Raw genomic sequence first — 51,669 nt, 5'->3', positions numbered from 1 at the left:
GACTTAAGATATGGTCCTTGCCTTTGTCAACCTAAATAACAGGCTCTCTCAAAGAAAATAGTATCTCTTTGGGCATAGGGCATTGCAAAGGTAGTATCCATGCCATAGTAAACTATATGGGTATTCAGGGAGGTAAAGAAAGAAAGGCTTTAAGGGAAAAAATAGGATTACATAATTGTTTTGAGATAATTATCCTTAGGTAGAAGAATTAGTAACAAGGGTGACCAGTTCAACGTTGGACACGAAAGTTGCTGGGCAGATGGCCATTCAAAAGTATGTTTTGTGCAAGGTTGGGGTTTTTGCAGAATCTTTGTGATAGTTTTCATTATCAGATATTTATGCATGAGAACCCTCTTGTCATGGTTTTCTCGGGCTCTGTCCGGGTTTTTTTGTTGTTTTTTTAACACAAGTGACTCCAATTAGATTAACAACTTTTGCACTCTCAGGACACTCAAAGCCTAAGCCACCTCTACCCCTACGTTGTCAAACGCGATGGGAGTGTAGTAAGGCCACCTCCTTCTCTGGTGCTTTGTTCCCTGCAACCACGAGTAGTAATCCATCACACACCTGCTTCCCGAGAATCCTCGAGAAGGAATGAGAAGGAATCGGCCGAAGGGCTTCAGCATCCAGAAAGCCCCGAAAGCGCCACAAACAAGGCTCTTCCTCGGGCTCCCCGGTGCTGCCCCGGGCGCGCGCCATCCACCCGGCTGACAAAAAGCACCAGGACATGACCCAGTCCCATTTGATTTCTGTCCAGAGGTGGCGGACTCACCTCGGGGCTGGGATAGAGGACGGGTCGGGGTCGCTACGCTTTTTGCAGAAGGGTCAAAAGACTGATGAGGGTGGTAAGGAGCTGACGCCCGCGCTCTAACGGGGCGTCCTGGTCAAGGAGGCTGGGCCGCGCCCCGCCAGCCATGGGGATCCTGGAAGTGCTTCTGCCTCGACGTCCACCCAACAGGGTGCTGCCAGACTCCGCTGCGCTCCTGAGTTGCTCCTCACGGAATTCCAGCCGCCCGACATGGGTGTCTCACTTTCGGGTTCTGGGCCACGTCGGGGCGGCAGAGGACCCGGGGGGCCGGGCGGGAGAGTGGGAAAGGTGGGGCGGGAAAGCCGAGAGAGGCCCTCACCCGCCTTCCTGTTGGCGGGGGCGGCAAGTGGGTTTTTCTTGCGTTCAGATTTTGCAATAATTTGCAGCTGGACATGGGATATGGGAGACAAGGCTGCTCCTCGCAGTACACCCACCCACGCCCACACCTCCCTCGGCGAAGCGTGTCGCAGCGGGTTCCAGCGCAGGGTAAAGAGCTTCCGCGACCAGAAAACCGAAAGCGCGCCGCGCACGCGCGCCAAGGAGTTCGGCGACTGCCCCGCCCCTTCCGCGCCTTTGGGGGTGGGGACAGTGCGGCTTCCGCTGGGAGCCTGGAACCGAGCCCGGCAGCCGGGGGCTGGGCGCCAGTGCCCACTCCGCTAGCCCCAACCCGCAGACGGTTCCCTGTCTCCCGCGCCCCAATTTCGATTTTCAGACCCAACTCCTACAGGATTCTGAGACCCCGGCCCATCTCCCCACATCCCATTTCCAGCTGCAAATTACTGCAGAGTCTGAACCCAAGAAAGAAACCCGTTTGCCGTCCCCGCGTCTTCCCTCGCCAGACAGGTGGAGGGTGGGTGAGGGTCTCGCTCGGCTTTCCCCCTGCACCTTTCCTACCCTCCCGCCCGTCCCTGGGGTCCTCCGTCACGCCGGCCATGGCCCAGAAGCCGAAGGTGGACCCCCACGTCGGGCGTTTGGGATACCTGCAGGCGCTGGTCACGGAATTCCAGGAGACCCAGAGCCAAGGTGAGAGCCACGGTGGGACCAGGTGGCAGGGTCGACTGTGACCGCCGCCCGGACCTGGCTCCAGTGCGGCTTTCCCGTTGCAGACGCCAAGGAGCAAGTCCTCGCCAACCTCGCCAACTTCGCTTATGACCCCAGCAACTACGAGTATCTGCGGCAGCTGCAGGTCCTGGATTTATTTCTCGATTCGCTGTCGGAGGAGAACGAGACCCTGGTGGAGTTTGCTATTGGTAAGGGCTGGGCCCGTTCGCTAGATACCTAAATGGGCCAGGGTGAGATAAGTGAGTTAGAAGTGAGTCCTTGGGGCCGGGCGTGGTGGCTCACACATGTAATCCCAGCACTTTGGGAAGCCGAGGCGGAGGGGGATCACCTGAGGTCAGGAGTTCGAGACCAGCCTAGCCAACATGGCAAAACCTCGTCTCTACTAAAAGTACAAAAATTAGCTGGGCGTGGTGGCGAGTGCCTGTAATCCCAGCTAAGCGGGAGCAAAAATTAGCCGCACACAGTGGTGTGCACCTGTAGGCCCAGCTACTCTGGAGGCCAAAGCAGGAGGATTGCTTGAGTCCGGGAGGCAGAGGCCGAAGTGAGCTGAGACTGCGCCACTGCACTCCAGCCTGGGCGACGGAGTGAGACCATGTCTCAAAAAAAGATGTTTTAAAAAGAGCAGTTTTGTAGCCAGGCGCGGTGGCACACGCCTGTAATCCCAGCACTTTGGGAGCCCGAGGCAGGCGGATCACCTGAGATCAGGAGTTCAAGACCAGTCTGGCCAACATGATGAAACCCCGTCTCTAACTAAAAATACAAAAATTAGCTGGGCGTGGCGGGTGCCTGTAATCCCAGCTACTCGGGAGGCTGAGGCAGGAGAATCACTTGAACCCGGTAGGCGGAGGTTGCTGTGAGCCGAGATGGCGCCACTGCACCCCAGCCTGGGCAACAGCGAGACTGTCTCAAAAAAAAAAAAAAAAAAAAAAAAAACCAATTTCAGGTGGGTGAGGTGGCTCACACCTGTAATGTCAGCACTTTGGGCGGCCGAAGCAGGCAGATCACTTGAGTCCCAGAGTTCAAGACCAGCCTGGCAAAACCCCATCTCTGCTTAAAAAAAAAAAAAAAAAAAAAAATTAGTCTGGCGTGGTGTCCCAGCTACTCAGGAGGCTGAGGTGGGAGGATTGCTTGAGCCTGGGAGGACGAGGCTGCAGTGAGCTAGGATTGGGCCAGTGTACTCCAGCCTGGGTGATAGAACGAGAATCTGTCTTAGAAACAAAAGTAACTCATATTTAGTGTTTTCATATCAGGAGAAGCAGAGATGGCTTGCAGTCTGTAACTTATGGCTTCTTTTGTAGTTATGATCTTAAGACCTATTGATTTATTCACTGGGCAGATACTGGGCATGTACCGTATATGCAAACTACTGCTCTAAATGCTGGAGTATGGTGAACAAGTTAGGGAAAGTGTTTGCCCCTCAGGAGCTTACATTCTAGTAGGGGGGACAGGTGGTTAGCAAACAAAAAAGATGATGCTCAGCAGGAAATAAATGCGGTGATGAGAGACAGCAGTAGAAGGTGGGGGTTACATCCGTTTTGGCCATCATGAGAAAGGCATTTTAGCAGGGACACAGCATGGGCAAAGGCCTTAAAACAGGAAGGAGCCAGAAGGAAGACGAATGTGGCAGGATCATTGTAGTGAAGTGAAGAATGGCACAAAAAGAGTTTAGAGAGTTAAGCGGCACCAGAGCTTGCAGGAGCTTAGATCTAGGCCGTGGGAAATAGTTTGAAGCAAACAAAATTTTGAGAACAAACAAAAATTCCTTTTTCAAGCCATGCACAGTGCTCATCTGTAGCCCCAGATACTCAGGAGGATCGCTTGAGCCCAGGGGTTTGAGGCTGTAGTGTGCTACGATTGCATGATTGCACCTGTAAATAGCCACTGCACTCCCACCTGGGCAACACGCACGTAATCACCTGGCTGAAGTCTTGTCAGGCTTCTCCACTGTAAAATTACTCTTTCTTTCCCCTCTTTATGTATTATGTATTATACCCATTGGAAGGAAGTCACTACATAAATTATCTTAAATCTTTTTCTTTTTTTTTGAGATAGGGTCTCACTGTGTCACTTAGGCTGGAGTGCAGTGGTGTGATCATAGCTCACCATAAATTTAAACTTCTGGGCTCAAGCAGTCTTCCTGCCTTAGCCTCCCGAGTAGCTGTGACTACAGGTGGACACCACCATACCCGGCCTTTTTTTTTTTTTTTTTTTTTAATTTGTTTTCAAGAGGATCTGAGTGTGTTGCCCAGACTGGTCTCGAACTCGGCTTTTTTTTTTTTTTTTTTTTTTTAATTTGTTGTCGACACAGGATCTCACCGTGTTGCCCAGACTGGTCTCGAACTCCTGGCCCCAAGAGATAAATCTCTTGTAACCCTAAACAGACCCTCATTTCATAACACTGATTCTTGAAGGCCCCAACCAGGAATGCAAATGTTCCCCCTTCCGGTTTGTCTCATTGCCTCTTTGTGGTTTGTTTCTTTATCCCCTTTATTTTCTATAATCTAGAAATTGGGTTGAAGGTCTTGATAGGATCAAGTAACACATTTTATTTTATTTTATTTTTATTTTTTTAAATTTTATTTATTTTATTTTATTTTATTTTTATTTTATTTAATTTTTTTTATTTTATTTTTTATTTATTTTATTTTATTTTATTTATTTTTATTTTATTTTTTATTATTTTATTTTATTTTTATTTTATATTATATTATATTATATTATATTATATTTTTTGAGATGGAGTCTTGCTCTGTCACCCAGGCTGGAATGTGGTGGTGCGATCTCAGCTCACTGCAACCTCTGCCTCCTGGGTTCAAGCAATTCTCCTGCTTCAACCTCCCGAGCAGGTGGGATTACAGGCGCCCACCACCATGCCTGGCTAATTTTTGTGTTTTTAGTAGAGATGGGGTTTCATCATGTTGGCCAGGCTGGCCTCAAACTCCTGACCTCAGGTGATCTGCCCGCCTCAGCCTCCCAAAGTGCTGGGGTTACAGTCGTGAGCCACCACGCCTGGCCCGAGTAACACATTTTTAAAAATACATTATTATAAGTGTGATTCAAATTTTTCAAAGACCGCCCAGGTCTCCTCTAAAGAGGAGAGGAGAGGAGGTTCCTGGGACTAGACTACAAATGAGGGTCTTCTCTCCATGAGGGGGCTCCAGCACATGTGTGAGCAGATTCACACCCCCACAGACAGCTGCCCCTTGGCCACTCCCTGGGTTTGGAAGTGCGCACACCAACGGTGGCATTCACCCCTGGGAGTCAGGATCCAGGAAAGAGGCCCATGCGGCCGTGGGAGCAGGTTTAGGGCCTGGAGCTCCAGGTACAGGGGAAGGGCGGCCCTGGGCTTTGGGTGAGTTCCCTGGACTTACTGCCCTGCAGAGGACCAGAGTGGGGCCTGCTAAAGCCAAGCCAGCGCAGGAGCCCTAGTTGCCCAGGTCCCCGAGTGATGCCAGCTCCTCTAGAAGATTATTATGCCAAACAAATATTCTAAAAAGTTGGTCTCTAAAATGTCCTCCATCCCCTCTCTTTTCATGCCTCTGCCCACACACAGCTGCTGCTTTTTGAATGGTGACTGTGGCCCCTACAGATGCATGTGGCTAAACCTCCACCAGGGGGCGATAGAGCTCCTCCAAATCAAGCCGCTGACCCAGGAGAAAAATTGGCGGAAGTCACAGAGCAGTCCCCACAAAAAATGTTTACCAAGTGGAGTCTTTCCTGCTGGCGTTTCCTCAGGGTCAGGAAGCAACTTTCCCAGGACAGGGGTACCCTGAGGTCCGGGTCCACTGAGCTATGGGGGCGGCGTGGGCCTGGCCTGGGTTCTTGCCACCCTGGGCAGCTTCCCCGCGTGGGTGACTGAGCCCCAGCGTCTCCACTTCTCAGCTGATTCCTAGCTGACTCCTGTCCCTTCTCCGAGCGTGGTTTCCTCACCTGCCTTGCCTGCCTCGCAGGTGGTTGTGGGAGCAGAAGTGTGGGTGTGTGTGTCTGTGCATCTGCGTCTCTGTGCAGTTACTTTATCTAGAATTGTTGGGGTCATTATCACCAGTTTTACTTTTCCCAACCGTTTTTTCCTCCTTTTTTTCTCTTCTTCTGCCAGAGCAAGCCTCGCCCCGCCCCAAGCACAGTAGCTTTCTCAGCATGGAATCCCTCCGTGGGACCCTCTGCAGATGAAATTTCTCGTATATTTATTATGCGTAACTGAGAAGGAGAGCCCCCACGTATTTTCTTACTGGCGGCGTTTCCCTTTCTCTTAGTGTCTCTGCTTGGGGATCCCCGACAGGCACTTATTCTGCTGTTTCCGGAGAAGGCTCCTGCTGCGCTTTGGGCTTTGAGTCTTTTATCCCCTTTGGCAGCCCTGAGATTGTGACCTCCCTGAGCCTGAGCCAGCCTTGCTTCTGTCTGCATGGCTTGAGTGCTTAGGCCTTTTGGCCTAGGGAGGAGGAGAGAAGGGGAAGGAAAAGCAAGGGATCTTCATTTAATAAGTGTGGAGTCCTGGCCATGACTTGGTGCAGCACCCCTGAGCAGGGTTGGTTCAGGAGGCTCACACCTGTAATCCCAGCACTTTGGGAGGCCCAGGCAGGTGGACCACTTAAGGTCAGTTCGAGACCAGCCTGGCCAACATGGCAAAACCCCGTCTCTACTAAAAATACAAAAATTAACTGGGCATGGTGGTGCGCACCTGTAGTCCCAGCTACTTGGAAGCTGAGGCAGTAGAGTCACTTGAACCAGGAGACAGAGATTTCAGTGAGCCAAGATCACGCCACTGCACTCCAGCCTGGGTGACAGAGTGAGACTGTCTCTTAAAAAAAAAAAAATACAAAAAAAACTAGCCGGGCGAGGTGGCGGGCGCCTGTAGTCCCAGCTACTTGGGAGGCTGAGACAGGAGAATGGCGTAAACCCGGGAGGCGGAGCTTGCAGTGAGCCGAGATGGCACCACTGCACTCCAGCCTGGGCGACAGTGCGAGACTCCATCTCAAAAAAAAAAAAAAAAAAAAAAAAAACCCGTATCTGCTTGGTTGAGCAGGGTGGTTCATACCTATAATCCCAGCATTCCGGGAGGCTGAAGCAAGAGGATCGCTTGAGTCCCCAGGAGTTCGAGAGGAGCCTGGGCAACATAGCAAAACCCTGTCCCTACAAAAACAAACAAAACAAATGTCTGCTTGTTGGCAAACAGCACAGTGAGTTGGACGAGAGCTGGGCGTTGGGGTCAGGCAGGCAGGCATCTGGGTGTGGGCTCTTCTCCAATCATCTGTCAGATGGGGACAGTGCCCGCAGCTGCTTCACGTCGAGAGAATTGAATGAAGCACTACAGTGCTCTTTTAGGGTCAGTGTCTGCAGCCGTAGACAGGATCCCCTTGGTTGTCATCCAAGACAAATGATACCCAAAACCCTTTGAGGGTAAGCAGTCGCCCCTTCTCCCAGAGCGGTGAGGTGGGGGATGGGATAACGTCCTATCAAGGGAACCACTCATCTGCTCCAGGAATTCTTACCTTCTGGAAAAACATCACGGAATGACAGGAACGCCGATCCTCAGCCTCCCAGAGGGTGCCCAGGCAATGTTATGTGGGGAGAGCCTGGCTGCTGGCCTGGTGCTGTTGTACCCCTATCACAGATGGCATTAGCTCACACTTGGGGAGCACCCACTGGGTGCCAGGCGCTTGCTTCTTTTTTTTTTTTTTTTTTTTTTTTTTTGAGACGGAGTCCGGCTCTATCGCCCAGGCTGGAGTACAGTGGCCGGATCTCAGCTCACTGCAAGCTCCGCCTTCCGGGTTTACGCCATTCTCCTGCCTCAGCCTCCCGAGTAACTGGGACTACAGGCGCCCGCCACCTCGCCCGGCTAGTTTTTTTGTATTTTTTAGTAGAGACAGGGTTTCACCGTGTTAGCCAGGATGGTCTCGATCTCCTGACCCTCGTGATCCGCCCGTCTCGGCCTCCCAAAGTGCTGGGATTACAGGCTTGAGCCACCGCGCCTGTGCATTGGAGATAGTACTGAAGTAGATGTGCTTATACTGCCTTCTTTCCAATCAGGACTTTGAGGCTTAGGGAGGTTCCGTGGGCTGGCCAAAGGTTTAAAGAGTACCAGATCTAGGCTGGGCGTGGTGGCTCATGCTTGTAATCCCAGCACCTTGGGAGGCCAAGGTGGGCGGATCACCAGAGGTCGGGAGTTTGAGACCAGCCTGACCAACATGGAGAAACCCCATCTCTACTAAAAATACAATTAGCTGGGCGCGGTGGTACGCACCTATAATCCCAGCTACTCGGGAGGCTGAGGCAGGAGAATCGCTTGAACCCAGGAAGCAGGTTTGAGGTGAGCCAAGATCGCACCATTGCACTCCAGCCTGGGCAACAAGAGTGAAACTCCGTCTCAAAAAAATAAAGAGTACCAGACCTGAGACTTAAACCCAAAGCAGTCAGAGTCTACAAGCTATTCCCTTGGCCGTTTTCCTGCCCTTACAGGAGTTCCAATTCCTAGGATTGTGGAGTGAAAGGTAGGAAGTTTACTCCAAATGGCTCATTTTATCAATAAGGAAGCTGTGGTGCAGACATCTGCCCCTTGTCTGGCTGTCACAGGCCAGCGTGAGAATGCAGGCTTCCTTCCGTCTGTGCCTGCAGCGGCCACGCTCACAGGTGCTCTTCCATGCTGGCTTTGCTGTGGCAGCTCTGAGGCCTGCTCTTTGGCCCAGCATTCTGCCTCCTGTCTGAGGGCTGGAAGCTGGATGCTATGCAACCAAATGGATTGGCTCACCCTGCATACTAAGGCCAATTACTGACAAAATTGCAGTGTGAGAAAGTGAGGCTTTGTTTTCTGTTTTTTGTTTGTTTGTTTGTTTTTGAGACAGAGTCTCACTCCATTGCCCAGGCTGGAGTGCAATGGCACGATCTCGTCTCACAGCAACCTCTGCCTACCTGGTTCAAGCAATTCTGCCTTCAGCCTCCTGAGTAGCTGGGGTTACAAGCACCTGCCACCACACCTGGCTAATTTTTGTATTTTTAGTAGAGATGGGGTTTCGACATGTTGGCCAGGCTGGTCTCGAACTCGTGACCTCAGGTGATCCGCCTGCCTTGGCCTCCCAAAGTGCTGGGATTACAGGTGTGAGCCACTCTGCCCAGCCCAAAGTGAGGCCTTTATTGCGGGATGACAAGCAAGAAGAATCCAGCAGCTCATGCTTAAGACCCAAACTCCCAGACGGCTTATGGGTAAGGGTGTTTAAAGGTAGGAGGCAGAGGTTACAGACAAAGTTTTAAATCAACACCAGGAGGCTATATATTGGTTTGGCCTAAGAAGGCAGTATGTCTCCAAGGGATGGGCTCATAGGTAGGTGGCTTCAAAGATTTTCTGGTTTGTGATTGGGCAGGGAGGTGAGGCTTTGTCTACAAATTTGGCATCAGCAAAAAAGAATGTTAGCTATGACCTGTGAGCGTGTCCCCTAGGCCCCTCAGGGAGTCTGGAGAGTGGTCAGAGTGCAGTTTTCAGTTCCCCTTATCTGAGGTCTCAGTGCCAGGGGAACTGTTTGTTGGGGGTCCAGGTTTCTGAAAAGCAACTCAAGGACAGATGTTAAGATGTTATCTTTAGGCTGGGCGCAGATACTCAACGCCTGTAATCCCAGCACTTTGGGAGGCTGAGGCAGGTGGATCACTTGAGCTCAGGAGTTCAAGACCAGCCTGGCCAATATGGTGAAACCCCATCTCTACTAAAAATACAAAATCTAGCCGGGCATGGTGGCAGAAGCCTGTAATCCCAGCTACTCGGGAAACTGAGGCAGGAGAATCGCTTGAACCCAGGAGGCAGAGGTTACAGTGAGCAAAGATCGTGCCACTGCACTACAGCCTGGGCGACAGAGCAAGACTGTCTCAAAAACAGACAGATGTTATCTTTAATTTCTGTGGGGGAACCAGACATCCCCTGATTCTGACTTCCTTGGCTATTGTTTTAAGCTAACTGTTACCTTCTTGCTTATCAAGTTGTTCATTTGCTTCTCAGGGCTAGCTAGGTGCCTGGAATTTCATGAAGGGACTCAAGATTTTCCTTTATTTCCATGCTTGGGGGCCTGCAGGCCCCTAGAGAAGCCCCTGCTCTCTCGATGTCAGGCAGGGCTTCAGTCTGGCCCTAGCTGCCACCCTGCTGCCACTGCAGTTCCACCCATCAGCGGTGGCAGCGGAACTGCAGTGGCAGCAACCACTCACCAGCAGCAGCCTGGCCTCGCTCACCTTCCTCTCTGGGGGGGGTCTCCTGTGGCTTCCTCTCAGTTGCCTGCCGTGGGCACGCCACAGCCGTGAGGAAGAATCCGGTTACAGCGATTGCGGAGAACATGCATGAGTTTTCAAGTCACTGGCCTCTTGTGGCCTCTCGTGGATTTGCCCATTTAGAGCAATTGTAGAACTAGTTTATTGACCCTTTCCTGTGCTTCTGGCTGCCTTTTCTCCCCAGGGTGCAGGGTTCTTGTTTGGGTGCTATTGGGATAAAAGTTGCCTCTTCTGGACGCCCACCCAGTGCACACCATGTGCTCACCACACGCCCACCTGAACCCGCCCTGCCCACAAGGCCTCTGAATCTGTCATTAACAGCAAGGCAGATGGTTCTAACCCCTTTTTACATATCAGGAACCCCCACCACCAAGTGAGGGCAAGTCCACTGCCTGGAGCTCCCGCTGTTAGTGATGACTGGAGCCAGGATTTCGCCCCTGTCATCCAGGATCCAAATTCCGTGCCCCGGGAACCCAGCTGGCACCAGGCTCAGACTCTAGTCCCTTGTTCTTTTTTTTTTTTTTTTTTTTTTTTGAGGCAGAGTCTCTGTCACCCAGGCTAGAGTGCAGTGCTCACTGCAACCTCTGCCTTCCGGGTTCGAGCGATTCTCCTGCCTCAGCCTCCTGAGCAGCTGGGATTACAGGTGCATGCCATCACGCCCAGCTGATTTTTTTCTATTTTCAGTAGAGACAGGATTTCACCATATTGGTCAGGTTGGTCTCAAACTCCTGACCTGATGATCCGCCCACCTCGGCCTCCCAAAGTGCTGGGATTACAGGCATGAGCCACCCCGCCCAGCCTCTTCCTGTGTTCTTTGTCTCTATGGCACCTTGCTGCCTCTGCCACATCCCTGAGTGAGTTCTGGTGGGAAGTAATTTCTGCTGCAACTGGTAGTGCCCACAGTCGGGGGCCACATTGTACCAGTGTTACAGAGGAACTGCCACTGGGGCTGGGTGCAGTGGCTCATGCCTGTAATCCTAGCACTTTGGGAGGCTGGGGTCGGAGGATCACTTGAGCCCAGGAGTTTGAGGCCAGCCTGGGAAACATAGTAAGACCCCATCTCTACAAAAAAAAACTATAAAAAATTAATGAGGCATGGTGGTACACGCCTGTAGTCCCAGGTACTTAGGAGGCTGAGGCAGAAGGATCACTCGAGCCCAGAAGGTGGAGCCTGCAGTGAGCCATGATCACAACGCTGCCCTCTAGCCTGGGTGACAGAGCAAGACACTGTCTCCAAAAAAACCACAAACCAAAAAAGAAGGAACAGACACTGGGAGGGTGCCTTGGTTAGGCCAGAGCTGCCCTTGTTTGGGATGTTAGATGGGAGGTGGATGAATTATGGAAACTAGATGTAAAGCCAAGATCTCAGTAAATAGTCGTTGAATGAAAGAATTCTGAGTTGAAGTCCTAAATGAAAGCATTGGTAGCCTTTGGAATTCATTTGGGAGTATCTGCCCACAGCACCATTTACTGACTCTTAGATGTCCTGTATACCTGCACCATCCTAGATGTTGCATGGAGATATGAAGGAATCAGGAGATAATTTTCTGCTTTCATGAAAACTGATTGAATCCAAGAGAATCATAGATTACTTAGCAGTTTTGTTACTGAAACAGTTTAAAGGTCGGGTGCGGTGGCTCACGCCTGTAATCCCAGCACTTTGGGAGGCCGAGGCGGGCGGATCACGAGGTCAGGGGATCGAGACCATCCTGGCTAACACGGTGAAACCCCGGCTCTACTAAAAAATGGAAAAAATTAACCAGTCATGGTGGCGGGCACCTGTAGTCCCAGCTACTCGGGAGGCTGAGGCAGGAGAATGGTGTGAACCCGGGAGGTGGAGGTTGCAGTGAGCCGAGATCGCACCACTGCACTCCAGCCTGGGTGACAGAGTGAGACTCCTCAAAAAAAAAGAAAAAAAGTTTTAAGAAAGTGGCCTCCTAGAATTCAGGTCAGTCTCTTTCCTGTGTTCTGTTTCCTGCAATACATGTAGCTGCCACCAGAAGGTAGTGGTGTTCCGATAAAGGCTGATGAATGAATCCTCATCAGCCTTTGGAAAACAGTATTTTGGGCTGGGAACGGTGGCTCATGCCTGTAATCCCAGCACTTTGGGATGCCGCGATGGGTGGATCATTTGAGGTCAGGAGTTTGAGACCAGCCTGACCAACATGGTGAAACCCCATCTCTACTTAAAATACAGACAAAATTAGCCAGGCGTGGTGGTGCATGCCTGTAATCCCAGCTACTTGGGAGGCTGAGGCAGAATTGCTTGAACTCAGGAGGCGGGGGTTGCAGTGAGCCAGTATCCTAGCTAGGTGACAGAGTGAGGCTCCATCTCAAAAAAGAAAAAAAAGGCCGGGCGCGGTGGCTCACGCCTGTAATCCCAGCACTTTGGGAGGCCGAGGCGGGTGGATCACGAGGTCAGGAGATCGAGACCATCCTGACTAACACGGTGAAACACCGTCTCTACCAAAAATACAAAAAATTAGCCGGGCATGGTGGTGGGCGCCTGTAGTCCCAGCTGCTCAGGAGGCTGAGGCAGGAGAATGGCGTGAACCCGGGAGGCGGAGCTTGCAGGGAGCCGGAATCGAGCCACTGCTCTCCAGCCTTGGCAACGGAGCAAGACTCCGTCTCAAAAAAAAAAAAAAAAGGAAAAGGAAAACAGTATTTTGTAAAGTTGAGGATAGCAGGCGCACCCCATGACCCAGCATTTAAATCCATAGGGCTAGGGTACATTCACATGCAGTGAAATGCCACCAGCAGTACTGTCTGTAACAGTCCCGAACTGGAGACAGTCAGGAGAATGGATACTGACATCACAGGATATTTTTCTTTTTTTTTTTTTTGAGACGGAGTCTCGCTCTGTCGCCCAGGGTGTAGTATAATGGTGTGATCTCGGCTCACTGCAACCTCTGCTTCCTGGGTTCAAGTGATTGTCCTGCCTCAGCCTCCCGAGCAGCTGGGACTACAGGTGCCCACCACCACACCCGGCTAATTTTTGTATTTTTAGTAGAGACGGAGTTTCACCACATTGGCCAGGATGGTCTTGAGCTCCTGACCTTGTGACCCACCCACTTCAGCCTCCTAAAATGCTGGGATTACAGGCGTGAGCCACCGTGTCTGGCCAGGTATTTGTACTATTTAGCAACGAAAATGAAATCTACAGTTGCACGCAACAATCTTACAAACATAATATTTAGCAAATGATGCTATACACATAGTAATACTTACAGTGTGATTAGGAAGGTGTGCACCTCTGAGGGAGGGAGAGGATTGGATCAGAAAGGCACATGTGAAGGCTTATGGATCACCTCAGTACTGGCTACGCAGGCACTTGCTTTCTCGTTGATAAACTGCCTGTATGTGCCGGCACTTTTCTGTGTGTGAGGCTGCAGGTCTGGCACTGCCAGCCCCTAGCTCTGAGCAGGTGCATGCTCACTCCACATCACCTGTGTGTGCGAGCAAGATGTGCTGATCACATCATTTACTTTCTCTGCCCATTTTACTGGTGAAGAAACCAAGGCTTAGAGAAATTCAGTAGCTGGCTCTGGTCACCTGGTCCTCAGTGACAGTGCTGGGGTTCTCACTGGGTCTGCCGGACACAGAGCCCTGCTTCCTTTCTGTATTGGGCGGCTGCCCTGTGTCTCCTTCTCTTACTGATCCTGGGCCACACGTCTTTCTGCTTCAGAAGAAGTTCTCCTGCCATCCACATGTAGCGGGATTCCCATCTCAGGAAGGAGGTGACATTGAGATTCTCGCTCCATTAATCTCTCCCTGGATGTCTCCAGCCACTTTCACCATTTGTTCAGCAGGCTAGATTCAGGCTGTCGCCGACCTACGCAAAGGCCACCTCCCCATATGCCCTGACTCCCAGACCAATTCCCCCTCCCTTTAGTACCAGGCACAAGCAGGGTACATGTGTGTGCACGCTGTCTATGTTAATACATAACTGGTTCAGGTGGTATGAAATTCAAAGAGTCGTGAACAGTAGCTCTCCCTCAGTAGCTTTTTCCAGAGGCAACCACAAGTATTTGTTTCTGTGTGCTCACCAGGGATATTTTCAGGATTTATAAACAAATATGTATACAGTAAATTTCCTGCATGTTACACACATGTGGTGGCATGCTGTCTCTATATGCTGTATCTTTTTTCTTTTTTTTTTCTTTTTTTTTTTTTTTTTGAGACAGAGGGTCGCTCTGTCGCCCAGGTTGGACTGAGGTGGCCGGATCTCAGCTCACTGCAAGCTCCGCCTCCTGGGTTTACGCCATTCTCCTGCCTCAGCCTCCCGAGTAGCTGGGACTACAGGCGCCCGCCACCTCGTCCGGCTAGATTTTTGTATTTTTTAGTAGAAACGGGGTTTCACCACGTTAGCCAGGATGGTCTCGATCCCCTGACCTCGTGATCTGCCCGTCTCGGCCTCCCAGAGTGCTGGGATTACAGGCTTGAGCCACCACGCCCGGCCTGTATCTTTTTTTCAAGACAGTCTCACACTGTTGCCCGGGCTGGAGTGCAATGGCAGGATCTCGGCTCACTGCAACCTCCACCTCCTGGGTTCAAGCGATTCTCCTGCCTCAGCCTCCCGAGTAGCTGGGATTACAGGTGCCCACCACCACGCCTGGCTAATTTTTTTTTTTTTTTTTTTGCGACGGAGTCTCACTCTGTTGCCCAGACTGGAGTGCAGTGGTGCAATGTCGGCTCACTGCAAGCTCTGCCTCCTGGGTTCACGCCATTCTCCTGCCTCAGCCTCCCGAGTAGCTGGGACTACAGGCGCCCACCACCTGGCTCAGCTAACTTTTTTGTATTTTCAGTAGAGACAGGGTTTCACCATGTTAGCCAGGATGGTCTCGATCTCCTGACCTCGTGATCCACCTGCCTCAGCCTCCCAAAGTGCTGGGATTACAGGCGTGAGCCACCGCGCCCGGCCACGCCTGGCTAATTTTTTGTATTTTTAATAGAGACGGTGTTTCACTATGTTGGCCAGGCTGGTCTCTAACTCCTAACCTCAGGATCTGCCTACCTCAGCCTCCCAAAGTGCTAGGATTACATGTATGAGCCACTGCGCCCAGCCTCTGTATCTTTTTTTTTTAACTTAGCAACAAATTTTGACACCCTTGCCCTGTCGGTCAGTAAAGAACTGTCTTGTTTAAATGCTGTGTGACAGGCCAGGCACGGTGGCTCACACCTGTAATCCCAACACTGGGGAGCCCTAGGTAGGTGCATCACTTGAGGCCAGGAGTTTGAGACCAGCGTGGCCAACATGGCAAAACCCCATCTCTACTAAAAATACAAAAATTAGCCGGGCATGGCAATGCATGCCTATACTCCCAGCTACTCGGGGGGCTGAGGCAGAAGAATCGCTTGAACCCGGGAGGGGGATGTTGCAGTGAGCCGAGATCGCGCCACTGCACTCCACCCTGGGCGACAAAGCACAACGCTGTCTCAAAAAAAAAAAAAAAATTATGAAAAGCCGTGATGCATAAGTCAAAACTGTATTACAGGGTATTTTCAGAAGTCTCACCTCCATTCTGGTCCCTTCTCCCTTGTTCCCTGTCTCATACTAACCCATTTCCTTATTACACGTTGGCGTCTTGCAAGGGTGAGTTCATACACGGAGGTGTGTTCCTCTTCACCCTGCCTTCTTACACAAAGGGTAGCTTACTCTATGTACTGTCTGTCCTTCAGACTTGAAATCGAAGGAGACATTTGCAAGACACTAAAGGAAAACCCAAGAACAAATAATCCGTTGTGAAGAGATATATATAATATATAATATAATATATGTAATATAAAATATATATGTAATATATAATATATATTATATTTATTATATATAATATAATACTTGTTATGTAATATATATATATATATATATTTTTTGAGATGAAGTCTCGCTCTTGTCCCACCAGGCTGGAGTACAATGGCGCGAGCTTGGCTCGCTGCAACCTCCGCCTCCCGGGTTCAAGCGATTCCCTGCCTCAGCACCCCCGAGTAGCTGGGATTACAGGCGCCTGCCATCATGCCTGGCTAATTTTTTGTATTTTTAGTAGAGACGGAGTTTCACCGTCTTGGCAAGGCTGGTCTAGAGCTCCTGACCTCAGGTGATCCACTGGCCTTGGCCTCCCAGTGTGCTGGATTACAGGCGTGAGCCACCCCGCCCGGCCCCCTGTGAAGACTTTGACCCTGGGTTGATTCATCTCAGCATGGGCGAGTCCCCAGATGTAGCTGTATCTTGAGCTGCCCTCACCGAGGACCTGCCCAGCCACCAGGTGCCAGGTGCCAGCTAAGCGCTTGTCAGAAGCATCACCTTGTTTTGTTGTTTTGTTTTGTTTTTGAGATGGAGTCTCGCCCTGTTGCCCAGGCTGGAGTGCAGTGGCACGATCTGGGCTTACTGCAACCTCCGTCTCCCGAGTTCAAGCTATTCTCCTGCCTCAGCCTCCCAAGTAGCTGCGACTACAGGCGAATGCCATCATGCCCAGCTAATTTTTGTATTTTTAGTAGAGATGCAGTTTCGCCATGTTGGCCAGGGTGGTCTTGAACTCCTGACCTCAGGTGATCCACCCTCGGCCTCCCAAAGTGCTGGGATTACAGGTGTGAGCCACCGTGCTCGACCACCATCACCTCATTTAATCCCTGGGACCATCCTTTGACCTTCCCCTCATGGTCCGGGTTGTCGCTGCCTGCACCAGTGCCCGACATGGCGTGTGAGCTGAGGTCACCCACCTGACCTCCCCGAGTCTCCAGCTTTCTCATCTTGCTTTCATGTGGGGTTTCCTCTTTTGCCTCCCTCAGGGTTCTCATATAGAGTTCCTGTGTTTCCTGAAGTCTCGAAGGCCCAGCCCTTGCTGCTTGTTTTCTCTGTCTTGTCCAGAGCATGTTCATTAGGCAGTCAGAACTTGTTCTGTTTTCTGTTTTATAATCGTTTTTAAGATTGCAGTATGGCGGCGGGGCCCGGTGGCTCATGCCTGTAATCCCAGTTCTTTGGGAGGCTGAGGTGGGTGGATCACGAGGTCAGGAGGTCGAGACCATCCCGGCTAATACAGTGAAACCCCATCTCTACTAAAAATACAAAAAAATTAGCCGGCCGAGGTAGCGGACGCCTGTAATCCCAGCTACTCGAGAGGCTGAGGCAGGAGAATGGTGTGAACCTGGGAGGCAGAGCTTGCAGTGAACCAAGATGGTGCCACTGCACTCTAGCCTGGGCGACAGAGCGAGACTTGGTCTCAAAAAAAAAAAAAAAAAGATTGCAGTATGATCAACAGAATAAAATGCACATATCTTAAGTGCCAGTTTGGTGAATGTTGAAATTCACTGAGCTATGTGTACATCCATGTAAGCAGGTTCTAAACCAAGACGTAGAAATTCCCTTCACACCCACGCTGGGTCAGTATCTCCCACTCCAAGGCAACCACTATTCTAACCTCTATCCCCTGGATTTGTTTTGCCTGTTCTTGAACTTCATACAAACAGAATCATGCAGGATCTACTCTCGTATCTCGTTTCTTTCACTCAACATTACGTTTTTCAGATTCATCTAAATTGTTGCAGTATCATCGTCCATTCCTTTGGATGTGCCACAATTTGTTTATCCATCTACCTGTAGAGGGAGATTTGAGTTGTTCCTAGTTTGGAAGCTTTATGAATGAAGCTGTTAGGATCATGTTCATACAAATACGTACTCATTTCTCACCTAGGAGTGGAGTTGCTCAGTCCTAGGGTAGATGTGCGTTGAACGTCATGAGAAGCTGCCAAATCACTTTCCACGTAGTTACACCAGGTTATGCTATATGCTCCACTTCCTTGCCAACACTTAGTATTGGCCATTTCTTTTGTTTCTGAGATGGAGTCTCTCCCTGTCCTCTACGGTGGAGCACAGTTGGCGCAATCGTGACTGGCTGCAACCTCTGCCTCCTGGGTTCAAGCGATTCTCCCACCTTAGCCTCCCGAGTAGCTGAGGTTGCATGTGTGCGCCACTACGCCTGGCTAATTTTTGTATTTTTAGTAGAGACAGGTTTTCGCCATGTTGGCCAGGCTGGTCTGGAACTCCTGACCTCAAGTGATCCACCCGCCTCGGCCTCCCAAAGTGCTGGGATTACAGGAGTGAGCCGCCATGCCTGTCCCCGGCTTTTTTAATTTTTAAAAGAATATCTGTAGGGATAACAGTTTCCTATTTATTGAACACCTGCTACATGCGAGGCTGCCGATAGAGAGTGAGACAAGGCAGAGTCCCCATTCTCACAGAGTTTATAGTTTAGTGGAGCAACAGCCAATAAACATTTTGACAGATAACTACTGTAATGTCAGCAAGTGTGAGGGAAAGAAGCAAAGCCTGGTGCAGGGGACGTAGTTGGGGGCAGGTTAGGTGGTCACAGAAAGCTCTCAGAGTAGGTGGCATCTTAGCGGGCCTATCTTACTGTATGTACAATCTGGTGTCCTTCCCTCCTTCATCTTAAATTACAGGCATTTTCTGCCGGGCGCGGTGGCTCACGCCTGTAATCCCAGCACTTTGGGAGGCCGAGGTGGGCGGATCACAAGGTCAGGAGATCGAGACCATGGTGAAACCCCGTCTCTACTAAAAATAGAAAAAATTAGCTGGGCGCAGTGGCGGGCGCCTGTAGTCCCAGCTACTCGGGAGGCTGAGGCAGGAGAATGGTGTGAACCCGGGAGGCGGAGCTTGCAGTGAGCCGAGATTGCGCCACTGCACTCCAGCCTGGGCGACAGAGCGAGACTCCGTCTCAAAAAAAAAAAAAAAAAAAAAAAAAAAAAAAAAAAATTACAGGCATTTTCTAACATGAATTATTCTTTGAAGACTTTTTTTTTTTTTTAATTTTTGAGGTGAAGTCTCACTCTGTCACCCAAGCTGGAGTGCAGTGGCGCAATCTCGGCTCACTGCAACCTCCACCTCCTGAGTTCAAGCAATTCTCTTGCCTCGGCCTCCTGAGTAGCTGGGACTACAGGGATACACCACCAGGCCCAGGTATTTTTTTTTTTTCTTAGTAGAGACGGGGTTTCACTATATTGGCTATGTTGGTCTTGAACTCCTGACCTTGTGATCCACCCACCTCGGCCTCCCAAAGTACTGGGATGACAGGCATAAACCACCACACCTGGCCTTTGAAGACTTTTTTTTTGTTTTTTTTGGTTTTTTTGAGAGTTTCGCTCTGTCGCCCAGGCTGGAGTACAGTGGCGTGATCTCTGCTCACTGCAGGCTCCGCCTCCCGGGTTCAGGCCATTCTCCTGCCTCAGCCTCCCGAGTAGCTGGGACTACAGGCGCCCACCACCGTGCCTGGCTAATTTTTTGTATTTTTAGTAGAGACGGGGTTTCACCGTTTTAGCCAGGGTGGTCTCAATCTCCTGACCTCGTGATCCACCCACCTCAGCTCCCAGAATGCTGGGATTACAGGCGTGAGCCACCACGCCCAATCTGAAGACATTATTATTATTATTTTTTTTTTTTTTGAGACGGAGTCTCGCTCTGTCGCCCAGGCTGGAGTGCAGTGGTCGGATCTCAGCTCACTGCAAGCTCCGCCTCCCGGACTCATGCCATTCTCCTGCCTCAGCCTCCCGAGTAGCTGGGACTACAGGCGTCCGCCACATCGCCCGGCTAGTTTTTTGTATTTTTTAGTAGAGACGGGGTTTCACCGTGTTAGCCAGGATGGTCTCGATCTCCTGACCTCGTGATCCACCCGTCTCGGCCTCCCAAAGTGCTGGGATTACAGGCTTGAGCCACCGCGCCCGGCCCATTATTTTTAAGAACTGTAAATATTGCCAAACATAGCAGCTCACGCCTGTCATCCCAGCACTTTGGGAGGCCAAGGCACGAGGTCAGGAGTTCGAGATTAGCCTGGCCAACATGGTGAAACCCCCGTCTCTACTAAAAATACAAAATTAACTGGGCGTGGTGGTGCATGCCTGTAATCCCAGCTACTTGGGAGGCTGAGGCAGGAGAATCACTTGAACCCAGGAGGTGGAGGTTTCAGTGAGCCGAGATCGTGTCACTGCACACCAGCATGGGCGACAAGAGCGAGGCTCATACTCAAAAAAAAAAAAAGTACTCTATACTGCTTCATCATATACATGTTCCATAATTTAGCCGTCTGACTATTACTGAGCATTCTAAGAAGCTCCCAGTTTCCACGTTGCTCTTTTTCCATGGCCTTCCTCAGTTCTTCAGGGCAGGTTCACACAGGTAGACCCAGGGAGAAGCTCAAAGCAGCTGTGGCTGTGGCCTCTTGTGGGTCCTCTGGCGCCATCTTGGCTCATCTTTCTGCTCCAGGTCAGCCTTCCTGCCCTGAAGCTCTCTGCCCTTTTCTTTTCTGGCCCTCACCCCCTTCTTCATCTCTAAGGGACACTGCCTACCAAGCAGAGGGACTTCTTTTTTTTTTTTTTTTTTTTTTTTGAGACAGAGTCTTGCTCTGTCGCCCGGGCTGGAGTGCAGTGGCCGGATCTCAGCTCACTGCAAGCTCCGCCTCCCGGGTTCACGCCATTCTCCTGCCTCAGCCTCCCGAGTAGCTGGGACCACAGGCGCCCGCCACCTCGCCCAGCTAGTTTTTTTTTTTTTTTTTATTTTTTAGTAGAGACGGGGTTTCACTGTGTTAGCCAGGATGGTCTCGATCTCCTGACCTCGTGATCCGCCCGTCTCGGCCTCCCAAAGTGCTGGGATTACAGGCTTGAGCCACCGTGCCCGGCCAGCAGAGGGACTTCAGGAAGGTCCCTGCTACTGCGGAGGGTGCCCAAGCAGCTGGTGAGCTCCGGCAGGCACCCGGCCCATCCTTGGAGACTCCCGGGCCTCTGCGTGGGGAGGGTGGGAGAGAGTGGCTTTCCTGAGGCCGCCTCCTGCCCCCACCCTCTGGTTTTCTGCAGTCTGGGTGGCCGTGTCCTGCCCAGGTGCACCTGGGTGTGGTGATGACTCAGCTGGCAGGCCGTGACTTGGGCTTCATCTTATCACACTTTACACAGAGAGAAATCCCATCACCCCACCCGCAGTCCAGTGTGCACAGGAGGCTGCTCCCCTGTCAGCTCAGGAGACATGCCGCGGGTGTGTCTGAGCAGCTGAGTCCAACCATAGCACTGCCACTGCCCCTGCTCCAGGCTGAACCTGGCATTTGCCCAAGGCTGGATGAGCTGTCCTTACTGCTTCCAGAGGGCCGCCATTTCCCTTGGGAGGGGCAGAAGGCTCCCCTTCTTTAGCGTTGTGGGCAGCTCACTCAGCCTCTCATAGCCTTGACTTCTCCCACGGAAATGGGGGTGATGATAGCACTTGTTTCTAGGGTTCAGTCATGTGTCCAGTGCATGCTCAGTGAAGTGTCCACAGTTCCAGGAGCTTGAGCCCTGCCTTACAGCTCGTGGTGGAAGGACAGAAGGCAGCCATGCTAGGGGCCACCCTGTGCTTTAGGAAGTGCTGAGGTGGGACTGGCAAGGGAGGCTCCAAGGGCCCCATGGGGAGAGGCTCTCAGCCAGTGCCTAGTTGCCCTCTGCTGCTGCTTCTCTTTCTCAGGACTCCAGAGAGGCCAAAGAGCCCCCTCTGTCTCTCAGACATGTCCTGCCTATGAGCTGCAGCCCAGATCTAAGAACTACAGAAGTCCAGGGTGGGCGGGATGTCAGGGAGCCAACCTGTCCAGACCCCTGACCATCCATGGTTCTTTCAACCCTTTCCCCCCCGGGTCAGTGCTTAAAGAACTGGGTGACAAAGGGCCACCCCGACATGGCAGAGCGCCTAGTCTGGTATCCCAGGAAGACGCAACTCACAAGGAGAGCCGTGGAGGGCTTGTTAGCAGCAAGAGGGTGTCAGCGTGTGACAGCTGGGGGCTGAAAGGTCTCAGGGATGGACTGAGGTTGGCGACTGCAGTGAGTGCCAGGGAGAGGGAAGAACAGACAGGACAGCTCAGGGGTAAGGAGCACACGGGGGTCTGGAATTTACTCCACATGCAGTGGGATCCTGTAATAATGTTCCTCCAGCTGGGCGCGGTGGCTCACGCCCGTAATCCCAGCACTTTGGGAGGCCAAGATGGGTGGATCACCTGAGGTCAAGAGTTTAAGATCAGCTGGCTAACATGGCAAAACCCCGTCTCTACTAAAAATACAAAAAAATGAGTCAGGCGTGGTGGCATGTGCCTGTAATCCCAGCTACTCGGGAGGCTGAGGCAGGAGAATCACTTGAACCTGGGGGGTGGAGGTTGCAGTGAGCCAAGATCGCGCCACTGCACTCCAGCGTGGGCGACTGAGCGAGACTCCGTCTCAAAAAACAAAAAAGTTTCCCCAAAGCAGGACCAGTCTGACCCAGGTGCTGCTCGGGAGCAGGGGGCAGAGTGAAACCTTGGCAGGCTCCTGCCCCCGTCAGTGGAGGAGGGTCCTTGGCAGGGGCACCATGGGCACCTCTCCCTCCGGCTGGGGAAGGTGTCTTAGTTGGGTTTCAGGTTCAGGTAAATCTTCTCTGTTAGTTTCCAGAAAAACAGGGCAAGTGGGTAGAGCTGTGGCCTTCACTCCTGATTGGTCCCTCAGGACACTGGGCATGTTTTGCAAATGAGCTGAGAGGTGGCTTCCTCCAGTGAGCAGGAACCAAAGGGAGGGGTACCGCGATGACAGAAAGCTGCGTTAGGATGCACGGAAAGTCATCTTCCCGCAGTGAGCAGCCAGTGCTGAGCAGAGTGACCCCCAAAACAAGGTAGCATCTGTCCCCAAGGCCAAGAGGTCATTACACTGAGGGGGCCTGACCTGAGGGAATGGGGGTGGGATTCCGGCCACATTACCTGAGCACATGAGTTCTTTGATGCAGAACCAACCACTGATGTCTCACTGTTGCCTTTTCTGTTTTCCTCCAGAATCCTAGTAACGGTGACATGGAAATAACATTAAAATGCTCTAATCTCTTAATTACAGTACATAAGTCAAATGGTACACTCCTTACCATTAATCTACAATGACTGCATAGCCATGAATGTGCATTTATTGGCATGGAAAGATGTTCACAATACATTGTTTTGGGGTTTTTTTGGCTTTGTTTTGTTTTTGAGATGGAGTTTCACTCGTTTGCTCAGGCTGAAGTGCAATGGCACAATCTCGGCTCATTGCAACCTCAGCCTCCTGGGTTCAAGCGATTCTCCTGCCTCACCCTCCCTAGTAGCTAGGACTATAGGTGGGCTCCACCATGCCCCGCTAATCACAATATATTGTTAAATGTAAAAAGCTGGGGCGGGCACAGTGGCTCATGCCTATAGTCCCAGCACTTTGGGAGACCGAGGCAGGTGAATCACCCGAGGTCAGGAGTTCGAAACCAGCCTGGCCAACATGGTGAAACCCCATCTCTACAAAAACTACAAAAATTTAGCTGGGCGTGGTGGCACATGCCTGTTATCCCAGCTACTTGGGAGGCTGAGGCAGGAGAATCACTTGAATCCAGGAGGTGGAGATTGCAGTGAGCCGAGATCACGCCACTGCACTCCAGCCTGCGTGACAGAGCAAAACTCTGTCTCAAAAAAATTAAATAAATAAAATAAAAGCTGGCGTAAACCATGCACAGTGGTGCATGCCTGTAGTCTTAACTCCCAGGGAGGCTGAGGCAGAAGTATGACTTGAAGCCAGAAGTTCAAGACCAGACTGGACAACATAGGGAGACCCGACCCCATCTCAGAAAACTGACCAAGCAGCAAGCAGAGTATCCCATTTTTACTAAATACTTACATGTATTCACATATTTCAGATTGTGGGATGAAAAACCAATGTTCAGTCAGCCGCCTGACATTTGAGACGTACTATTGCTCTGTCGCCCAGGCTGGAATGCAGTGGTGCCATCTCAGCAACCTCCACCTACCGGGTTAAGCTATTCTGCCTCAGCTTCCCAAGTAGCTGGGATTATAAACATATGCCACCAGGCCCAGCTAATTTTTGCATTTTTAGTAGAGATGGAGTTTTACCATGTTGGCCAGGCTGGTCTGGAACTCCTGACCTCAGGGTGATCCATCCACCTCGGCCTCCCAAAAGTGCTGGGATTATAGGCGTGAGCCTATAATTTGTTTGTTTTTGAGCCATTTGTTTTTGAGACAAAGTCTCACTCTGTCGCCCAGGTTGGAGTACAGTGGTGCGATCATGGCTTACTGTAGCTCTACCTCCTGGGTTCAGACAGGCCTCCCACCTCAGCCACTCAAGTAGCTGGGGCTACAGGCATGTACCGCCACGCCTGGCTAATTTTGTGTGTTTTGGTAGAGCCAGAGTTTTGCCATGTCGCCCAGGCTGGTCTTGAATTCCTGGGCTCAAGGGATCCTCCTGCCTTGGCCTCCTAAAGCACTGGAATTACAGGTGTGAGCCACTGTGCCCAGCCCATTCTAGTATTTTTACCAGTTTTATTGCTATATTATGGACATAATAAACTGTACATATTTAAAGAGTACAATTTGATAAATTTTGGTGTAAGTATATACCCATGAAACCATCATCTTATATGTTTATAATTTTTATAAATTGTTCTAAGGTGATGATACATTATAGGTTTTTAGTTTATTTTTTTGAGATAGGGTCTCACTCTGTTGCCCAGTCCGGAGTGCAATGGTGCAATCTCAGCTTACTGCACCCTCCGTCTCCCAGATTCAAGCGATTCTCCTGCCTTAGCCTCACAAGTAGCTGGGATTACAGGCACCTGCCACGCCCGACTGATTTTTGTATTTTTAGTGGAGACAGAGTTTCACCATGTTGGCCAGGCTGGTCTCGAACTCCTGACCTCAGGTGATCCACCCACCTCAGCCTCCCAAAGTGCTGGGATTACAGGCGTGAGCCACTGTGCCTGGGCCGGCCTTGTTTTAGGTTTTTACATTTAAGAAAGGGAAAAAAGAAAGCGTATCAGCCATTGAACTGGCTGAACCGAGAAAGGGATTTGTGCGCACCTCTGGAAGGCTGGGCTGTGGCAGGCAGGAGCAGGCAGGCCTTTCTAGAACCGAGGAGGCAGGAGCCGGAATGGGCTTTGGATCGCTTGTGCTGGGACCAGCTTCTCAGCGGCCTGGGCCCTCCCTGGGGTTCATGAGCTGGGGAGCTGGCAGGAGGCCCGGGGCTACAGCATCCAGATTCTTCCTTGGTCTCCCACAGGAGGCCTGTGCAACCTGTGCCCAGACCGGGCCAACAAGGAGCACATCCTGCAGGCAGGAGGCGTCCCACTCATCATCAACTGCCTGTCCAGCCCCAACGAGGAGACGGTGCTGTCTGCCATTACCACGCTCATGCACCTGAGCCCGCCGGGCCGCAGCTTTCCCCCGGAGCTGACCGCCGCGCCCGTGGTGCAGTGCATGCTTCGCTTCTCCCTCTCGGCCAGTGCCAGGCTCCGGAACCTGGCACAGATCTTCCTGGAGGACTTCTGCTCCCCACACCAGGTGGCCGAGGCCCGCAGCCGGCAGGCGCACTCTGCCCTGGGTATCCCACTGCCGAGGAGCATGGCCCCACGGCAGCGCTGATCCACGGGGACCACGAGACTGTAGCACCCCTACTGCCGGAGACCACGGTCCTGATGTGGACACAAGGAACAGGGGGAGCATATGCTGCCCCACTGGTGCCTTTTCAGCCATTTGAAAGGCGGGTTCTTTCAGCAGGACAGGCATTTACACTGTGATGAAACGCCGTCGGGAGTGAGGAAGCCAGACTCCGAGGCACGCGGAGATCAAAGTGGAGCTGCTTTCACAGGCCGGCACTCTCTACTCTACGTCTGGTGCCACCACTGCCAGGCTCAGGCCCTGGTGTAAGAAGTGGCCAAGTGCCTGGACCCAGAGGCTTCGCAGTACAGTGTTCTCAAGAGCTGGGACTGAGGCTTAGGAGAGCTGCCTTTGCTGCGGGAAATCAGGGATTATCCCTTAACAGAAGTGTCTGGAGTAGTTTTCAGGGATAGGAATGAGATGCCTCATGGTAAAAGGATCTCACCCTGGGAAGATGTGGTGCCCCCTTCGGGGCTGTGGATACCTCCCCCAGGGGCTCACCAAGCTGGGCATTTGGGCCTGGTGGATGCCAACCTGGATAACCTGTGGCCCAGCATTGACTGTCCACCCAGCCCTGCTATCTGCTAGGCACCATGATTCCAAGATGAAGATATGGTCCCTGCCCTTGAGTGACAGCCCAGTGACTTAATGTGGCCATTGGGCATCAAGCACAAGGCCATGCAGGTGATGGTATGTCAGAGTAGAGGTGCCAGCCCTGGGAACTGCATCTTCTCCCCTTGCCACCCCACGGCCCCAGCTGAAGGCTTTGGCCCTCCTCCTCTCCCCTCACCACTCCACCGCCCCAGCTGAAGGCTTTGGCCCTCCTCCTCCCCCCTCACCACTCCACCCCCCCAGCTGAAGGCTTTGGCCCTCCTCCTCCCCGCTCACCACTCCACTGCCCCAGCTGAAAGCTTTGGCCCTCCTCCTCCCCCCTCACCACTCCACCCCCCCAGCTGAAAGCTTTGGCCCTCCTGCTCCCCCCTCACCACTCCACCCCCCCAGCTGAAAGCTTTGGCCCTCCTCCTTTGCTGTCACACTCAGTGATGGGGAGCCCTACCCCAGAAGTGTATCTCATGAGGGACACAGTGAAAATGGTGCTCAAGGGAGACAGGAAGAGACAGCAACATAAAGGATGTGGCTTCATGTCCACGGTGCCACCTGGTCAACAGAAGGTGCGTGGGACCTGATGGAAAGTTGCTCAGGGAAAATGGGGGGTCCTTGCCTCTTGTGTACCTCCTCAAGGCTGACCCCTTACATGGCCCAGGAATGGCAGGTGCTACAAGAATGATATCCACATGGGCATGGAAATGGTGCAGATTCAGGGACCACTGGGCTCAGAGGGGAGGGAAGGGCTCATCAGCACCCACCCAGGGAGCCTGTCCCTTTATGTTCCCGAATAAAGGGTCCTAGAAGACCAGAAAGCCAAGGTCTTTTATTAAAGGGTTCCAACTGGTTTTCCCACTATTTCCACGCAAGCCAGGGGCCAGCGGCAGCCTCTCGGGAGGTACCGGGTGGCTGGGCCTGGGGCCCGGCAGCACAGCGCTTAACGGTATCTGCCTGTTCCACTCCACAGGGCCAGAGGCACCAGCACGATGCCGCCCTGACTCGGCTGTGTGGTGGCCCCTGCCCGCCCTTCAGCTCCAGCTGCTGCCGGCGGCATCCCCGCTCATTCCCGCTGCGCGGCTCCTCGCTTGCTGTCTAAGATCTCCCTCCAGTTGTCACTCCAGGAGAGCAACCGTCTCTTTGTCGGGGGCAGGACCAGGTGCCGATTGTGACAGCAGGTGAACAAGATGTGCTCCCAGCGCGGGGTCGCCTCGTTGCCTGGGACAAGAAAGGCAGCGCTGACATCTGTAATGGGCATGATTACTTCCTCTCCCTAATCAGGGCAGGCTAGAGGCCTGGAGGCTGCCAAGGATAACGGATCCAACCTCGAATTGTGTCCTTGTCATCAATGAGTAGGTCCCCCAAGACCACCGTCTTGTCCCTTGTCAGGATAATTCGTTCTACGAACTGGGGCCCCAGGTGCTGCTCCACCCAGCGGTACTGTGTAGAAGACACAGGTCTGTGAGCAGGGCCTGATGGGAGCCGGAATTCAGGGACAGGGAGTGGGGTCTAAGCCTTTGAGAGCCCTCCACCCCCGACCTTCTGGGTTTCTGGTGGTTTCTTTTTAAAATCAGGATTTAGGCAGCTCCACGTGCGGAGTAGGGGCGGGGCAGCCACACCTTCTCACCCACACAGTGGTCGTACTTCAGCAGGGGGCTGGTGCAGATGAAGACCTCCGTGCTGCGGAGAAGGTCGCGGTTACCACCGAGAGCCGGGAGCCCGCCCAGGACTCCGCCCGCCCCCTCTCTCCTTACTCCGGTAGGTCGTTCATCTCCCGCACAGCGTCCAAGGCCCCCGGGATGGGCTCCAGGTCCAGGAAAAAGCCCGGGGCTTCGTACACACTGGCCACTTTATCCTGAAAGACAAGAGTTCTGGGTCGCGGCTTCTGCCTCCGGCAGATCCAGTTCCCACGAGGACTCGCAGGGAGGTTCCTGGGGGCTCTGGGCCCGGGCTCCGAGCTGCGGAGGGGTCTTTGGTCAGGGGCACGCGCCCAAAGGCTCCTCCCCCGGGTGCGCTGCCCGCGGGTGCCAGGGTAAGGGCTCTGCGCCCTTCACACAGAAGGGGGTGACCCCGGGAACGGAGCGAGCCGGCCCTGCCCGTGTGGGGACCCCGCGCCCCCTACCGCCAGGTCGGGCCGCAGGGCGCGGTACTGCTCGCGGGCCAGGAAGCCGCGGCGCTGCTCCAGCGGCACGTGTGGCTCCTCAGGGAAGCGGCGGCGGAAGCCCCGCAGAAGGCCGGCCTCGAAGTCGGCCAGGACGCCGTCCATGTCCACCAGCACGCGCACGCGCCGCGCCATCGCCGCTGGGCCGGGGCTGCGGGCTCTCGGCGTCTGGGGGGCGCGGGCCCGGCCGGAAGCGCGGGGAGTGGGAGGGGAGCGCTGCTTCCGGAGCCCGGGCGCTGGACGGGGTCCGCTGGGCTGATTTGCATAGAGCCTCCGGGACGCCCCGCCCAGGTCGTAAACCGCTGCCGAAGGCTCTGCGCGAGGCCTTCCTAGGGTTCGGGTGCAGGGACGGCTTTGGGGGGCACTTTTCTGACCCTGCGCTTTCTCGGGACCCAGCCTTTGTCCGCATCAGACGCCCCCCACTTTACAGCAGACGTATCCCCGTTCACCCCACATTACTAGTAGGGGACCGACCTTCCAGGGGCCCAACAAAGGGTTGATCTTAAATACTGGGAAGCATCTAACGAGGAGTCAAGGGTCCTAAACCTCCACGGTGTTTTTGTTTTTCTGAGAGGAAGTCTTGCTCTGTCGCCCAGGCCGTATGCGGTGCAACAGTGGCGCGATTTTGGCTCACTGCAGTCTCCGCTTCCCAGGTTCAACCGATTCTCTTGCTTCAGCCTCCCGAGTACTTGGGATTACAGGCACCTGCCACCACGCCTGGCTAATCTTTGTATTTTTAGTAGAGATGGGGTTTAGCCATGTTGGTCAGGCTGATCTCAAACTCCTGACCTCAAGTGATCCGCCTGCCTTGGCCTCCCAAAATGCTGGGATTACAGGCGTGAGCCACCACGCCCGGCCAAACTCTTTTTTTACCGCAATGCCGTGCTCTCAGTGGATTGATTTCGTCTGTGAGTGGGGCAGTCTCAGTGGATTGATTTCTTTTTTTTTTTTTTTTTTTTTTTTTTTTTTTTTTTTGAGACGGAGTCTTGCTCTGTATCCCGAGCTGGACTGCAGTGGCCGGGTCTCAGCTCACTGCAAGCTCCGCCTCCCGGGTTTACGCCATTCTCCTGCCTCAGCCTCCGGAGTAGCTGGGACTACAGGCGCCCGCCACCTCGCCCGGCTAGTTTTTTGTATTTTTAGTAGAGACGGGGTTTCACCGTGTTAGCCAGGATGGTCTTGATCTCCTGACCTCGTGATCCGCCCGTCTCGGCCTCCCAAAGTGCTGGGATTACAGGCTTGAGCCACCGCGCCCGGCCAAGTGGATTGATTTCATCTGTGAGTGGGGCAGGAACAGTCCCTTGAGGACTACAAAGTGAAATGAATCTGTTAACTGCTTTGTGTAAGTCTAGCTGGTTAAGACCTAATTCACACTAGAGTTGGCTTGAAACACGGGAGCTTCAGCGTGGTTTCCCCGGGAAAGATGATTTTGATCAAACACAGGTGATCAGGACTGTCCTCAGGACTTTATGTGGAACTGACATGGCTTACCTACTCCCGTCTAGAAAATGCTGAACCGGGCCAGGAGCGGTGGCTCACGCCTGTAATCCCAGCACTTTGGGAGGCCAAGGCGGGCGGATCACCAGGTCAGGAGATCGAGACCATCCTGGCTAACACGGTGACACCGTCTCTAATAAAAATACAAAAAATTAGCTGGGCGTGGTGGCGGGCGCCTGTAGTCCCAGCTACTAGGGAGGCTGAGGCAGGAGAATGGCGTGAACCCGGGAGGCGGAGCTTGCAGTGAGCTGAGATCACACCACTGCACTCTAGCCTAGGGGACAGAGCAAGACTCTGTATCCAAAAAAAAAAAAAAAATTGGAGGACATCTAGCTGGTATCCACGGCAGAACTGCTTGCTTGCTTGCTGGTGGGGAGAAATCCCCACATATTTAAAGTTGGAGAACACTTTTTTTGAGACAGGGTCTTGCTGTCACCCAGGCTGGAGTGCAGTGGTGCGATCGTGGCTCACTGCGGCCTCGATCTCACAGGCTCAAGCAATCCTCCTGCCTCAGCCTCCTGACTAGTCGTGTGTCATCACACCTGGCTATTTTTGGTAGAGACGAGGTTTCACCATGTTGCCCAGTCTTGGAGAACACTTTAAAATGTTACTGCCCAGAACAATGGGGAGGTAGAAGAGTCTAACCTACTTTAGAGACTTCTTCAGAAAGAAACCCACTTCTCTCTGGGTCTTCATCTGTTTTAACTTGTTTTTGTTTGTTTTTTAAGGAGGTCTCGCTATGTTGCCCAGAATAGCCTCAAACTCCTGGGCTCAAGCATCCTCTTGCCTTGGCTTCCCAAGTAGCTAATTACAGGCACATCTGGCTATTTAACTTCAAATGACTCATCCAATCAGTGGGCAGGATTTATAGTGACAAAGAGAAAAGCATCTAACTAGAGAGAACACTGAAACTATCTCAAAAAGAAGACACAGTACACAATGTTTCAAAATGTGGATATTGTTTACTTGAAGCAACAGTCCAGGATTGTGAAATACAACACACATTTTAAGGATGAGACTTTCCTTTCACGGTCAAGCACCAGCATCATGCACACAGCATCAAGTTATTTAAAAAAACACCCCTGTGGGATCCCGTTCCTGAATGAAGGCCCACTTCGGTGTGATTGCCTCCCTTGCTTCACTGCTTTTAGTTCCAGTCAGTTTCATTGTACATCCAAGCCTGGCTCTGCTCATCAGCCAGCCAGTCTTGTTACTATCTGGCTACTTTTTAAGGTTAAAAAATAAAAGGCAGTTTCTTTGCTTTGCAGGCGGCAAGGCATGAGGCACAGGCCTCTTCATTGTTCACATGGCACAGGAGGAGGCTCTGAGCAAAGGCCACTGGCAAGTTAGGGCAACACCAAGAAGGCTCTGTGGAGAGACTCCCTGTGCTGAGGCCTGGCAGGAACGGTGCCTGGGGACTGTTCATGGTCTGACCAGTTGAGGCTTGGTAAACCCAAGTAAAGTGTTAAAAACCTCAGTACAAAGTAGATCCTCTAACACATCTGGAACCAAATTATTTGTTCTTAAAAACACAGTACTAAGTGTCACAAAGCTTTCCCTCCAATCTACTACTAGAAAACACTCATGCCACGGCCCACAGACCCAGGAGTCAGGACAGAGAGAAACCTGTTCTTCAAAAGAAAAAAAAGAAAAAAAAAAAAGACAGCAGTACATAAAGTGCTTCTTTTTAATGAAACAAATCCAAGAGATGTACAGTCAGGCTCAAGTTGTGCAGTTCACAAGCATGGAGAAAACAGACAAAACGACAGCGTTCAGGACAGTCAGAGCTAACCCAACACGAGGCTGGACTTGCCGCCAGGGGGATTTCTTCTGGATGGCACTGGGGCCGGGGCCACCGGGCTGGGCACAGGTGCAGCAGGCACCGGCTTCTCTTCACTCTGCCCCAGGCTGCCTGGCAAGTCTGTGTCCACATTTTCTATGAAAACAGGGAATAGAAATAACACTCATAATGACAGCTATTTCCTGTTAAGATTAAGGATCTTTTTTTTGTTTTTGGTTTGATGGTTGGAAACATACCTAAAGGTATAAAGAAAATAACAGTCACCCGCCACGCTCCCACTGCACAGAATTCACCAGTGTTCATCTTTCCCATATCTGTTGTTTACATTCTTTTCTAAATTACACAAATACATGAGGACATGAAGATTTTTAAATAAGAACAGAGAACTCTAGCTCTCTGGCCCCTTCCAGCTCCGGGTGGGTCGGGCTCTCACTATTCCCAGAGCTCCCACGGCAAGTCCTGTGCAGCCTTCTAGTTCACTTGTTTTATGTATATTTATTTACATTTAGCCAGGTAACATGCAACATGTTTTGGTTACATTTAACATAAATGGTATCAACTTCCTTTTTTTCACTCTTGAAAATGTATCCATATTTACAAACAGGGTAGTAATTCACCTTGCTTATTAACTGTATTTTTTCAAATCCCTCACTTCACTGTCAAGCTTCATTTCTTTTTTTTTTTTTTTTTTGAGATGGAGTCTCGCTCTGTCACCCAGGCTGGAGTGCAGTGGTGCCATCTCAGCTTACTGCAAGCGCCGCCTCCCGGGTTTATGCCATTCTCCTGCCTCAGCCTCCCAAGTAGCTGGGACTACAGGGGCCGCCACCTCACCCGGCTAGTTTTTTTTTGTATTTTTGTAGAGACGGGGTTTCACTGTGTTAGCCAGGATAGTCTCGATCTCCTGACCTCCTGATCTGCCCGTCTCGGTCTCCCAAAGTGCTGGGATTACAGGCTTGAGCCACCACGCCCGGCCTTCATTTCTTTATAGTAATTATCCCATGACATAGGCTATTTATCCAATTCTCTGACAGCAAAAAAAAACTGGAACAATCCAACCTTTCCAAATGAATTGTTTCTCGTCAGGATTGTTTCCAAACCGAGAAAAACACTGATTCAAAGTGAAAAGTGAATGCAAAAATTCTGTATTTTCTGTGAAAGGAAAATGTTTACTAAGAGTTTAATAGTTGACATATTTTTTTATTTTTAATTTTTTTGCGGGGGGTGGTGGTGAGGGATATTGAGACGGGGTTTCACTCTGTGGCCCAGGCTGGAGTGCAGTGGCTCAATCACAGCCCACTGTAGCCTCAAACTCCTGTGCTCAAGCAGTCCTCCTGTATCAGTCTCCCAAACAGCTGGGACTATAGGTGTGCACCACCACAACTGGCTATTTTTTGTATTTTTTTTATTTTTAAAAGATGGAGTCTCCTTATGTCACCCAGGCTGGTCTCAAATTCCTGGGCTCAAGTATCCTCCCTCCCATCTCAGCCTCCCTAAGTGCTGGGATTATAGGCATGAGCCACCTTCGCCCTTCACACAGCCTAGTTTTCTTTTTTCTTTCTTTTTTTTTTTTTTTTTTTTGAGACAGGGTCTTTAACCTCTCCCTCCCAGATTCAAGCAATTCTCCTGCCTCAGCCTCCCGAGTAGCTGGGATTACAGGCACACACCACCATGCCTGATTAATTTTTGTATTTTTAGTAGAGACAGGGTTTCGCCGTGTTGGCCAGGCTGGTCTCGAACTCCTGGCCTCAAGTAAGCTGCCTACCTTGGCCTCCCAAAGTGCTGGGATTATGGCATTAAGCCACTGCCTAGTTTTCTTTTTTTTTTTAATTTGAGACAGAGTTTTGTTCTTGTTGTCCAGGCTGGAGTGCAGTGGTACGATCTTGGCTCACTGCAACCTCCACCTCCTGGGCTCAAGCGATTCTCCTACTTCAGCCTCCCAAATAGGTGGGATTACAGGTGCACGCTACAACGCCTGACTAATTTTTTGTATTTTCAGTAGAGACAGCATTTCACCATGTTGGCCAGGCTGGTCTCAAACTCCTGACCTCAGGCGATCCACCTGCCTTGGCCTCCCAAAGTGCTGGGATTACAGGTGTGAGCCTCCATACTCGGGCCTAGTTTTCTTTTTAATAGCAAGTTTATTTCAGTATGAACCAATCAAATTAAGTTGCATATTCTAAGATATCTGTACAAATATTTCATAGAAGCCCTTTTGCCTGAAAAGGCAGTAAGGGCAGTTAATAACGCTCCTATATTAATGGAATTTTTTTTTTGAGACTGGGTCTCATTCCGTCACCCAGACTGAAGTACAGTAGCGTGATCTTGGCTCACCGTAACCTCCGCCTCCCCGGCTCAAGCAATTCTCCTGCCTCAGCCTCCCAAGTAGCTGGGGTTATAGCCTCAGGTGATCCACCTGCCTCAGCCGCCCAAAGTACTGAGATTACAGGCCTGAGCCACTGTGCCCAGCCAAGAAGAGGTCTTTAAACTAAAAATATATATTCTTGCTGGACGTGGTGGCTCACGCCTGTAATCCCAGCACTTTGGGAGGCCAAGGCGGGTGGATCACCTGAGGTCAGGAGTTCGAGACCAGCCTGACCAACATGGAGAAACCCCATCTCGACTAAAAATACAAAATTACCCAGGCATGGTGGTGCGCACCTGTAATCCCAGCTACTCAGGAGGCTGAGGCAGGAAAATCGCTTAAACCCAGGAGGCGGAGGTTGCAGGGAGCCAAGATCACGCTACTGCACTCCAGCCTGGGCAACAGAGAGACTCTGTCTTATTAAAAAAAAAAAGTTTTTAAACACTTATTCTCAATTTATGTACTTACCTCATTACAGGCTAGAAACACACAAACCTCCCTCTTCTGTGGCTGCACTATTTCTGACTGGACAGACATTTATTTTATTTATTTTTGATGCTTTGTTAACATTAACATGCTACTGCTGCTTTTAACATTTCATGAATTTCTGGAACATTCTATGGAAGTAACATAAAATGTTCTATACTATTTAACTACAAGCAAAAATAGAGTATGAAGCTTTTCAGAACAACAGTCGTCGCAATTATGAACTAAAACTCAGAGAAGGTCACCCATTAGTTTCCTATGGTTACATCCACTGTAAAAGAAGCAAGATGTCACGCCTGTAATCCCAGCACTTTGGGAGGCCGAGGTGGGTGGATCACGAGGTCAGGAGATCGAGACCATCCTGGCTAACACGGTGAAACCCCATCTCTACTAAAAATGCAAAAAATTAGCCAGGCGTGGCGGCAGGAGCCTGTAGTCCCAGCTACTTGGGAGGCTGAGGCAGGAGAATGGCATGAACCCCGGACGCGAAGCTTGCAGTGAGCCGAGATCGCGCCACTGCACTCCAGAGGAAGGCTCCGTCTCAAAAAAAAAAAAAAAGCAAGATGAAATGCGTTGGCTCAGATACACAAGTCCTACAATAAGTGCCCCTGAAATAACCTAAATATAATTGTAAATATAAAAGAAAAACAAAACTCCACATTTAAAATATTCAAGCTAAAGAGAATTCGGACTGAGACAACTTGTTAGTTCAAGCAGTTTCATTTCTGCAGGTGGGACATGGCCTCCTGCTATACATACAGGATCTACTGAAGTCTTCATTCCCTGTCTGAATCAAGCAGTTAAGGAACATTCTGAAAAACAAAAAATTACCTTGCAGTCCTGCCATGGTGGTTCATTTTCATAAAGTCCTCTTCAGATGAATCAAGCTCAATCCTACTAATCTTATATTTGTCTTACATGATTACTAGAACTGTTTTGTTTTTCACAAATACATAACATACTAATAAAGAAGAAGAAAAAAGCACCCATGGAGACTAAACAAGCAGCAATAGGCCTTACTTTAAATATCTGTCCAGGTCAGGTGCAGTGGCTCACGCCTGTAAATCCCACCACTTTGGGAGACCAAGGCAGCCGCATCACCTGAGATCAGAAGTTTGAGACCAGCTTGGCCAACACGGTGAAACCCCATCTCTACAAAAGTACAAAACTTAGCCGGCCTGTATTCACAGATACTCGGGAGGCTGGGGCAGGAGAATCGCTTGAACCCGGGAGGTGGAGTTTGAAGTGAGCCAAGATCGTGCCACTGCACTCCAGCCTGGGCGACAGAGTGAGACTCTGTCTCAAAAATAAATAAATAAATGTCTGTCCAGTCAGAAATACTCCAGTCACAGAGGAGGGAGGGTTGTTTGTTTCCAGCCTATAATGAGGTAAGTACAGGAATTGAGAGTAAGTATTCGGAAACTTTTATTTATTTATTTATTTAGATGCAGTCTCTCTCTTGCCAGGGTGGAGTGCATGGTGCGATCTCAGCTCACTGCAACCTTCACCTCCCGGGTTCAAGCGATTCTCCTGCCTCAACCTCCCGAGTAGCTGGAATTACATGCGCGCACCACCACGCGTGGCTAATTTTTGTATTTTTAGTAAAGACGGGGTTTCACCATGTTGGCCAGGATGATCTTGATCTCTTGACCTCATGATCCGCACACCTCGGTCTCCCAAAGTGCTGGGATTACAGGCATGAGCCACCGTGCCCAGCCAAATGTTTAGAAACTTTTATACCAATTTGACACAGAAAGCTTTTGTCTGCTGAAGATAATTTAAAAAAAAAAAAAAAGGCTTTAAATGAAATTATTTCTACCAAAATATACATTTTAGACACTCCTAACTTGTTTCTCTTCTTTGGCACATCAATAAGATAACTGAACAAAGACACCTCTATCTGAATAGAAATGACTCATTGTAAGCATCCAAGAATCCGAACTGGAAGAAACATAGCCGACCATCTAACTTGCCCGCAGTCAGGAAGACTTCTCTGCCTGAACTGCCTGGACCTTCTCCCTCTTAAAAGATTTCTCAAGATGGAAACTCCAAAGTCATTCCTGTAGCCATTCCTGCGTTCAATAGCCCAGGAGGTAAAAGAAACTTCCTGGCCGGGCGCAGTGGCTCACGCCTGTAATCCCAGCACTTTGGGAGGCCGAGGCGGGCGGATCACAAGGTCAGGAGATCGAGACCATGGTGAAACCCTGTCTCTACTAAAAAAAAAAAAAAAAAAAAAAAAAAAAGAAACTTCCTGTACATCCAAAGGGAATCTATCTTAAACTGAACTGGGGTTGACCTTTCATCCTCTAGATGTATCTTATTACTGTACCCCAGCCAGGCACAGTGGCTCACACCTGTAATCCCAGAATTTTGGGAGGCCAAGGCAGGAAGATCAACATGAACCCAGGACTAGCCTGGGAAACATGGCAAAACCCTGTCTCTACAAAAACTACAAAAACTGGCCGAGCGCGGTGGCTCACGCCTGTAATCCCAACACTTTGGGATGTCGAGGTGGGTGGATCACGAGGTAAGGAGTTCGAGACCAGCCTGGGCAAGATGGTGAAACCCCGTCTCTACCAAAAACACAAAAATTAGCCTGACACAGTGGCGGGCACCTGTAATCCCAGCTACTCGGGAGGCTGAGGCAGGAGAATTGCTTGAACCCAGAAGGTGGAGGCTGCAGTGAGCTGAGACCATGCCACTGCATTCTAGCCTGGGCAACAGAGCAAGACTCTGTCTCAAAACAAAACTACGAAAATCAGCCAGGCGTGGCAGCATGCAGCTGTAGCCCCCACAACTAGGGAAGCTGAGGCGAGAGGACGGCTTGAACCCAGAAGCCAGGGCTGCAGTGAATGGCGATTGTACCACTGCACTTGTGGCCTAGGCAACAGTAAGAACCTGTCTCAGTAAAGAAAAAATATTATTGTGACCCTTGTCATTTTAAGACAGATGAACTAAAAGTTGCAGCAGTCAGCAACACAGAATATATCAGGTCAAAAACTTAAAGGAAAAAGGCCAGGCACAGTAGCTTACACCTGTAATCCCAGCACTCTGAGAGGCCAAGGCAGGGGGATCATGTGAGGTCAGGAGTTCGAGACCAGCCTGGCCAACATGGTGAAATACCGTCTCTACTAAAAATACAAAAATTAGCCAGGTGTGGTGGCACATGCCTCTAATCCCAGCTACTCGGGAAGCTGAGGCAGGAGAATCGCTTGAACCTGGGAAGTGGAGTTGCAGTGAGCTGAGATCGTGCCACTGCATTCTAGCCTGGGCAACAGAGATCTAGCTCAATTTAAAAAAAAAAAAAAGGAAAAAACAACAACAGGTAACCGCTGGGGGAAAAAAGAAAGGACTTAAGAGTTTGCGACCAGCCTGGCTAATGTGGCGAAAACCCCATGTCTGCTAAAAATTAAATCAGTTGAGCGAGGCTGGGCACAGTGGTTCATGCCTCCCAGTACTTTGGGAGGCCAAGGTGGGTGGATCGCCTGAGGTCAGGAGTTCGAGACCAGCCTGGCGAACATGGTGAAACCCCGTTTCTACTAAAAATACAAAAAATAGCCAGGTGTGGTGGCAAACACTGGTAGTCCCAGATACTCCGGAGGCTAAGGCAGGAGAATCGCTTGAACCTGGGAGTCGGAGGTTGCATTGAGCCAAGATCGCACCACTGTACTCCAGCCTGGGCGACAGAGCAAGACTGTCTCAGAAAAACAAAAACAAAACTGTGAAGGGGACTGAACAGGGAACAGATTATTAATTATGTGGTAGGATTAATGACACATTGTCGACATATTTCTCCAGGTTCCCCTAACTTCTAGTTATATTAACTGGCCAAAATAATTGAATAAAGATACCTGATTCTTGCTAAATAAGGTCTGACAGTGAAAGTATTCAGAATATAGAAAGCAGTGGAACCAGCTGGGCCTGGTGGCTCACGCCTGTAATCCCAGCATTTTGGGAGGCCGAGTCAGGTGGATCACCTGAGGTCAGGAGTTCAAGACCAGCCTGGCCAACATGGTGAAATTCTGTCTTTACTACTAATAAAAAAAAAAAAAATTAGCCAGGTGTGGTGGCAGGCCTTGTAGTCCCAGCTACTCAGGGAGGCTGAGGTAGGAGAATCACTTGAACCTGGGAGGCAGGAGTGAGCCAAGATCGTGGCACTGTACTCCAACCTGGACAACAAGAGCAAAACTCCGTCAAAGAAGGAGGGGAGGGAAGAAGGAAGCAAGCAAGCAGTGGAATAAAAAAAACCTAGATTTTTACCTCCAGAAGTCTTTCCAGAATGGTACAAATAGAACACAAACAGTAATTAATACATACATCTTCGGTCCAACGCAAAAGTAACTGGTCCTATGATATTATGATATACATACACAGATGAAAATACACGCACACACACAATCTGTTTTTGTCCATGGCTACTGGCCAGTAACTCCTATAGCCCTTGCTATAGTCTTTTGTTATAATGGGGTACATTAAGCCTCAGGAACAGCCCTCAGGAAACAGAATCTCTTTGTGACCTCCTGTCCTCCTTTTATCAGCCCAGGGCAGGACTGTAATCTGATGGCAGGTCAAAAGACCCTCAAGCCAGAGGGTTCTGCTCCATACCCTGGAGGAGGGAATGCTACGTGGAGAGGCCAAGAATCTGAACAGATGGGCCTTCTGAGTCTCCTTGTTCAGTCCACTGGTATGAAATCAAACCCTTTTTGTCTAATCACATTTCTGTACAGTTGTCAATCATGCTTATGTAATGAAGCCTCCATAAAAAACCAAAAGGGGCCAGGCATGGTGGCTCATGCCTGTAATCCCAGCACTTTGGAAAGCCAAAGCGGGTGGATTACTGGAGGTCAGGAGTTCAACACCAGCCTGGCCAACATGGTAAAACCTCGTCTCTACTGAAAATACAAAATTAGCCAGGTGTAGTGGCGTGCACGTGTAATCTCAGCTATTCAGGAGGCTGAGACACGAGAATTGCTTAAACTCAAGAGGTGGAGGTTGCAGTGAGCCGAGATCACGCCATTTTACTCCAGCCTGGGCAAAAAGTGTGAAACTTGCCCAGGCACGGTGGCTCACAGTCGTAATCCTAGCACTTTGGGAGGCCGAGAAGGGTGGATCACCTGAGGTCAGGAGTTCCAGACCAGCCTGACCAACATGGCGAAACCCTGTCTCTACTAAAAATAAAAAAATTACCTGGGTGTGGTGGTGGCTGCCTGTAATCCCAGCTACTCAGGAGGCTGAGGAAGGAGAATCACTTGAACCTGGGAGGCGGAGTATGCAGTGAGCCAAGATCACACCACTGCACTCCAGCCTGGGCAACAGAGTCAGACTCCAACTCAAAAAAAAAAAAAAAAAAAGAGCGAATCTCCATCTCAAGAAAAAAAAACCCAAAAGGGGCTGGGCACGGTGGCTCACTTTGGGAGGTGAAGGTGGGAAGATTGCTTGAGTCCAGGAGGTGGAGGCTACAGTGAGCCATGATTACACCACTGCACTCTAGCCAGGGTGAGAGCAAAACCCAGTCTTAAAACTCGAAAAAAACACCCAAAAGGATGGATTCGGAGGACTTCTAGATAACTGAACACGTGGAAGCTGACAGGAAAGTGCAACAACTCATCCATGTGCCAGGAGGGTGGCACACCCCAACTCCAAGGTATGGGAGCTCCTGCACTTGGGACCTTTCCCTACCGGGCCCCACGTATCCCCTCACCGGGCTGTTGATTTGTATCCTTTCAAATATCCTTCGTAAAACCCAGGTGCAGTGGCTCACGCCTGTAATCTCAATACTTTTGGAGGCTGAGGCAGGAGGATCACATGACTAGCCTGTGTAACATAACATAGTGAGACCACATCTCTACAAAAAAGAAAAACAATTAGCCAGGCATGGTGGCATACACGTATATCCCAGCTACTCGGGAGGCTGAGACAGGAGGATTGCTTGAGCTCAGGAGTTTGAGGTTGCAGTGAGCTGTGAGGGCGACACTGCACTCCAATCTGGGAAACAGAGCAAGATTGTTTAGAAAAAAATGAAAAATATATGTATCATATATTCATAACCTGTAAACATAAATGTTTCCCTAAGTTCTTTCTGTGAACCTCTCTAGCAAATTAAAACCATAGGAGTCATAGGAACCCCAACTTGAAGCCAGTTGGTCAGAAGTTCCAGAGGCCCAGGCTTACAACTGGTGGGAAGGAAGGGGCAGTCTTGTGGGACTGACCCTCAACCTGTTGAATCTGAGGTTATCTTCTGGTAGAGAGTGTAAAAACTGGATTGGAGGACTCCCAGCTGGTGTCTACTGATTGATGTGTGGGGAGAAACCCCCCAACATTTGGTCACAGGTGTCTTCTTCTGTGTTGCTGATTGTGGTGGTGTGAAAAAAGAGGAAAAACACGTCTGAGTGTTTTCCCCCTAAACAGGTCCTATAAGGAAGAACCCAGGCAATGCTCCCAAAGGCTCAGAAGCTTCTCCTCTAAGCCCCACCAAGAAACACTGTGAGGCCGGGCGCAGTGGCTCATGCACCCAGCTCATGGTGCCGCATGCCTGTAATCCCAGCTATTCAGGAGGCTGAACCAGGAGAATTGCTTGAACCCAGGAGGCAGAGGTTGCAGTGAGCTGAGATCCTGCCACTCCAGCCTGGGTGACAGAGCCAGACTCCAACTCAAAAAAAAAATCAACCAAAAAACAAAACACTGCGTAGAAGGCAGGAGAGGAATCTGCTTCTTCAACCTTTCTGTGTGTCCTTGTAAGCACACCACAAAACATAAGGGTAGGAAAAGGCCTTAAGAGGAAGCTGCTGCTTCTGTCTAGACCAGAGGGCCTTGTGACTGCTGCACTTCACCAATTGCTACTGCCTGACACTTATCAGCAATTCTTCAGCACTTATTAAAGAAATGCCAATAAATACTTCCAAGATTTAAGATAATTAAGTCAATGATCACAGCTCATTTCCACCTATAATTGGTAATATGGATGGTTAGCTGAAAAATTACATCTGCCCCCTAAATCATCATTTACAAAATCACCAAGCGGGTAACCAATGTCTTGCTAAACAAGCACCTCCCTATAAAAACAAATGAACTTTGTGAGCTGAGCTTGAAATGCTTATATTAAAAAGTTCTCTCTGGCTGGTGTGAGTTATCTCGATTGTTCATAGTTACAGATCAACCTCCTTGTTTTACTCTTTCCCCTCTTCTCAATACTGCACTTGGCTAGTCTGTAATAAATAACCACATAAATACAAAAAGCTCTCAGCTGGGCGCTATGGCTCATGCCAGTAATACCAACACTTTGGGGAGGCTGAGGTGGGAGGATCACTTAAGCTCAGGAGTTTGAGACTAGCCTGGGCAACATAGTGGGACCTTATCTCTACTAAAAATAAAAAGAAATTAGCGAGGTGTGGTGGTGTACTCCTGTAGTCCCAGCTACTCGGGAGGCTGAGGTGGGAGGATCACTTAAGCCCAAGGAAGCCACAGTGAGCTATGACTGCCCACTGCACTCCAGCCTTGGCAACAGAGAGACACCTGGTCTCAAAAAAAAAAAAAGTTCTCATTAAGTGTAACAAATACTGACCTGACTAATATATATGTGTGTGTATAGATATATTTTGGTTTAGTTTATTTTTTTAAGGCAAGGTCTCACTCTGTCACCCATACTGGAGTATAATGGTGTGATCTCTGCTCACTGCAACCTCCACGTCCTGGGCTCAAGCAGTCCTCCTACCTGAGCCTCCCGAGTAGCTGGACTACAGGCATGTGTAACCATGCCAGGCTAATTTTTGTACTTTTTTATAGAAACACGGTTTCACCATGTTTCCAGGCTGGTCTTGAACTCCTGGGCTCAAGCAATCCACCTCCCTCAGCCTCCCAAAAGTGTTGAGATTACAGGCGTGAGCCACCATGCCCAGCCAATATATGTAATTTTAAAGGATTCTCTGTTTTTTCCCTTCTATTACATTTCTAGCATTGATCGCATTACTGGCAGATTAAAAATGTGGCCATGTTTACTAACTTTCCAGTTTCATTTTGATTCCTCTCCACCCAGAGTATGGCGGCACTTGGGGCATGGCCAGGTTTCACTCCCCCGTCTCTTTCCCCATGATTTAAATCAAGATTCAGATCTGTCCTGAAACCATGGACAGAGCCAAAAATTCGGTCTTCAGAAGTACTCACCATGAATATCGCCTTCTCCCTAGAAAAGAAAAAAATTCAAAAATTTACTTCCTATTTTGGAACACACAAAACAGTCATAGTTCATAGCAGCTAATATCTACTTGAAACCAAATGTGACATTTCATTGTGATGCAATCAAGTACAGGGTCAGTCGGCTACCTCTGTCCAACTTAGGACAATGCTATGCAAAAATTCTTCATGATAAATTGCTGTAGTGCCAGTACCACATCTAAAACAAACAAACAAAAAAACCCAACATTTCCTCTGATGACCTAACACCAATTAGCATTTCAGTGATCTTTTATTAGAATGGAAAACTGGTGAATCTATCCTTTCATCTCTCTCCTTTCCCCTCATCTAGTTGTGGAAGGACCCCTATCAGTTCCAAAGCCCTTCTCCAGTTCTCTCGGCACTCAGACAGGTGACGCCTCACTGTGCTCTGAGGGCTTTAGTGCTTAGTCGGGCAGGGTCTTTCCACTCTGCAGCACACACCCTGGGGGGCTTGGTGGCAGTACTCAATTGCAGACACAACTAATGGTAATGCCAGCACTAGTCTCCTGGAGTTCAATGCAAAGCAGTATCTGCAAAAAAAAACAGCCCCTGAACTCAGAAACGCTTCTATATATGAGACACACAGGAAGTGAGAAAGAGCCACAAGTTCCAAAAATCAATATGGGAGATAAAACAAATCCTAATGGTAAAAGAGACACAGAAACAGACTGAGACCATGTTAACACACTTCTATGATTTTACTATCAATCTTCCATTATCAATATGGCCCAGTCCCTTTCCTAACTACATCAATGTAAAATTCCAGTGGGAGAACTGAAACTCTTAGTACAAATTCCAGAATCATATTGACCTCAAAGCCTTTCTGGCCTCATGCTGTCACACTGACCTTCAGATCTAAGAAGTCTCCAGAGCTTGCTTCAGAGGAGTTCCTTCTCTGCAGTCCAGATGACTCCAAGTCTTCCCTGCCACCACTAGACTTGGCACCTAAAAATCAAAATATACTTTCTTCAGAAATACAATAGAAAAACTCTAAAGCAAAACACTTCAGGCTGGGTATGGCGGCTCATGCCTGTAACCCCAGCACTTTGGGAGGCCAAGGCGGGCGGATCACCTGAGGTCAGGAGTTCAAGACCAGCCTGGCCAACAGGGTGAAACCCTGTCTCTACTAAAAATATAAAAATTAGCTGGACGTGGTGGTGCACGCTTGTAATCCTAGCTACTTGGGAGGCCGAGGCAGGAGAATCACTTGAACTTGGGAGGTGGAGGTTGCAGTGAGCCAAGTTGGCACCACTGAACTCTGTACTCCAGCCTGGGCAACAGAATGAGACTCTGTCTCAAAAAAAAAAAAACACACTTCAGCAATTGACGTTATGTGTTAGTCTCATATTATGAAATGAGGAAACAGTCTTAAGGAAGTTAAGCTGATCACTTAAACATTAACTCAGTCTGACTTCAGTCCTTACTCTGATACATCACATAGCCTCTCAGTATTTCCCATTTCTTTCCTCTCAGGCTAAGTCTAAACTGTTGTTTATTACCATTAAGCTAGATTTTGTTATTAGTTCAAAACCAGCTGTAGTTGGTTTTTCTTTTGTTTGTTTTTGACACAGGGTTTCACTCTGTCACCTAGGCTGGAGGGCAGTGGCTCAATCACAGCTCACTGCAGCCTCCACCTCCCAAGCTCAGCAATCCTCCCACCTCAGCTTCCCGAGTATCAGGGACTAAAGGCACACTGCCACTACCACCAGCTAATTTTTATTTTGTTTTGTTTTTTAGACACGGGGGCACACGTTGGTGCCCAGGCTGCATCTGTGGCTGTTGATGCTGGGCCCATCCCTTTGAACAGTGAGCACAGATAACAAGAGTACCTGCCGACTTGGCCCAAGAAGCTTGATTTTCTTCAGGTGTCCCAAAGATATTAGAGGCCATTTTGTTCTTCCTCACAGGTTGTTCTGTTGGTTCATCAAAACCTAATGAAAAATTGGATCCACCACCTGGAGGCCGCAAAACCCTACAAATAATGGCAAAACATCAACTTCAGATCACACTGAAACATTTCTTGGCATAAATCTTTTCAGACAACTTTCATTTCACTTTCCTCACCCATTCATCTCCCTCACCCCCACAACAGATAGCTGCTAACAGGAAAAGGAATCACCTCCATCAGCGTCTACATTCAATGCTGGATGTTAAGATACTAAGTACTGCTTTATAATACTTGTAATAAGGTCATGGATCACACAAGGCAGCTCAAACAGCGTGGAACTCATCACAAATAACAGCCTGGTTGGTGTCCCCTTTTTGGAAATGGCAAAAGACCTAATGCACCTTACTCTACTGGGCTTGGCTGAATATATTTGCAAAGAAGTTTAGAAGCATTTCTTGTTGTTATTCATTTAAAAATCGTTTCCAGGCACAGTGGCACACACCTGTAATCCCAGCACTCTAGGAGGCCAAAGCAGGATCATCATTTGAGCCTAGGAGTTCAAGACCAGCCTGGGCAACATGGCAAGACCCCGTCTCTATAAAAAAAAAAAAATTAGGCCGGGCGCGGTGGCTCAAGCCTGTAATCCCAGCACTTTGGGAGGCCGAGACGGGCGGATCACGAGGTCAGGAGATCGAGGCCATCCTGGCTAACACGGTGAAACCCCGTCTCTACTAAAAAGTACAAAAAACTAGCCGGGCGAGGTGGCAGCGCCTGTAGTCCCAGCTACTTGGGAGGCTGAGGCAGGAGAATGGCGTAAACCCGGGAGGCGGAGCTTGCGGTGAGCAGAGATCTGGCCACTGCACTCCAGCCTGGGTGACAGAGCCAGACTCCGTCTCAAAAAAAAAAAAATTAAAAATTAGCCAAGTGTAGCGGCACATGCCTGTGATTCCAGCTACACCAGACTCTGAGACAGAAGGATCGCTTCAGCCCAGAAGGTTAAGGCTGCAGTGAGCTTTGTTCACACCGCTGAACTCCAGCCTGTGTGACAGAGCAAGACTGTCTCAAAATGTAAAAAGTAAATAATTTTTTTTTTTTTTTTTTGAGACAGAGTCTCGCTCTGTCGCCCAGGTTGGAATGCAGTGGCACGCTCTCAGCTCAATGCAAGCTCCACCTCCCAGGTTCACGCCATTCTCCTGCCTTAGCCTCCTGAGTAGCTGGGACGACAGGTGCCCGCCACCATGCTTGGCTAATTTTTTGTGTTTTTAGTAGAGACAGGATTTCACTGTGTTAGTCAGGATGCTCTTGATCTCCTGACTTCATGATCCGCCCGCCTCGGCCTCCCAAAGTGCTGGAATTACAGGCGTGAGCCACTGCGCCCAGCCAAAAAAAGTATATTTTTAAAAAATCACTTCCTTCTTATTTTCAACTAGATAAATAACTTGGGCACGGTCAGTAGGAGGCCCCCGTAGTCCCAGTCATTCTGGAAGCTGAGTCAGGAGGATTGCTTGAGCCCAGGAGTTCAAGGCCAGCCTAGGCAACATAGTAAGAGCCCCATCTCTAATCATTTATGCACTTACACACACACACACACCCGTACATGCGCGTGCACACACACATACACAAGTTGGCTTGACCAATTTGGAAGCCCAAGAAGAGCTGATAATAGTCTCTTCTATCTCAACCTCACTAAAAAGCCGTTCACATACTTGTACCTCACTATTCTCACAATAAACTTAAGTAACTACTCATGAGGACAAAGTCAGTATGAGAAATTAAGTAGAAGATTCCATGGCATGGTCTATGTCAGTATTCCTTTGAACATCATCTATAGCTCTCTGTTCCAACATGGTAATATACTTTTTAACATTTCCAAATCTTCCTGCCATAGGTTGACCAATTTGTCTCCTCCTTGGAAAAACTCAATTTAACTCCTCATGCCACCTCTCAAAACAAAAAATGCAGGTGGTTTTATGGAAATACTTTTTTTTCTTTCTTTTTTTTTTTTTTTTTTTTTTTTTTGAGACGGAGTCTGGCTCTGTCGCCCAGGCTGGAGTGCAGTGGCCGGATCTCAGCTCACTGCAAGCTCCGCCTCCCGGGTTTTACGCCATTCTCCTGCCTCAGCCTCCCGAGTAGCTGGGACTACAGGCGCCCGCCACCGCGCCCGGCTAGTTTTTTGTATTTTTAGTAGAGACGGGGTTTCACCGTGTTCACCAGGATGGTCTCGATCTCCTGACCTCGTGATCCGCCCGTCTCGGCCTCCCAAAGTGCTGGGATTACAGGCTTGAGCCACCGCGCCCGGCCTCTTTTTTTTTTTTTTAAGGCACAATCTCACTCTTGTCGCCCAGGCTTGAGTGCAGTGGTGCAATCTCTCGGCTCACTGCAACCTCCGCCTCCCGGGTTCAAGCGATTTTCCTACCTCAGCCTCCTTAGTAGCTGGGATTACAGGCACCCGCTGCCACCACAAACAGCTAACTTTTGTACTTTCAGTAGAGATGGGGTTTCACCTTGTTGGTCAGGCTGGTCTCCAACTCCTGACCTCAGGTGATTCGCCCTCCTGGCCTCCCAAAGTGCTGGGATTACAGGCGTGAGCCACTGCACCTGGCCTAATTTTTGCATTTTTTTAGTAAAGAGAGGGTTTCACCACGTTGGTCAAGCTGGTCTTGAACTCCTGAGCTCAGGTGATCCGCCTGCGTCGGCCTCCCAAAGTGCTGGGATTACAGGCATGAGCTACTGAGCCCGGCCAACTTTTTTTTTTTTTTTAATTTTTCTTTTTTTGTTTTCCTACTGCCTGTGTAATTACAGAATATGGAAGGACTTTCTAACTACTGATTCAATTCCTTTACTGGTGATACGAGTGGGTCTGGTTTTGTTTCTTCAAAAGGCAGTTTGAATAAGAAACATTTTTATTTCTTTCTTTCTTTTTTTTTTTTTTTGAGACGGAGTTTTGCTCTTTTTGCCCAGGCTGGAGTGCAATGGCACGATCTCAGCTCACCGCAACCTCCGCCTTCCGGGTTCAAGCGATTCTCCTGCCTCAGCCCCTCGAGTAGCTGGGATTACAGGCATGCGCCACTATGCCTGGCTAATTTTTTTGTATTTTTAGTAGAGACGGGCTTTCTCCATGTTGGTCAGGCTGGTCTTGAACTCCCGTCCTCAGGTGATCCACCCGCCTCGGCCTCCCAAAGTGCTGGGATTACAGGCGTGAGCCACCGGGCCTGGCCATTCTTTCTTTTTCTTTTTTTGAGACAGAGTCCCACTCTGTTGCCCAGGCTGGAGTGCGGTGGCATGATCTCAGCTCACTGCAAGGTCCGCCTCCCAGGTTCACACCTTTCTCCTGCCTCAGTCTCCAGAGTAGCTGGGGCTACAGGCGCCTGCCATCAAGGCCAGCTAATTTTTTGTATTTTTGGTAGAGATGGGGTTTCACTGTGTTAGCCAGGATGGTCTCGATCTCCTGACCTTGTGATCTGCCCGCCTCCCAACATAGTAAGATCCAAACTGCTGGGATTACAAGTGTGAGCCAGCACGCCCGGCCAAGAAACATTTTTCTAAGAATATATAGCACTTCTAGCTGGGTGTGGTGGCGCGAACCTGTAATCCCAGCTACTCAGGAGGCTGAGGTAGGAGAATCGCTTGAACCCAGGAGGCAGAGGCTACAGTGAGCTAAGATCGTGCCACTGCACTCCAGCCTGGGCAAAAGCGCAAGACTCCATCTCTAATAATATTAATAATAAAATTAAGGCCAGGAGTGGTGGCTCATGACTGTTTTCCCAGCACTTTGAGAGGCTACGGCAGGTGGATCACAAGGTCAAGAGATTGAGACCGTCCTGGCCAATGTTGTGAAACTCTGTCTCTACTAAAAAAGTACAAAAATTAGCTGGGCATGGTGGCATGTGCCTGTAGTCCCAGCTATTCGGGAGGCTGAAGCAGAAGAATCGCTTGAACCCGTGAGGCAGAGGTTGCAGTGAGCCGGAGATTGTGCCACTGCACTCCAGCCTGGCAACAGAGTGAGACTATGTCTCAAAAAAAAAAATTAATTTTAAAAAATAAGGCCGGGCGCAGTGGCTCACGCCTGTAATCCCAGAACTTTGGGAGGCCAAGGCAGGCGGATCATCCGAGGTCGGGAGTTTGAGACCAGCCTGGCAAACATGGAGAAACCCTGTCTCTACTAAAAATACAAAATTAGCCAGGTGTGGTGGTGCATGCCTGTAATCTCACCTAGTCAGGAGGCTGAGGCAGGAGAATCGTTTGAACTCAGAAGGTGGAGGTGAGCAGAGATTGCGCCATTGCACTCCAGCCTGGGCAAGAAGAGCAAAACTCTGTCTCAAAAAAAAAAAAAAAAAAAAAAAAAAATCAAGAAAAAGACACTAGTACCCAAACACCAGCGTAAGAGCAAGTCAAAACTCTAATCAGTCCAACTTTCTAAAGGTCTCTGTTCCTCCTGCAATAGCAGGTAGTAACCAACTCGGATGACGTCAGTGTTGTAGAGACCATTTGTAATAGTGAGACATCCCCAAACAAAGGATGTAGATCATAAGGCAGAAAGTATCTCAATGTTTTAGGATCCTACTATTCTTTCAGAATCATACATGACAACTAAATCAGGATTATATATTTAAGACTGAACAAAAATGTGTCCATGTACTGTAGATAACGATTTTTTAAAAATTACTCCTTTTCTTTCTTCTCTCTTTAAATCCCGAAGTTTCCGTATATCTTTGCAGATCATTCCTTACCAGACTACATTTATAACGAGTTTATGTGGCCAGGAGAATATTATTGGACAAAATTAAGTTTATGAGAATTAGGTGAGATTACAGAAAAAGGGAAGGTAGAGAGACAATAAAATGACAATGCTACTACAGTCCCTAGAGCACAATACTGGAGGGAAATTGATGGCAAAAGGTGAATTAAACATTCATTCCACAGGATCGAAACTCATTTGTCTCACATTTCAAATGTACATATGAAAAAACTAAGTGTGAGGATTCATTTGACCTGATTACTGAAATTCTTTGCAAAACACTAATATGAACTCAACCCCAAAGAATAAAACCCCAGATTACACATTATCATTCTGATGACTGAAGTCTAACCGGCAGAAAGTTGGCCTCACAACACAAAATGAAAAACCAAGGCTCAATCTGTTCCTGTCCGCTGAAAAAATTATCTCATTGGGAAGAAAACAGAAAGGGAGCAACCAGTTTCCTGTGCTACTCAAGTTCCCTATCCCAGTAATCACCAATTTATTTTTTTGAATTTTACCCAATCTTTTTGACCTTGTAAACCTGAAAGAAATGAGTTGTAAAGGAATGTCATTTCCCATGCTTTCCTCCTAAGGCTCAATTGCTGAGTGAGGCGTGCTTTTTGTTCCCAAGTTCTCTAACCCCTGTGAGATATTGCTATTTCACGTGTCTTCTTAGCCCCACAAAATGGCTCCCTTTGTGCCACTTGGCCAGGACCCCGAGGCTAGCCACACATGAATGCAGGTCATAATCGATGTAAAATACATGCTCAAAAAAGTGAAATTTAAGCTTCCTCCAAGCCTTGAGGAGGATCCCAGACATAACTGTAACCCACCTTAAAGAACAGTGTGCAATTATCTGAGACAATGTGGACACCTTCTACAGAATCCAAACCCTTCCACCAAGTTAAGCAAGGACTTGAAAAGGTTCCTGTCCAAACACTGTACCCAGTGCCTCAAGCCCAAAAAGCAGTGGGATGAAGGGCAAGAAAAATCCCCCGCTTCCCAGGTAGAGCTACCACGTTAGAGACAATGGATGTCTCCGGCCCCGCCCAAGAACAAGAAACCTCCTCCTGCAAGGGAACCAGGGCCAGGGATGAACTCATTGGGCAAACGTCAAAGGAGGAAGCGAAGGTAGGATGCGAAGACCATGGTCCGAAGGTTTAAGCGCAGAAAACCCACTCGGGTTGGCTCATTCCCCCTCCCTCTTAGAAATGAGCGCAGGGAGGGGGAGAAGGGGTCTTTCCTTTGTTAGGAAAGGGGAGACACTTGGAAGAGGGGAGGCACTTCGAGAAGGGGAAGAACGGTCGGGTCCTGAATGCGGGGTGAAGGGTCGTGATGACCAGCCCCGCCCGACCACAAATGCACCTGCCAGGTAGGTCCGAATAAGGAGTGGGGCACGGCGAGGGTAAGGAGCCCCCCGGACCTAATCGATCCGGTCTCCGGATCCGATGGCTGCGCGCGAGAGCAAGACCAACCGCATGCCACGGGCCAAAGGCAGGAGCCCGTGGCCCAGCAATGGGACAATAGAGCCTGACCATGCATGGGGCCCTAAAGGCTCCCCGGGCACCTGGGGGGCCAAGCCCACCACCCTGGGGATGGACCAGCCCGGATGCCCACAGAAGAAAGGGAAGCCCTCCCCACAGGTTCCGATTAACGAAAACCGGCCGTGCTCCGAGGGGCGACCAGCTCCGGCCTCCCCAGCCCCTGGCTCCGTGGGAGGAATGAATGGAAAGCAGCAGGGACCCGGGTGGGGCCGGCGCGCAGGGCTCGCCAGGCGGCACAAAGGCGGCGCCGACGGCAGAACCCCGCCACCCGCCCCGGAGCGAGCACAGCGCACCGGGCTTGTTACCCGCAACGACCGGAGCGAGGCCCCGCCGGCAGCGGCCCTCCCGGCCCCTCGGCCCCGTGCGGCTCGGACGCGACCCGGTTGCCTCACCGGGAGCTATTCCTGCTGTTAGGGTCGACTCCCTTGAAGGTGGTCGTCGTGGTCATGGCGCCGAGGAGCGAGGTAGGCTGGCGCGGGAGCAGAACGCTCAAAGGGTCGGACCCGAGGTTCGCAGGGTAACTCCACACCCAAAAGCCGGCCACCGCCGCAGGAGCCGCCGCCGCCGCCTGTCCGGGCGATCGACGCCTTTATAGACTTCTCAAAGCCCTCCCCCTAATCCGCCGGCATTGGCCGATTCAAATGAACCCTTTCGTTCCTATTGGCTCTCTGGAGTGCCAAGCACCATGCGGCATTACGATGGGCTGTGGCGGCCACGGCTCAGCCTAAGCCCGCCCCCTTCCTGGACTGGGAAGGCCTTGGGACGCTCTCCCCTCCCCCACCCCAAAATCTCGGCGATGATTGGACAGAAGGCGAATC

At 50.2% G+C, this 51,669-nt stretch overlaps 3 protein-coding genes across 7 annotated transcripts; 1 reads left to right on the top strand and 2 right to left on the bottom strand.

The window, feature by feature from the left end:
• The first annotated feature begins 1,180 nt into the window (after positions 1-1,180).
• Positions 1,181-26,972, top strand: ARMC7 (armadillo repeat containing 7). 3 transcript variants are annotated; one of them, XM_037993258.2, is made up of 3 exons: positions 1,181-1,831; positions 1,915-1,994; positions 25,184-25,441. In XM_037993258.2, exons 1-3 carry the CDS (start codon positions 1,201-1,203, stop codon positions 25,322-25,324), a joined length of 852 nt encoding a protein of 283 aa, XP_037849186.1. In that variant the 5' UTR covers positions 1,181-1,200; the 3' UTR covers positions 25,325-25,441. The 3 variants fall into 3 exon arrangements, with proteins under 3 accessions (XP_037849186.1, XP_037849185.1, XP_072861145.1); XM_037993257.2 differs by lacking the exon at positions 25,184-25,441 and adding an exon at positions 5,424-6,865 and having other exon boundaries at positions 1,192-1,831; positions 1,915-2,058; XM_073005044.1 differs by having other exon boundaries at positions 1,199-1,831; positions 1,915-2,058; positions 25,184-26,972.
• NT5C (5', 3'-nucleotidase, cytosolic) lies at positions 26,973-28,527 on the bottom strand. 2 transcript variants are annotated; one of them, XM_008011785.3, is made up of 5 exons: positions 28,286-28,507; positions 27,918-28,018; positions 27,783-27,843; positions 27,489-27,603; positions 26,973-27,381 (listed from the first exon to the last, which is right to left on the bottom strand). In XM_008011785.3, exons 1-5 carry the CDS (start codon positions 28,457-28,459, stop codon positions 27,227-27,229), a joined length of 606 nt encoding a protein of 201 aa, XP_008009976.2. In that variant the 5' UTR covers positions 28,460-28,507; the 3' UTR covers positions 26,973-27,226. The 2 variants fall into 2 exon arrangements, with proteins under 2 accessions (XP_008009976.2, XP_008009977.2); XM_008011786.3 differs by lacking the exon at positions 27,489-27,603 and having other exon boundaries at positions 27,791-27,843; positions 28,286-28,527.
• Positions 28,528-31,491: 2,964 nt separating this feature from the next.
• Positions 31,492-51,429, bottom strand: JPT1 (Jupiter microtubule associated homolog 1). Of its 2 annotated transcripts, XM_008011787.3 has the most exons (5): positions 51,244-51,427; positions 44,508-44,650; positions 43,526-43,623; positions 42,628-42,646; positions 31,492-31,754 (listed from the first exon to the last, which is right to left on the bottom strand). In XM_008011787.3, the coding sequence occupies exons 1-5, from the start codon at positions 51,297-51,299 to the stop codon at positions 31,606-31,608; spliced, it is 465 nt and encodes a 154-aa protein (XP_008009978.1). In that variant the 5' UTR covers positions 51,300-51,427; the 3' UTR covers positions 31,492-31,605. The 2 variants fall into 2 exon arrangements, with proteins under 2 accessions (XP_008009978.1, XP_008009979.1); XM_008011788.3 differs by lacking the exon at positions 42,628-42,646 and having other exon boundaries at positions 51,244-51,429.
• Between the last annotated feature and the right edge of the window lie 240 nt (positions 51,430-51,669).

Source organism: Chlorocebus sabaeus, chromosome 16 (assembly GCF_047675955.1).
Source record: "Chlorocebus sabaeus isolate Y175 chromosome 16, mChlSab1.0.hap1, whole genome shotgun sequence".
NCBI lineage: Eukaryota > Metazoa > Chordata > Mammalia > Primates > Cercopithecidae > Chlorocebus > Chlorocebus sabaeus.
Note: the sequence above shows the minus strand (reverse complement) of the source record. Positions and strands in the feature narration are given on the sequence as shown.

Bases quoted from the DNA above. Each gene is read 5' to 3' on its own strand.
- ARMC7 (XM_073005044.1), top strand. From the start codon at position 1,201: ATGGGATATGGGAGACAAGGCTGCTCCTCGCAGTACACCCACCCACGC. The intron at 1,832-1,914 runs GTGAGAGCCACG...TTCCCGTTGCAG, and splicing joins CCAGGAGACCCAGAGCCAAG to ACGCCAAGGAGCAAGTCCTC. The intron at 2,059-25,183 runs GTAAGGGCTGGG...GGTCTCCCACAG, and splicing joins CCTGGTGGAGTTTGCTATTG to GAGGCCTGTGCAACCTGTGC.
- NT5C (XM_008011785.3), bottom strand. From the start codon at position 28,459: ATGGCGCGGCGCGTGCGCGTGCTGGTGGACATGGACGGCGTCCTGGCC. The intron at 28,019-28,285 runs GTAGGGGGCGCG...CTTGTCTTTCAG, and splicing joins CCCTGCGGCCCGACCTGGCG to GATAAAGTGGCCAGTGTGTA. The intron at 27,382-27,488 runs GTTGGATCCGTT...TTCTTGTCCCAG, and splicing joins TGACAAGGACACAATTCGAG to GCAACGAGGCGACCCCGCGC.
- JPT1 (XM_008011788.3), bottom strand. From the start codon at position 51,299: ATGACCACGACGACCACCTTCAAGGGAGTCGACCCTAACAGCAGGAAT. The intron at 43,624-44,507 runs GTACTCTTGTTA...TTTGATTTTTAG, and splicing joins TTCTTGGGCCAAGTCGGCAG to GTGCCAAGTCTAGTGGTGGC. The intron at 31,755-43,525 runs GTCAGTGTGACA...CTGTTTTCATAG, and splicing joins GAGACTTCTTAGATCTGAAG to AAAATGTGGACACAGACTTG.